We start from the raw sequence: 72,089 nt of genomic DNA, 5'->3' as shown, positions 1-72,089 counted from the left end.
TCCTTACTCCGCGACTCTAGAGCAGACGCTCTAACCACTGCGCCACGCGGGCGACCAGTAAATTGGTCATGTTAAAGCAAAACTTGAAATGCAGAAGGTTTTTATAATTATGCATAAACATGATAAATTGAATAAATTACGTATCAATATAAATATTTCATGAATTAATACCACTGAAATTTGTAAAGTTTTTCTTGCAATTAATTTTACAAAGTGTTTGTAAGAAATGAAAAATAAATATTGATCATGCAAGTCCCAATTGTAGAGAAGTGGATCACAATAAGGAACTGAGTCTAAATGCTGGCCCGTGAGAATTTAACGTGCATGGTATACAGAGGAGGGGGGGGGGGGGCAGCTTCACTCATCAAGAGTCAGGTTTGTTGGTTCGGTAGGGGACATTATGTGTAACTAATCAGGCAGTATATTATGCTTACATATGCAGTGCTCTATTACAATCCTAAAATGACTAATATAGAGCTAGAGGTACACGTAAGATTTATTAGGGATGAGAATAAAATACAGTTGTCTTTTGGTGTATTTTCAATTCTAACTCATTCCAAAAGCAGTGAAATTCTGGCTTGTCCATTAAAATTTAATTCCGCACTTTACTAACTTGATATGGTTAGTTATAATCTATAGAACAGTAGGGTAAATGAAATCCATATATCCAAGCATGTGCATATTCTCTATAGATTTACGTTTACATGGGTCTACAATAGGAATTCAAATCTGTTGATTGACCTTCTTTATTTTCAGTTATAGCTGATCCATACAGTTGAAATTTCACAACAAGACAAATGTGTGATTACAGCAATATAAGGTTAAGTCTCCAGTATAAGGGCAAGATACAGAAAAAAGATTAGTTACACACAGTCCCACCTTTTGAAAGACAAATTAATCATTAAACGATGCATGTATCATAGATTTACCAATGAATTGATAAGTTTTTATTGCCCTAAGAGACTTTAAAGATTGTTCAATCTTAATTATTTAGTATTCAATATTTCATATTAAATTGAATAATTAAATTTGGTCAGGGGAAATATCTGATAGAAGATGTGTCGCACATTAAGGTCAAGATTTAGTAAATGAAAGGAGCCTACAGATTTCTCAAATTTGAGAATAAATTCCTTTAATGATATTTTATAACTATAGCTTGGTCAAATAAGGTGTATCGGTGCATAGTTTGTAGATAAACGAGACGAAAAATCATATTTTAAACTGTCATTTTCAATGAAAAATTAAGAAAACCAGTCACGAATATGGGAGTTTTTTCCATATCAGACTAATGGAAGGTATCCAGATTGCCTACAGTCCCTCAGAAAATGGTAATTTGTGTGTTCTTAGCCTTTAGTTTAAAATAAAATCAAATTAAATATAGGTATCGGGATTAATTTTCACATGTTTTCAAATTGAATTCCATGAAAGTAATTTTTTTTCTACATAATTCTATTAGCGCCGTAAAGTACGGGAAAAATAAAGTTAAAATTGATTATGACGTCATAATGGATCTAGCACCAAAAAGACAGTCTAAAGTCATTAACTAGATCTTGACCTTAAAACCAGAAGTCTCTAATGAGACGGTAGCTCTGCTAGTTTGTTCTTATAACAAAGAAAGAGAAAAGTAGAATTATTTATCTTAGTGTAGTCTAATTGTGTGTCAAGTTATATTGAAATCAGACTAAAACTGTAGGAGGAGTAGGGTTTTGAAAAATTGTTTACAGACAGACGGACGGACACCTTACTGCATGTATCATAGAAGCTCTTCTGGTCTCTGACCAGTAGAGCTAACCAGGTCACTTTGACCTTACTTGAAGATAAAATGGCCAAATATGTCGAACCCTGTCTGGCTCATAACCGCAGATTGGGCTTTTTTTAACTGTAACACAAGCAGTTGAGAAATTTGTAATATACTATTTGTTCTAATTAATAACTACAACATAGGAAATGCACAGCTAACATATAGGATTGAAAAAAAGTCATTGAAATCTTTGTATCAAGGTTGACATATTTTTCTTCAATGCACTCTCATCTGTTTATGAGAATTATTTTTTGCATTACAACAATGTCAAAATTTCATTGTAAAATTTTACTGAATCCAAGTTTATTGCAATGGCTTATTTTTCTCAAATACAAGTACTTAAAGTTATAATGAAACACTAAGTGATATGATTAATAATCTTTCTTTTACCTTTAAAGAGGAACAGTTCACCAATCATCAGAGGAAAGACTCATGAAGAGGATTCAGTCCATACAAACTGTTCCAACATCGAAGGAACTTACCTGACTTCAGAGAGGGTTTGCAATTGGTACATATGCGGTGATGACTCCACTTTTCAAACAACTCACATTCCACCCACTCAATCTTTCGTGACCGTCCAGGAGCATTATAGTCACCACATATGCAACAAGTGACTTCATCATCAGATTCCTCGACAGAGTTCATGGTTCATTTTCGTCATCAACAGAATCTGTGTCTAAGTCACTCTCACTGTCTTCCGAGTCCGTCAAGTCAATGATCACCGGAGCAACCTCGTCATCCTGAACTCCATCAAGTTTCCACAGTTTTGTCTCTACCTCATTTATCACGTGGCTCTTTACCCTCCTCTACATCTCCACATCGTAAGCTGATCTTGCTTGATTGATTACCTCCATCACTTTATCTTTCTTAAATGTGGCGGTGCTCCTGGCCACGAAGCTTTTCAATTCAGCCCAAACCAGCTCGATGGGATTCAGCTCACAGTGATAAGGAGGTAGACGCAAAACTGTGACTGTGTGACCTGCCTGTGAAGCCAAATCGTCAATCACACACTTCGGACGAGGCTTATGTTGCTTCACCAATGTGAGTAACTCGGCCTTAATCATTGCCAGAGTGTAATGGATCTATCTATCAAGCCAGGACTGGATCTAGGCCTTTCGCGCCGACGATGTCGGACACTTAGACTCGGGATCCAGATGACTATGATAGGAAGCATTATTCATCACGATGACCGAATTACCCGGTAGGTTAGGGAGCAACTGCTCAGTGAACCACCTCGTGAAGTTTCATAATGGGCGGGATCAGCTAAATCTCTTTGCATTCGTTGGTGTTTGACACTGACGGAATTGACCGAGTTTAACCTCAGTGGTGGTAAAGGAAATTTACAGAAAGGACAGCACAAAATACATGCATGTCAAAAAATAAATAATAATAATAAAATAAAAGGTATGACAAACATTTATTGACTTGTGTTCACAGGCAAAATGTGTTTTGTCGACCCTCGAATCAAACTGTTTGTCTTCATCCTAACGGCAAACGGTTTGGTTTTTTGGGCCCGACAAAAGGCATGTTGCCCTCGAACCCATTCAATAAATGTATATTTCTAAATAATTTTAATACTCATATGCTTTATTTGTAGGTTATATTTTTTAATTGATTCTTACCTGAATCCAAGTTTCTCCACAAGTCTTGCCAGAGATGACTTGGTGAGCCTGATTCCCCTTTCCACCAACACACCTGATAATCGACGAAGAGAAACATACTCGCCCCTCAACTACATTTCATGGTTCTTTTTTACCAGGTCCTCATCAAAGTCATCAAGTCCCTTAATGGAGTAAAACTTCTACTGTACAGGAGGGACTTGCAGATCCTCAATTACAGTTTTTACAGGATCACACTGGATATTTGTTTTTAGGGTTCTTTCAGATATTCCTAAAATATATAAAAGATTTATACACTTCACGTACCAGAGGATACAATGCACAGACTATGTTTTCAAATTTTCTATATAAAATGACTTATTGTGTAAGCAGAGAACTATTTCTAAAATGTGAAAACTCATTTCTATATCTAATAAAAATCTTTTTTTTTTCCCCTAAACAATTATTCACAGTATATTCTTTAATGTAAAAGAAGCAAGAGACTTTTAGCTCATCTTAGCCAAAGGCTTAAGTAAGCTTTTCTGATCAAAATGTGTCTGTCGTTGTCATTGTTTTTGGCATCATAAACATTTCACTATTTTATCTTCTTCTCCTGAAGCACTACGCCAATTTCACCCAAACTTCCCACAAAGCATCCTTGGGTAATGGAATTTCAAATGTGTTCACATGAGAGGTCACTCCCTCTTTTAAGGGGAGATAATTTAAAAATGTTGAAAATTAAATGGCTTCATTTAAAATTCTTCTTCTAAAGAATCTTTGGGACAGAAGAGATGAAACTTTTGTGAAAGTTTCATTGCAAAACTTATGTGAAACTTACATTGCATAGTGTAGATTCAGGTCTCTTCAAATGGTGCCTTAAGAGTAGGGCGAGTCAAAACAGAGGATTCTTAAAGTTATACATGGAAGATGTAGAAAATGTCTTTCAAAAATATTCTCATCAAGAACACCTGAGCCATTATTAGCCATATTAATTCTAAAGCATCCTCAAGTATTGTAGATTTAAATTTTGTTATAATCATTACACCCTGGGTTATGGCAGGGCTAAATTAGACAATAGAAGTTTAACAAGAGAATATATAAGGAAAAAAATCTTTAAAAATCTTCTATCTGGAACAGCTAAGTCATGTTGAATCATATGAAAATGGAAGCAAGTTTGGTGAAAGCATCACTCCCTGTGGTAGGGTAGGGCCATATATATATATATATATATATATATATATATATATATATATATATATATATATATATATATTGGCCTTGACAATTCTGAACTAAATTCTGCTTTTCCTAAACAGTGTGCCTTAGATGAGCAATATGGGCCACCTAAATAACGTAGATTTTCTTTTTTCAGAACTGGATTTTTATTTGTCTTAGTTGCAGGATATTTTGTGAAAAGTCCATTATTACAGATATCTATCAGAAACAGAATATTTATATACAGAATATTTAACAGAATAATAATACCTGTTGCTGTAGAAAGCCTTTCAGAGGATTGGAGATGTTTTTACACTTCCCTGTTTCCTCTCTTGCTCAAACGTCTCATAGACTTTATTAAGAATGTCAAGAACCTATGTATTACAAAAAAAAATGTTAAAATAATAGTTTTAGATCACCTAATGTTGTATTTTATTAAGTCCATTCCATGGCCACTATTTTTGTTTATATGAACTCTTTTGAGCTATGGCACCTGTGTTTGCTATGCACGAAATTTGTATTGTTTCATTGGACTTTCGAGATTGAATACTGTTCGTTATCTTCATAATTCACTGTAAGATACTCAGAAGACCTTTGAAATCGATTTCAAATCTTTTCATGAAATATGTGGAGATAACGAACAGTATTCGAGCTCAAAAGTGCATTAAACATTACAAAATAAGAGCAGAGCAAACACAGACCTCTAAAACTTCAGAGGTGGGATCAGGTGCCATGGAAGAGTGAGCATCCCCTGCCGACCGGTCACACCCGCCGTGTGCTCCTCGTCATGATTGGGAAATAGCGGAAAAAGGTATTTATATATTTTGAGATATCTTGCAAAAAGCGGTGACGTTCCGGTCGTGGGACAGACTATAATAAATAACAGTCATAACATGTACAAGTATGAAACAGTATCATATAAAAATCCAAGGGAGTGTGATATTTACATTACAAACTGTTAATAACTGAATTTATCACCAAATCCCCGAAAGTGTGTCTGTTTAATAAAGATGTAGGTGACCCCCACCGGTCGGGCTCTATAGTCCCGACACGCGCATATACAATCCGGTCGGGCCACAGGCCCTTAGATCGCTTTACATAATTAAGGTGTTATACACCACAATTTTTTAAAGTCGGATTTAAGCGATCCAAAGGCCTGTGGGTCGGGCCACAACCCAGTCGGGCCAAAGGGAAGTAACTCTAAAATAAAATAAAAGAAAACCATTACACTCCTCCTCCCTTAAGACCTAATGTGGAATCTAGATTAGTCAAATAAAGTAATAAATTACAATGAATAAACAATTGCATACAACATGACAACAGGGAAAACATAGCAAATTACACTGTGAATAGGAAAAACAATAGCATAGTATCCATACTGGACATTTCAGCAATTCACCAATAATCATTATGATAATTTATATACAATTCATTAGCATATTACAAGCACAACATACAAACATATAATTATTATTGATATTCAAATAAATGAACATACAAATACATTTTCTAAATCTTATTTCAAACTTTACATACACAGTGATGCAAATAACATGCAAATTTTATATCATTACTGCATATTAAACATAAATAATATAGATTATTTCTCTAAAGTGTTCATTTCACTCAAAGTCACTGTCTGTTCATTCCGCCAGAAATACCGGTATTGTGTCCCTCTCCTTTAGCCATTGGATTTCCCTCACCATTTCCCGATTTCTTTGTTCAAGGAGTCTCCTGGCCTCTCTTTCGCGTTGCAACTCACCATTCTCCAATTCTGCCAGCTTCTTTTTCGCCATCTCCCGTGCTCTTCCGAGTTAGTCCACGTAGTTGCACAACCAGGCCAGAAAGGCCTGTAACTCCTCTCTGGTATCTGGCAGGGATGGTAGGCACAAACTAGTATAGTCCCTCCAGGAAGTCTGGGTTGATGTGGCAGCACAATTGTCCATTTTCCTGGCATCGTCTCGTTCAAGGTATTCCTCGATGGAAATCCGCTGACGCTTTTCCTTAGGCGCGTTGGTTCCTCGGGGCGTGGAGGTACGTTTTCCTTGATCTCCTATGTCGGAAGGTCAGTCATTTTTGGATTTGTGTAGATTCTGCAGATGTTGCACATTTTAAGATGAAAAGCCAAGGGTCAATGTAACCCTTATTCTCCCTCACGATCATGCATTTGACATTTTTGTAGGATGGTTTACAGGCGCTTGGGATCCTTCTCATGTTTTCCTTTCAGGTGACCCCTCATATCTGATCTCCGGCGGCACTCTGCTAGGCATCCTGCCAATGGACAGAGGAACTTCTTTGAATGTATCCAATGTTTATCATTCCAGTGCCTCTGGAATTTAGTTTTGCTGGGAAACGTTATCCCATTGCATCCCAGGTCATGGCTCTGGGATCAAACTTGACCTCTATATACTCCGTCTCGTTCTGCTTCAAAACTTCATTGACTTCATCTAGATCAGCAAAGAGATCCAGGGTATCGTCTTCCATCTAAAATGATTTTTTTAATCCTTAGGTATATACATGTAACACTTAACAAGTAAGTAAATAAAAATGAATAATAACTACCCAGAGTTATATGTCAAATTGACAACAGACACCCCAGTGACCTAGCGAGTACACAAACTAACAATACTATTTTATACTACGTGCGCTGTTGTATATAACCAACAAACGGACAGGGTAGACAAGTCACCGAAAGTTTAACCCATGGTGAAAAAAAAAAAAACGAGCCACCCATTCCGACGTTAGGAATCAAGGTTCAGTACTGCTCATGTCTTCTAAAGACCTATACTTATGCCTTACACAGACATATAACTCCATTGGTTTTACTTCAGTTTTATTAAACAAAACATAATACCCCTCCCCCTTAAAAACATTTTATTTTAGATCTAAGGAGAATATCTTGAAACAGGTTTGATCACCCTTCCTTTCCAAGACTGTTTGAAAGGCAAGGGAGAATGAGAGGGAGAGCTTGACTGGGAGTACGGAGCTGCTTGTTGAGCGTCGTCACTGTCGCTTTCTTCATCAACAGGGGTCGAAATTAACGGGAAATACTCGCTAAAAGCGAAATAAAAATTGAAATTGCGGGTTAAAATCGACTTGTGGTCGCCAACTTTAGCGAGTAAAAAAAAGAACGGTCCTTTTCGGATTTTTCCGGTTTATTCGTTCAGATTTTGAAGCTTACGCTAATTTCGTCTTGGGCATTGAAATGATCTAAATACTCACGAGGTGTGATGCTGAAGGGAAACGCAGATATTTCCCGTTATTTGTACATGATGAATGGCCTTATTACAAACTACTTTAAAAAATCTGACGGTTGTCGCCAGTCATCGTCTGATAAAAATAACAATGAAAGTCCAATCTCTCAGGGTGTGGCCACTTCATCTGAAGGAATCAGCCTCACCTCTTCTATTAAAACTGTGAAGAAGTCGGAGAGGGAATTTCACATGCACATGCCCTTTTTGTACGAAACGAAGAATGATTCGCAGATTGTACACACAAGTACTCTGAAGTTGACGTTAAAAAGATGCTTGAGTTTCTGATTGACAATATCTATGTGGTTTTTGGAGACCAGGTCTTCCAACAATCTATTGGAATTTCTATGGGTACCAATTGCGCCCCGTTGTTAGCAGACCTTTTTTTGTATTCATATGAAGCAGAATTTGTCCAAAATTTTGTACGTGAAAAGAAGAAAACACTTGCTGTGTCGTTCAACTCGACATTTAGATATATCGACGACGTATTGTCAATTAACAATGGCTATTTTCATTCTTATGTCGATACGATATATCCTGGTGAACTTGAGATAAAAGATACCACAGAGTCTGACACATCTGTTTCATATTTGGATATTTTACTTGAAAAAGACGTTAATGGTAATCTAACAACCAAGCTTTATGATAAACGTGATGACTTTAACTTTTCAATCGTCAACTTCCCTTACTTATGCAGCAATATACCTTCATCACCTGCATACGAGGTATATATCTCTCAGTTGATTCGATACGCAAGAGCATGCTCTAAGTATGTACAATTTCTAAAACGAGGTAAATTATTGACAAATAAGTTGATGATACAAGAATATCAGCTGTCTCGTTTAAAGTCATCATTTCGCAAGTTCTATGGTCGATACAATGACCTTGTCAGCAAATACAATTTATCACTGAGTCAAATGCTGACTGACGTTTTTCATACTAATTGTTAGGCCATTATTTACACACTGAATTGTCGACGGATTTTTCCGTTATTTCCCGATCATGACAAGGAGCACACGGCGGGTGTGACCGGTCGGCAGGGGATGCTCACTCCTCCATGGCACCAGATCCCATCTCTGATGTTTGGAGGTCCGTGTTTGCTCTGCTCCTATTTTGTATTGTATAATGGACTTTTGATCTTGAATACTGTTCGTTATCTCCATATATTTCATTGTTACCAAAATTTGGTGCAAAATATGCCAAGATTATGCTATTGATCGCTCATCTCAGGTAAAGCAATCTTGTATGGTTTTTAAAATAATCAATACACTCAAGTTACTTGACATTAAAAATCTAAAAATGGCGTCGATGAACACATCAGCTGCACATTTGAAATACTTCAATCGTGTTACCGGCCTTTTTTTCATAGTCACTGGAAGCCAGAAAGTTAAAAAGAAAGCATTGCTGCACATGTTAAGTCTATGACACACCAACGTTCAGTGGATGCCCAAAAAGCAAAAGAATCGGAGGAGATACCAATTATTAAAGGCTTTCAAATTGCTGATGAATCAACTTTGAATAGAATGGATAAACTCTTTAGGACAGCATACTATTTAGTCAAGAAGGTTTGTATTATTTAATGCAGATAAATCATTGTATATTAGTCTAGATTAGAATATGGAAAATTTGAAAGCAGTGTAGAAACTATGCTATTGATTCTAATTATCTAAACAATTTTTTCATAAATCTTTACAGGAAAGACCATTTTCAGATTTCAAAAGCCTTCTGAAACTTCAACAGCTTAATGGTTTGGAACTTGGAGAAAGTTATTGCAATGATAAAGCAGCTAAACAGTTTGTTGTTGAAATTGGTAATTTTTATGAAGACAAATTCAAATAAACTTTATTAGATGCACCATATTTTAGTGTATTTTGTGATGGGACAGCAGATAGAACCGAAACTGAAAAAGAACTTGTAATGATTAAAGTTATACATGATAATTACCCAACTATGATGTTTCTGAGATTAGAAGGACCACCAAACACAAAATCTGATGGTATCGTAACAGCCCTAAACAATTATTTCACTATTTTGGCATGGACAATTGAAAAGAAAAATTGATTGGATTTTGTTCTGATGGAGCAAGTGTCATGATGGGGGAGTTGAATGGTGTTGCTACAATGTTGAAGAGAGATTGTCCATGGTTACTTGTGGTTTGGTGTTAAGCACACAGATTAGAACTTGCAGTAAAGGACACGTTTAGCAAAACATACATGGACACTGTTATTGAGAATCTCACAGCTGTGTACTACTTCTATAAGGCGTCTTCAAAGAGAATTAGAGAGGCAAAGGAACTTGCTGATATTCTTGATGAACAGTTTTTAAAACCCGTTAAAGCAAACGGTACACGTTGGGTAGAGCACAAACTCTTGGCAATCACAAAAATGATTACCAATTACTCTGTGATTACTTCACACATGATGTCATACGCTGAAGATCGATCCAACAGAGCTGAAGATAGAGCAAAAACCAAAGGCAATCTCCGAAAACTCCTGCAGTTCAAGTTCATAAATTATCTTTACTTTACGAAAGATATTTTGTCAGAGGTCAGCAGAGTAAGTCTTGTATTCCAAAGAGAAGATATTAATGTATCTAGTGCCATCACTTGTCTCCAGAGTGAGAAGATATTAATGTATCTAATGCCATCACTTGTCTCCAGAGTGAGAAGATATTAATGTATCTAGTGCCATCACTTGTCTCCAGAGTGCCTCTGCTACTTTAAATGACATGAGTAGTATAAACAGCCTAGCTGGCCGGGTCAACTGAGTGCACTTTTGGGCCCCTGGGGGGATGGCCGGGTCAACTGAGTGCAACCCCGGGGTCAAGGTCAGAGATCTGGAAAAACCTGCACGCGCTCAGCACTCACCTGGAAAAACCTAGCCATTATGACGTCATACACTGTATAAGTATTGCCTGTGTCTGACTTGAAGCTCATTCTCTTGTCAGTTCCATCAGCTGTTGACATGGATTCTGCTATGAAAAAACTGTTACATGCCCAGCAACTGATGAGATGGAGAAGACGGGCGAAAGAGTTAGAAAGAATTATTTACAACAATAAACACAGAGAATTAGCGCTCAGAAAAAGAAATGCCAGAATATTAGAGAGAATGCAGAGAGCCCAAGTCCAACAAGAACAACAAAGGACTGTGTCGGATGAAGAACCACATTCATCAGCCCATTCACCACCCCAGAAGCCAAAGGCCATTTCCCAATATTATCAAGTGAGATCGAAACAAGCCAAGCATTCCAGAAAATTTAAAGCGCATGAAGATGTCTACAGTGTGAATTTTAAGGAATTTCCAGAGGAGGAAAACAGAGGCTTTGTTCGGCGATTATTTAGAGACATGCTGCAAAATGTCAAATATCAAATGCAGTGTAATCCTAACGATTACCTACGCCTGAACATACGCCATCCTTCTCTGGATTCCGACATTTGGTACGAGTTTACGCAATGTAAACATTTAAACGAGGACGTCATTTTAGACAAAATAGAAGCCGTGCAACAATCCAAGAAGGATTTTAAACTGGGAGACGGGGCCATGGAATTCGACATGTTTCGGGTCAAGTATCCGGAAGGGAGTGGTGGAGACAAAACCAAACATCTGATGGTGAATAAGGGGAGTTTTAAGAAGAGGAAACAATCCATCGTTCAGATCGACAATCCCTGGGATAAGTTTTGTTTAGCTCGAGCCATCGTAGTCACCCGTTTACACAGTCAAAAACCTGAACATCCAGACCCCGAATGGGAAAAACGATGGAAACGCATGAGGTTAGGAGATGTAAGAGCTAATGACCAGAAAAACGAAGCCATAGCTCTCATGGAACAAACCGGCTGTGATATCCATCGGCCTTGTGGACCCGAAGAATGGGGAAAATTACAACAAGTGTTAGCCCCATGCTATCGACTGAAAATATTCCAGTTCAAGTCCACCTCCTCTAAACTCAGTTTAGAGCCCGTTTACAAAGGCTACGGAGAGGGAACTTGTTTAAATGTCCTGTTAGACGACCATCATTACGATGCCATCATATCTATGCCTGGTGTGACGGGCAATCAATACTACTGTGATCATTGCGATGTGGGCTACAGAAACATCACAGAGCATCGTACCCAGTGCCCTCACCGATGTAATTTTTGTTTAACTGACACTCCCTGCCCTGAAGACGGGAGCCGCATTCAATGTAGCCAGTGTCTGGGATTTTTTAAGAGTAGGACTTGCTACGAAAACCATGTACAGCCTCACAGTAAGAATACCGTCACCAACGTATGCAGTTTAATGGGACGATGCGACCACTGTCAGAAATGGATGTCTAAAAAAATTACTCGCTCATCACCAGTGCAAAGGACAGAAACAATGTAAGATCTGTAAGAAAACCGTAGACACGGATCATCAGTGCTACGTTCAACTCAAGCCCGAGAAAAAGAAAAAGAAAGGCAAAGAGACCTTACAGTTGTTCTACATCTATTTCGATTTCGAATGTACGCAGGAAACCGGCATCCACGTCCCTAACCTGTGTGTGGCACACCGCGTATGTCAACATTGCGGTCACTTACCCATAGAAGATCCCTGTCCTCACTGTCGACACATGGGACCCCGTCAACACGTGTTCCGAGGGCCAGAGACCTTAAGGCAGTTCATGGACTGGTTATTACAACCCACTACAGGAAATAAGAATTCCGCTTTATTACACGACGAGGCCATCATCATCGCCCACAATTTCAAAGGATACGACGGACAGTTCATTTTAAATTACCTGGTTCATTCCGCCTGCCTGAAACCTACCGTCATCATGAACGGCAGTAAAATCTTATCCATGCAAATCTGCGGACTGAAATTCATCGATTCCTATAATTTTTTACCTTTTGCCCTGTCCAAGATGCCCTCTGCTTTCGGATTCACCGAACTGAAGAAAGGATATTTTCCACACTTTTTTAATACGGAACACAACCAGAATTACGTGGGGCCCTATCCACCGGCAGCTTACTACAATCCGGACGACATGTCTATAAGTGGACGACAGGCTTTTTACCAATGGTACGAACAACAAGCCGGAAAAGTGTTTGATTTCCAGAAGGAATTTTTAGAGTACTGTGTCTCGGACGTCGATATTTTACGACGATGTTGTGCTCAGTTTAGAGCCACCCTCAAGAGCTTGGTCCATGTAGACCCCTTCCAGGAATCCATCACTTTTGCCAGTGCCGCCAATTTAGCCTACCGTCGAGGATTCATGCCCAAAGAGACCATTGCCATCATTCCCAACCTGGGGTATCAGCCTGCGCGTCGATATTCCGCCAAAGCCTGTAGGTGGTTAAGCTGGATGAGTCAACAGAGCGGATCTCACATCCAACATGCTAGAAACGGGGGAGAAGTCAAGATCGGAAGTTATACCGTCGACGGATACCAAGAAGCCACTCGCACCGTGTACGAATTTTACGGATGCTATTGGCACGGATGCCCCACTTGCTATCCGAATTTACAGACCGAAAGTCATCCTCACCGGACCCAATTTACCTATGAACAATTACACGAGGAAACTTTAAGACGGAGTTCTGTTTTAGAGGAAATGGGGTACTCCCTCCGTAGCATCTGGGAGCACGAATTCGATCAACAGGTACAAAGAGAGGTAACTCTACAGAATTATGTACGAGACCTGGACATTCCAGATCCTTTGAACCCCCGAGACGCCCTGTACGGAGGTCGGACCAATGCCACTAAATTATATTGTGAGGAGGGGGACATGAGATACGTGGACGTCTGTTCCTTATACCCTTACGTATTAAAACACAGACCTTTCCCCCTAGGCCATCCTCAGATCATAACAGACGACTTCCAGGACGTGAGAACTTATTTCGGCCTCATTCACTGTCGGGTCTTACCGCCCCGAGGCCTCTATCACCCCGTTTTACCTTATCGCACGGGAGGCAAGTTATTATTTCCCTTATGTCGAACGTGTGCGGAACGACAGGACTCTACCTCTAAACATCGATGTCAACACGCAGACCAGGAACGCAGTCTTACGGGTACCTGGGTGACTACAGAATTACATAAAGCCCTGGACATGGGATATACCCTAGAGCGGATTTAAGAAGTTTGGCATTTTTCAGAAAGCAGTCGAGATTTATTCAGATCTTACATCGATACCTTCTTAAAGATCAAACAGGAAGCTTCTGGATTCCCACCTGATTGTCAGACGGAGGAACAGAAACTAGATTACATTCGTAAAGTCTTAGACAGAGAAGGGATCAGGATGGACCTGTTAAGTATAGAAAAAAATCCGGTGCTAAGAACGATAGCCAAACTCTTTTTAAATTGCTTGTGGGGAAAATTCGCTCAACGCCTGTTATTACCTAAAACTCGATACTTGACCGAAGAAGAGGAATTACAACAACTCTTACAAGATTCGACCATTGACATCAAAGAGATAGAACTCTTAGAAAATAAAGAGCAGGCCGAATCGGACATGATGCTGGTCAATTATCAAGAGAAACAGGAATTTGTGGAAGAGTGTCCCTTCGGAAACGTGGCACTGGCCTGTTTCACTACCGCCCATGCCCGATTACACCTCTACGAGACTTTACAACCTTTGGGAGATCGGGTCCTTTATTTCGACACGGACAGTATCATATACCAACATGAGGAGGGACAATTTAATCCTACCCTTGGCAACAGTTTAGGAGAATGGACAGACGAATTAGACGGGGACCACATTATCAAATTCATGTCAGGAGGCCCCAAAAATTATGCTTACCTCACCGCCAAGGGAAAATCCATGTGTAAAGTCAAAGGATTGACTCTCAATTATCGGGCCTCTCAGATCGTGTCACCAGAGACTTTAGAAAAAATGCTCCAGAAAGAAATTGATGAAATCCAAGTCTCGTATCCCTACAAAATACAGAGGACTCGTCAACATGAAGTCAAGACAATACCTTTAGAAAAATAATATAGAATTGTCTATGATAAGAGACAATTGATGGAAGATTATAACACTTTACCTTATGGTTATTAAAAAAAAAAAACTATTTTAAATGTGTTGTTATTTTATGGGGAAAACCCCCAAAAATGAGGGGTTATAAAAAGGGGGGAAATAATATAACACTTCAGTCATGGCTGGTGTTGATAAGGAGCCAGACTACCTTCCTGTTTACCCTAAATATGCTCTGCTCTTAAAGAGAGAAGCTACCTTTGATGATCGATGGCCCGATTCTTTAAAAGGATTAATACCCGACCTAGCCAAAGCCGGATTTTATTACAGAGGAGTGAGTGATAAGACCATCTGTTTTCATTGTGGTATGACTTTAAACCTCTGGGAACCTACAGACGATCCTTATGTAGAACATGCTTATTGGAACCCTAATTGTCCCTACATCAATACCTATGAAGGACGTGAGTGGGTGATGAATGTATTCATTAACCATTTACTCCGGGCGGGATACAAACCTTCACCTGAAATCAAACCTCTACTAGACCAAACCTCTACAGAGATCCAGGCCACAGGAAAATGTCACATTTGTTTAGAGAGAGAATTACAAATGGCTTTACTCCCTTGCGGACACGTATGTTGCTGTTCATTATGTGCTCCCACCTTCCGGTATTGCCCCATCTGTCGAGCCGATGTGAAGAGAACCCAGCGTATATTTCTGTGTTGACTATGAATAAAAAGGATTGAAACCCTATTTTTCTCTTCATTTGTCATCATGCAACCTGAGGAGACACTCCCGTCTTTTCAATTGAAACACAAATTTACCATGGTGGTAGCAGGACCTTCTAAATCGGGAAAAACGGAATTTGTCAAGAAATTGGTGGAAAATTTACATTGGATTACCCCCATGCCACAAAAAATTGTCTGGTGTTATCGGGAATGGCAACCTGCTTACACTTCTTTAACAGATCGGGTCTCCTTCATTCGAAATATTCCAGAAGACGATGAGAAATTAGTGACCAATTTAACTATTCCTCACTTACTCATTTTTGACGACATGATGGGAGGAAAAGCCATCGAATCGATCGTGGATTGGTTTACCCGTAAAGCGCATCATCGGAATACCAGTGTGATTTACATCACTCAGAACTTATTTGATCGGGCACCACAGCATCGCACCATTAGTTTGAATGCTCATTATTTAGTGTTGTTTAAAAATCCCAGAGACAAATCTCAAATCAGTGTCTTGAGTCGACAGTTAGCCTTACCACATTTGATGTCGGCCTATCAAGAAGCCACCAGTGTTCCTCACGGGTATCTCCTGGTGGACTTGAATCCACAGACCCCAGACGAATACAGATTGAGAAGTCGATTGTTTGAATGGTTGACTGTACACATGCCACAAGAGTATAAATAAAAATGTACCAACATTACACTTGTCATTTATCATTATACAGTCGTCATGGGTCGACCTCTCTCGGCCAAGAGTAAATTAGTGAAAACGTTACGACGTTTACAGCGGGAACGAGATCCTGCCAAGCGAGCCCATTTAATCGAATTAGGGCGTAAAGCCTTATTGAATTGGTTTGCTATGGGAGCTCGAAATTTGATACGTGGGGTCTTACCCATCAATAAACAGACTCAAAAGTTTATTAATAATCATCGTCATGATTTAAGCATCATAGCCGATAAGTCGGCGAGTGATCAAGACAGAAAAAATGCCATTTTAAAACGCGGAGGAGCCGGATTTCTAGGCGGAGTCATCATTCGTCATTTATTTAAATGGAATGCACCTAAGAAACGACGTGTCCGTCGTTTGAAAAGTGTGGTAGTCAGAGTCGATAATAAGAAACAAAGAGTGTTTCCCGATTGGATGGTGCGAGTAGGAGGAGCAGCTCAAAAGACCAGAAAGAAGAGAAAACCTCCTAAGAGAAAACCTCAAAAGAGAAAACCTACTCAAAGAAAAGCCCCTGGTGGTAGAAAGAAAAAAAAAAAAAAAAAAAGACTCCCAAGACTCCAGCTCAACGAAAAGCCATGCCCGAAAGTCTGAAAAACGAAATCAATCAGTATTATAAGGAACAAAGACAAAAAACTATTGGGGAGTTATTAAAGAAACAAGCTGAAATGAGAATGGATCGTCCTATGGGGCCCATAGGCAGTCAAAGAGCTACCGATTTAGAAGTGTTTCCTCGAGTCAATGTGGGAATTCCCTCTCCTAGAATTAAAGTACCCATTCACACTCCTAAAATAGCACGCTTTCAACCTCTGACCGCCTCTACACCTACACTTCCTAAAGGAATGAGATATAAATGTCGATATTGTTCCAAAATCGACGTCACCCAGAAAAATAGAGACAAACACGAGAAGGACAAACACGACATGTATGCTCCTCCTCCTTGAGAGTATAAAAAGGAGAGAAACCTGGGACATGTCCTCATTTTAACCCCAGGATGGCTAAGAAGAAGAAAAGAAGGACTTGCTGTTCTACACGATTAAAACCTCACTGGCCTCTTTTAAGAGTGTTATCTGACCCTCACTATTCCTCTCCATTAAAGACGGGTATTTTAAAACATTGTTCTGGAGATTGTATTCTCAAAATCTGCGAGATCGTGTACAACCTATTAAAAGGAGTGTTACCTCTCAGTTCGGCTCATAAACGAAAACTAGCTCCTAAGAAACACATCTTCAGGAGACTGGTCAAACCTCAATCTGTCCATAAACGACGAGCTTTATTACTTCAACAAAAAGGAGGAAACATTTTACCCCTTTTAATCTCAGCAGCACCTTTACTGTTGGGTGCCGGTCAGTCCGTCTATAAAGTCATCAAGAAGAAGAAGAAAAAAAAAAATGAGTCGTAAAATGGTGTTAGTTCCCGAAGTCTTATTGAATGATCTCAAGGCAAAATTACCCAAACCTCCGGAATTTCAATCCACCATCAGTTTAGGTCAGGAATTGGACGAGATTACAAGACGTGAAGATTTAACCCCAGAAGAAAAAGTCGCTTTATATGGCCAGGAACTTCATTGATATAGGAATTATTTACAACAAGCTAGACAGGAACCTATTTCTAAACCTAAAATTTCAGCAGCTCCAGCAGCAGGAGCAGCTCCAGCCCCAGCAGCAGCAGCATCACCAGCAGCCCCAGCTGAGATTGAAGATGAAATCCTTGAAACAGTGAATAAAAACATGAAAAGAAAAGCTGGATTATTATTAAATCATTTAAAGAAAACCAAGGTGTTGAGTTGGAATAAGGAAGGTGAAATTAGTTATCGAGGTCAAAAAGTTCCCGATTCTAACATAGTGGATTTAAAGGCTGATAGTATGAGATCTCGTTCTCGTAAAAACCATCCCCTTCCTAAAGGATTAGATGAATTTGCTCAAGCTTTAAAAGAGACGCGTACTCCTCTGGAATACGTGAGCAATGGAAACCTTATAAAAGCCATGCAGAGACCTGGAAAAATCAGTACTCCTAAAAGTATCTTCAGTGATAGTGAGGACGAGGGCGATAGTGGATTTAAAGATGCTTCTTCTTCATTTTTGACCCTTATTAGTAGACCTGTAGGAGATGGAGGAATAAAAAAATCCACTCCTAGACCTCTGTTAAATTTAGCGAAGGCCATCAAAAAATCTAAATTCAGTCCAAGTTTACCGAAAAAGAGATTAGAACAGATCGACGAAAATTGGCTTTCATTACCTAAGATATGAAAAAGAAACCAGTGGAAGACATTTTAAAAGAGATTTATTATGATCCTAAAAGAGGGTACGGAGGACTACAAGCTTTGTATCGTCAGGTCAGAAGTCTGGGACATAAGATTTCCTTGAAAAAGATTCGAGAATGGTTAAAAGAGCAAGATACGTATACCTTACATAAACCCATTCAAAGAAAATTCCGGAGACAACAGACTAGAGTGACGGATATAGACGAACAATGGCAATTAGATTTAGCAGATGTGTCCAGTTTAAAGAAACACAATGACGGATATACGTTTTTATTGTGTGCCATTGACGTCTTATCTAAATATGCCTGGGTGGTGCCTTTAAAACAGAAAACGGGAAAGGAAATGATTCGAGGATTACGAGAGATTTTTCAACAAGACGGTCGACGTCCCGTCCGCATTCAATCGGATCAAGGAAAAGAATTTACCAATCGAGAATTCTTACAAGCTTTTAAATCCATTCATTTTTTTACCACTCGTAATACGGACACCAAAGCCAGTATCGTGGAACGATTTCAGCGTACTCTCAAAGCACGCATGTGGCGTTATTTCACCCGTCATAAAACCAGACGGTATTTAGAGATCTTACCGGATTTAGTGTATGCTTACAATCACACTTATCATCGCAGTATCCAAAGAACACCAGCTCAAGTGAATGCTTCTAATGTGTTAAAAGTCTGGAAAACTTTATATGGGAAATCCAATCGGAAACAGTTTCCTAAACCTCAGTTTAAAGAAGGAGATCGGGTACGCATCAGTAAAGCCAAGCGCACATTTGAAAAAGGATATTTACCTAACTGGACCACAGAACTGTTTACCATTTCAAAAAGAGTTCCTGGAAGGTATCCTTACGTGTATAGAGTGCAAGATTATAACGGAGAGGAATTAGAAGGGACTTTTTACGAGAAAGAATTACAAAAGATCATTAAAAAAGACGACCTGTACGAAGTGGAGGAAATCTTGGGGTATAAAAAGCGACGCCTAGGAAAAAAAATCATTCAAGAAGTCAAAGTTCGGTGGAAAGGATATCCCCCTAGTTTCGATTCATGGATTCCCCAAACGGATCTCATCCAATAACTCCTCACTGGAAATTTTGTGGAGAGAATGTTCCCCGAGAAGAAATCGTTTATTTCGCACAATTATTAATCTGTGTATCTCTCATCGTCACCAGTGTGGTCATGTTAGCTTTACACGATCCTAATCGAGAATATTGGATGGTATATGTGAGTTCTTCAGTGGGTTATATCATGCCTAGTCCTACGATGATGCATCATACACCTACCCCTAAGAAGACCACGAATGCACAGAGTTAATGTCTTTTAAAAAATAGATACACCACAGAGTATATATAAAATGGGGAAACAACAAAGATTTTTTTCATTTCTGATCTGACTGAGGACAGAGCACAACATGGAATTTTTAAGCTCCGAGTATCGTTGGAAAATGCAAGAGCATACAGGTTCCACTAAAAAAGGAGAATGGATGAAAAACAAAGAGGAATGCATCCAAGATTTCATGGATAAGAATCCGGGAGAAACAGGAGTCAATGATGTGTACCTGTATAAGAGATTCAAATTACCGGACCATGAATGTGCACCACTCATAGTATTATTATTAGGGTCATGGCGACCCCAGTATCAGGAATTCAAATGGAAAGTCAAATACGTCTTGGCTCACAAAACAGAGGCACCAGCAAGGACCTGGATTCAAGGGAAATGGATGGAAAAAGTCCGAGATTGTATCAAAGATTATGTAAACAAAGTGCTCAGAGTAGGATACGACATCATGGACTGTGCTTGTGAAACATTTTGTACATGAGGAGAACTTTTCCTATTCAAAAAGAACTATGCAAAAGTATTCCATGTTTGTTATTTTAATGTTGTTGTTGTTGTGAATTAAACCTAAGAAAAAAAAAATAAATTCTGGTGTTGTTGGTTTTTCCGCTTCGACTAAAAATAGATATCCCAAGGTATATATAAATCTTAGCTTTGAGTTCACTGTGCTCAATTTTTTCAATCATGCCTTCTGTGTGGAGAATGTCGTATTTTCTTCACCAAGAAAATAGTGCCTGTCCTCATTGCCATAGGCAGTTGAGAGAGATCAGTAAATTACCTGAGTATGACAGTGACGACGACGTTATTGGTTGGTATTGGGGATGTAATGAATGTGGAGAACGTATACCTCACTGGGAAGTAGACGATCCCCCTAGTTTGTGGTATTGTCGCTGTGATTGGTGCCTGAAATATTACCTGTGGAAATATGGGGTTGATTTTATGATGCCACGTTGGGCTAAGCGCATGAGAAGAAATACCAAGATCGAAACGCCCCTCCTGTTGGGAAGAAAACACCCAAGGAAAATGGAAATGTCAACAGTGTATGAAATATCCCTGCTGTGAAAAGTGTTACAAGTCCATTATACGGCTTTCTTACAGAAATTGTCCCTTGTGTCGATTTGAACAATAATAATAAAAAAAAAAATAAATAAATAAACAAACCAGGTCTTATTTTCTCAGCTGAATACATGTGATGACGTCACAATAGGCAGCTTGATGACTTGAATCGGTGCCAAGTTTATGCCCTAGGTAAAAACCTGTTTTTTTTTTTTTTTTGTTTTTTTTTTAAATTTATTTTTAGACTTTGGAAAAACCAATAGACTTAAAAAATTTATTTTTTGACTTTGGAAAAACCAATAGACTTAAATAGAGTAAGAACGTGTGAAGCACGTGTGGGTTTTTTCAAAGCGACTATAAATAGTCAGATCCAAAGGTATTTAAAGCTGAGCTTTTTTGGAAAAAAAAAATTCACCACTACCACCACATTTCATCATGATTTTTATGTGGAGACTGAAGTATTTCTTTGAGGTAGAAAAGTATCACTGTCATTACTGTGATAGGGAGATGATCCATGAGCGTACATTTACGGTGTATGACCATCCCGGATGGCATCACAGAACTTATCAATTTTGCGAGCATTGTGAAATGGCTTTTCCTCACTGGTTTGTGGATGATCCCCCTTCCATGGAGACCTGTGGATGTAGCTGGTGCGTGAAATATTTCACATGGAAGTACGGGGCAGAGAATATGGTGCCCCTATGGGTCAAAGTCACCAGGAAGAGAGCCTTAAAGAAATGCCTGACCTGCTGGGAGGAAAATACGGAGGGGAGATGGAAGTGCCAACAATGCCGACAGTATCCATGCTGTGTGAAATGTGTCGAGAACTTCGTCAAGATTTGCTACAGACTTTGTCCATTATGTAGATATGAAGGAAATAAATCATAAAATCAAAAAAAAAATGTTGTTTGGTTTTTCCTGAGATGCTAAAAATAGATTGGATAAGGTTATATAAAGAGGTATGACCCCAAAAAAAATCATTCATTCTGAAAAAGTTCAGTGTCCAAGTCAGACGTGTTTTAAAAAGATGCAGTATCGTTGGTATTGTGAGAGCCCCGTCACTCAGTTTATTTACATGGAAGGAGGGTGGATGAAAACTAAACTAGGAGCGATCCTGGATTTCTTTGAAAATCATCCAGGACATTCCCTGGAAAACGTGTGGCTGGAAAAAAGAGTCAAAATCCCGCATCCTAAAGGAACTAGAGTGAGGGTGAAATTCAACCAGCATTACGAGCAATATAAATGGGTCAGCTGTACTCATCCTATGAATCGTTCGACACCGATGACCCTGGTTCTGAACGAAAGTCTCTGGTACTCCGACATAGGAGAGTGTGTGAGACATTTTTTCAAGATGAAGAAAAAAGAACTGACCTTTTCAGATTATCACGATGTTAAACAGTACGTGTATTGTCGCATCCCCCTTTCCCAGATCAAAGACAATATGGAAAAGGAAGGACCTGGTGTTTTGGACAGAGTGATTGATTACAGATCAGAAAAAGAAGAAGAAGTGTAAAAAAAAAAAAAAAAAAAAAAAAAAAAAAAATAGACTCAATAAAATTAAAAAAAAAAACAAAAAAAAAGTGTTGTTATAAATAGAAGGGTCCTAAGTTATTTTGTCTCAGTATCTCACTGAACATGGCCGAGAGCAGTGACTTTTACATGACTTTACCCAGTGATGGGTCCATGCAATCTTTTCCGAGTAATACGACTGCTCAATTTAAAACCTTATTACCACAAACAGTAGATTTAACAGATGGACAATGGGAAGTGGCTTTAACAGAATTGATGTATCCCATTTCATTGAAAAACATCACAGAAGAGGAAGCTTATTTTGACATCCTGCTTCCTCAGCTTTATGTTCCAAAACTCCAAGAACCTAGTGCCTTTAAATGGGGCAGATTTAAAATGAAAAGCATAGAGGCGATGCCATTAAGCCAATGTCCTGTACTGTTAGATTGGGACCATACTGAATTTGCTAATCTCATAACGGAAGACCAGAAGATGGAAATTAAACGAATTCACTTTAGACCGGGGCCCTACATTCATCCCATGGCTTTAACAAATGAAATCAGTCTTGGACTGGAAAGAACTTTGAATAAATTATGGAAGTTTTTGGGTGATCCTAGAAAAGAGAATGTCATGAAATTAGTCTATCATGACAAATATGATAAAGTGATGTATCAGTTTACGGGGAGAGAACTTAGAAAATATCCCTTATGCATTCGTTTTCCCACAGCCTTAGCTTATAAGTTAGGAATAGAAAGTAAGAAGGTGATGCTTCAGAACCATACAGAAACCAAATAGATCAACGTGAGTTACATGGGCAACCATAACGTCGATTTATATGGAAATCTGAATTCCATGTACGTGTATTGTGACTTGATTGAACCCCAGACGGTAGGATCCAATGCCTTGAAATTATTAAGAGTGGTTCCTTGTACACTCAATCTGGAAGATAAAAAACAAGCTAAATGGGAACCTGTTAGAGCGGAATATTTGAAACTGAGTAAAAAACATTTCGATAGCATTGAGATTCATATCATGACTCCTTTAGGGACTCCCATGCCTTTTTTAAATGGAAAATCGGTCGTGAAACTTCATTTCAGAAAAGTGTACTGAGATGAGTGTACATCTTTTTTGTTACATCCTATTGGGAGTGATGACTTGTCTGATATGCTGTCTGTATTGTATTCAACCTTAAGACAGGAGGGGTATAAAAAGGAGTCCCTGGAGTGCATTTAGGTCAGTCTGACACGAGTCATGAAAACATGCAGTATCATCCAGGATTATTGAGACAAAGAGGACACGGACAGTTTGTCTATCATAGAGGTTTATTACGTCAAAAAGGACACGGTGTTGGAGGTGGAATTATCTCTGGATTGGCTGGAGCCCTTACCCCTAATCCTACTGGATTACCAATACCATCCATATTTCTTCCACCCCATTTAAAGGGAATTCGCCAGTATTTGAAATCTCAAAGAGGAGGAAATTTTATAGACTTTCTTTCGGGAATGGTACCGAACCTACCTATAGGGATGACTTTAAAAGAAGCTGTCCAATTAGGCTCAGGCCGGCGGCGACAAAGAGGTCGAGGATTTCTTAAAGATCTAGTCAAAATGGGTCGTAATCAAGCCTTGTTTGCCGGAGCTAAAATAGGAGCGGATGTGATTAAAAAAAGGAAAAATATCAAAAATGCTCTTTTAACTCATGGACTTAATGCCGTTAAAAATACGGGCTTATTTGCTCTCAATAGAGGAGGAAGTTTAGCTTTTAAAAAGATGAATAAGAAAGGTCAAAAAGGTAAAGGGAGAAGAAAAACAAGAAGAAGAGGGCAGAGAGGGAGAGGAGTTGTGAGAAATTTACTGAAAACGGGAGCCAAACATGCCTTGACTGCTGCCGCTAGAACGGGGTTAGATGTGTTAGAAAATAAGAGATCTTTAAAAGACGCTGTCAAAACTCACGGAGTACAAGCCCTGAAACAAAGATTGAATCTCGGTAAGAAAAGAAGAAGAAAAAAAGCACCTGTGTTAGCCCGAGGAGGTCCTAAGAAGAGAAAAAGGGGTTTAGATATCTTTGATTGAGAGACACTATAAATAGGGGAGTCGAGTGAGATTGACCTTCATTTGTGAAAAATCCATCTTAGTAGACAGACATCATGTTGCAACCAGATTCCTGTGCGTGTGGGATGAACAATTTACAATTGTTCCAAGTCCCCCCGACTAATATTGCTTTAGAAGACTCCAAATGGGAAGAATATTACCCCATTTCTAGTACTTTAAATTCGGATACGGCTCCCATTGAATTTGAAATTAAAGGACAAGGAGATCAATATCTGCATTTATCTCAAACGTATGTTCAAATGGTGTGTGAATTCACCAAAGAGGATGGTGGTGATCTGACTGGAGCTAACACCACTTGCGCCCCGGTGAATAATATCCTTCATTCCTTGTTTACGGAAATCGATCTCAGTGTCAATGGAAAAATAGTGTCTCCAGGAACCGATACTTATCCTTACAAAGCTTATCTGGAGAAATTACTTTCTTACAAACCCAGAACTTTAATGACCCAGATGAGAGCCTGTAGTCTGTGGGAAAAAGATACGGCAGAACACATGGACGAAGTGGGGGTAGCAGACCTTGGAGTGGCTCAAAATAAGACATTTGATGTAACCCCAGGTTCACAGGGTGGTGCCGATACTGTGACCATTGACGAACCCATCGTCCCAGAGTTACCGGCCAATTCTAGAAACGAAGGATTTAGAAAACGTCACCAGGCCATCAAAGATAGTAAGAAAATAGCCTTGTTTGATCGTTTACATTTGGATCTATTTCAACAAGACCGATTTCTACCCAATGGAGTAGACGTCCGTTTGAGATTTAATCGAGCTAGACCTCAGTTCTATATGATGATCAAAGCACTAAGTACGGGAAAAGTGAAAATATTGAACATGGTCTTGTGGGTGAGAAAAGCCAAACCCACGGCCGTCATGATGAATGGCATTAATCAAAGTTTGAACACTCATAGAGCCAAGTATCCTTTGAGAAGAGTCGAAGTGAAAACCTTTACCATACTGACAGGAACTCAATCTAAGATTACGGATCATCTGTTTCAAGGCCAGATGCCTAAACGTCTCATTTTAGGCTTTGTGGAAATTGCGGCTTTTAACGGAGATAAAACTAAAAATCCGTTTCATTTTCAAAACTTTGGAATTAAGAAATTAGATGTCAGTATCAACGGAGAGACCATGAGTACTCGTTGTTTTGAGCCCAATTTCAATGAAGATTTATATCTGAGATCTTATCTGAGTCTATATCAAGCCTTGGGAAAATTAGGAGAAGATTGGGCTCCGGACATCACCCTAGAAGAGTATAAAAACGGATACACTCTGTGGGGCTGGGATTTCACCAAAGATCAAGAAGCGCAATCGGACAAATTCCACATCATAGAAACCGGAAATCTGAGAATAGAAGTCCAATTTACGAACAATACGGTGAACACCTTAAATTGTGTGGTGTATGCAGAATTCGATAACCTGTTAGAAATTAACAAACAGAGAGAAGTGAGTATTGATTACTAATGGATACGGGACAGTTGAGAGAAGTCTTATCCAGAGAATTAAAGAGTTCTTTTGGTGGAGTGTACCCTTTGGATATATTACCGGATCAATTAAGACTTGGAGAAAAAGCCATCGTGGTGAATACGGATCCTCAAGATCAACCTGGAGAACACTGGGTGTGTCTGTACGTGAGCAGTCCAGTGGTGGAATATTTTGACTCTTATGGATTTCCTCCCTTACAGAAAGAAATTCAAGACTTTATCCAGCGTCATGCTCACCAATGGATTTATAATCCGTATCGATATCAAGATTGGAAGACCGATGTGTGTGGACAATATTGTGTGTATTATTTACATCAAAGACACAAGTTGAGAAAGAAAGCAGACGAGTGGTTATTCCCCTTTGACCATATTACAGCTTTACAAAGAGATCATTATGTAGCTCAATGGTTTAAAGACACTTATCATAAAAGACCTACGGGTCATGGACAAACTTGTCAATGTTTCTATCAAAATGTCATGTAATTAATTGTTGTTATCAATAAAAAGAATTGAAAAAAAAAATGTGTTCTTGTTGTTGTTTTTTTTTTTTTATAAAAAAAAGGGGGGGTTTCCCCATGATACTAAATATAGATAGAAAAAAAAGGTATATAAAAAAAAAGAAAAAGAAAAAAATAGCCTCATTTGATCATGAGTCTCCAGGAGATACAGGGTGATTTATTAAACATTCCTGTAGAAGCTATTGTACATCAATGTAACTGTTTAACAGTCAGAGCTCATGGATTGAGTCAAAGTATAGCAGATAAATATCCTCAAGCGAATTTGTATGCCACCCGCAGACCTTTAGGGTCTAGAAATTTAGCCTTAGAAGAGGACAGGGATAAGCCAGGAACCATTAGGGTGTTTTCCTCACAAACACCTGTGGTCATTTGTTTATTAGCTCAATGGGATTATGGCAGAGCAAGTCACAGACCTAAAAGAATCTCCACTTATCAGGACACCCCACAAAATAGAGAGCAATGGTTTCAAGCCTGTTTACAAGAATTGGGAAATTTACCTTATAAAACTTTTGCTTTTCCTTACAAGATTGGATGTGGCTTAGCTGGAGGAAATTGGACTCATTATAGACATTATATTGAACAATTTGTACACACTTATGACAAACATGTGTACATTCTTCATAAACATTAACTGTGTGTGTGTGTGTGTGTGTGTGTTTTATGTGATATAAAATAAATCTTTTTTTGAAATATATGGGTAGGCGTGATGATATTGAAAGTACCTTTTTAGGAATGAAGTGTCATGCTCCAGCCTCCACAAAAGTAGATATATTTTAAAAACAGGTGAGAAGGTCCACAGCAGTCTGATGCACTCATAAGCAGATCCTTGTGGGGGGGGGGGGGGCAGTAGAAACACTAGGAATTTTTTATAATTCCATGCAATCATCCAGTTTGGCTCACAGTACAGTTTTTTTTCTTTTCCCCCTGTAATATAATGTCAATATTAAAAATGGAAAAATTCAAAAAATCATCAGCACTTGGAGATATAAAAAACCTTGCTATCTTTACCAACTATGGTATTATAATTTACATTATCAATTATCTTTGACTTATCCATTTTTTTTATCCATTTTTTAAAATATATATATATATAAACATGTATAGTAAAAACAGAATTAAAATTTGTATCTCATTGAAAACTTCAAAGTTTTGTTTGTTTCTATATGTTGGATGATTAACTGTGTGTTTTTCCAAAGGAAGAGTACAGCCCAGGCTTCACTTCATAGAGACTTGATTATAGATGGTTAGGAACCTAAAAAAAAAACATATCTTCCATGTTGAGGACTGTAGAAATAAATCCATTTTCGTTATGATGACAAAATACTACATGAAACAATGCATGTTTAAATGTAATGGAATAAAAAAGAGTAATATATATATCACGACCTAACTTATACTGGAATCAATGAAATTTCATTCATAAAAATATATTTTTTTAAGATAAATACAGAGTTTATTTACTATGGACCATAAATGATGACATGAATAGCAGGCCATACTTTAAGCACATGACAAACCATTATCTCAAAATCATGCAGAACTGGGTTCATTAGCATAGCTGACATTAAAACATATAGGTGAGGGATAACATAATCACAACAATAAACAATGTGTAAAAAACTTTAAACTACTTACAGCGTGGATTACAAGCCTTGAACAGGGAAGGGGTAAAAAAAAAAAACCTTGCCGCGAGAGTATCATGGCGGCATAAACACAGAAAATTAAGTCGTACTTAAACACATTCCCTAATGATTTGAGAAAATCACTGTATTTCATGTGTATTTTTATTTTTATTGGACATGGGGGAGAGAAAGTCTATAGATTTTGTTGTTGTTGTTGTTGTTGTTACGATCGAATAATAAATAAATAAATAATATGAGTTGACAAGAAAAAATAAGTGTTTATGAGTTTAGCAAAAAAAAAAAAAAAAAAAAAAAAAAAAGTGACCTCTGGTGTTATTATACGTTTCTTTTATAACCGTGTATCAAAAAGGTATCTTTTCGTAAAATTTGGGTTGGCCCTTAAAAGGGCCGTTGTTTTTTTTTTTTCTTCAGGGTTTACTCCCTGGGACTTGGTCCTTAAAAGGACCGTTGTTGTTTTTTTTTCTTCAGGGTTTACTCCCTGGGACGTCGCCCTCGCCCTCGACCAGTCGCTATCCCATTGTCTCTTCTTCTCTCAATGGTGACCCCACGGCCTCGGCCCACAAACTCTCTCCTGGGTGTTGAAGGAGGAGGAGGAGGGGTAGGAAGAACCGGCTCTGGGCATCCGTATCGACAGAGGGGGCAGCCCTCTCCTCGGTCGATGAGGCGGGCCGCACAGAGGAAACATGCTGGCCTCTGGCGGCATCGACCACAGACGAAGTTGGATAGCTCCTCGTCACATAGACAGAGAACACAGTGTCCCTCCGCCACAGCAGCCTCGATCCCCCACAAGGGGATACATCCCTGGAAGACCGCTCGGTCCTGGGGCGGTGATGGTGTTGAAACCTCGTTGAGCAGGCGGTGGAGTGCTCTGGCCGGCGATGAAGGGGGGGGGGGGACTCCGGAGTGTCTGGCAGGTCGAAATTCCTGCCCTCCTCCTCTGGCCTCGGATGATAGATGGGCCGTGGCTCCCCTCTGCGCCCTGCTGCTGGCGAAGACCTGGCATAAGGAGTGGGTCTGGCTCTCCGGGTGTTGTTGGTGGAGATGAAGGTGTTCAGATCTCCCACGCGAATGCGCCCCATATTAAAGATGGCATACTCCTCCCCGGTGTACTGGCTCCTGACAACCATCTGCAAAATCACCTCCACTCCAGGTTGTATCGCAATGTTCTCTGTAAAGAGAGACATGATGCTTTCGTTGTTTGGCCGAAATCAGCTAGGTAACGAATGACAGTTAACAGCTGATCAGCGTCGGTATTTATACACACAGCGCGAGCCGAAAAGAGAGCACCCTAAAAGCCCGGATGAAGAAGAGCTCAGAAAATCATGGAAAAATCAAAATTGTGTTATTTGTGTTTTGTGAATACATACATTGGATTAAATAACATATTATGGAATTATATATACATTCAAACCTTCTAGTAAAAGAATGAAGGTAAGTTTTGAGAATGATTTCACAGTATTTTTCATACATGACATTGTTCCCTTGTTTAGAACAGGCTCATTCATGCTGAAGCGAAGGGTTAACCTTGACTGACCTGAATACATAAAATAAGTCGTTTTAGACTTTTTAGAGTGTAACACAAAGAAAACTTATCGCACACAATAAGATTGAACTTAGGGAAGAGTGTCGGTATAGTTTTCAGATCAAAAGAATCGTTACAAGTGTAAAAATAAACTTAGCGTCGGGTTTGGGATAAACACAAGGGAGGTCAAAGGTCAGCCATTTTCAGAAAATCAATGTATAAGACTTGTATAGGGAATATAAGAATCTTTTCGATCCTGACCTTTTCAGATAAAAATTTTGAGATGAATAGAATCAGATTGGTTTAAAAACAAATTGTATACACTTTATTTGCAGTGGGAAAGTTTAGATTTTTAAATAAACCAGGATTTTATAGACTCAGAGTCTAACGGATACATGATGACGTCACATTTGTATAGAAATAATAACAAACAAACAAAAAGCTTAGTGTCTTTTCATTCTTTTATTTCTTTTTGTTTAACAATTGTTCCAAATGTTGAATTCTGCGTTGAAATCTTATTCGATCGGCTACTAGAGTCATCCATTCACTTTTCCGATCTTCGGGTGGTAAATAATGAATTTCATTCAAGTCTGTATTAAAAGTCACACATTTCTTAGTCTCTCTGAAATTTCCAGATATTTCATCCCGTATTGAATGCATATTTTCTCCATCGATTTTATTTCCTGGCAGAGTAAAATCACTTTCCTTGCTTGGGGATGGCATAAAAAAGTGTAAGGCTTTCCGAGATAGTGGGTCAGGCTTAACCCATACCATTTCTGGGGCAGAGTTTCTTTCATGCGTTGACATAGAAAATGCAGTGTAGCTAGTCTCCCCAAGTTGGGACGATGTAACAGGGCCAGGCATTGTAACCATAAGTCTTGAATGGTTTCTATGATGGTAGTGGCTCTCTGAAACACTTGTTCTGCCTCGGGAGGAAGAGGTTGTTCGTGTTGTTCTATCCATTGCATTAACAAATCATAGCCTTCTAAAATCAAAGAGTGGTATTGCTTCGACATGACAATTGATTATGAACAGAAGACATGATATTTTATCTTATTTATACCCCTGTTTTTTAATTTATTTTAGACTTTGGAAAAACCAATAGACTTAATTTTTTTTTAAATTTATTTTTACACTTTGGAAAAACCAATAGACTTAATTTTTTTTTTAAATTTATTTTTAGACTTTGGAAAAACCAATAGACTTAAATAGAGTAAGAACGTGTGAAGCACGTGTGGGTTTTTCCCAGATCTCAAATCTCACATCTCAGGAATTTCCAGATCTCAGAACGTGCTGAGCGCGTGTGGGTTTTTCCAGGACCCCTTCCTTTAAAAAAAGTATAAAAACCAGCGCAGAGAGTGTATGGGTCATCATTTTCAGTCAGAACTTTTTTCAGAAGTCAGAGGTGTATACCATGGCACAAGCAATGATGAATACCAAAGACAACCCTAATTATGCGACACCTGAAGGCTATGTCATAGCCCCCATGCCAGAGACTCAGGATCCTGTAGGACTGGACTTGGGATTGTATAATTTCCCAGAGGCCATGACCAAAGAGGACTTTGGTATTTTAACCAACACGTTAGAGGGGATCGTCAACATGCTAAACCAGATGCAAGTGAATGCAAATAAGTTTGAAGAGAAAGTCATGAGTGAATTCGTTGACCTGAGAGACAAAATGGCCCAACTGGAGGATAAAGTGTGGAATATAGAAGAAAAAGGCAAAGGTAGAGAACCCACAGACACAGAAGCTCAAAAGAAAACCAGAGAGACCAACCCCTGTTTCATCTGCAAAGAGTTAGGACACTGGGCCCCTGAATGTCCCAAGAAAGACCTATGCTACAAATGTGGAAAATTTGGACATTGGGCCGATAAGTGTGACCAAAACAAACTGTCTGAGAAGAAGAGACCACCCAAGCCCAAGGAAAAAAAAAGACGCAGGAAAACATGAGTCTCGGGGACAAACAGGGTAATTTATTAAACATTCCTGTAGAAGCTATTGTACATCAGGAGAACAAAGAAAATCTGATTCCACTGGACCAGCCTAAGAAAAGAAAACACAAGGAAGAGGTCAAGAAGTCCCTGAAACTTCAAAAGAAGAATTGACTTTGTATCATACTTAAATAAAAAGAGTTTTTAAACTTTAACATTGACTTGTTTTTCTTTTTTTAGAATAACAGCTGGAGATCAGCTGTGTTTTTAAAGTGTCAAAATTAAGCAGCCAGAGAGGCGATGAAGGACTAGAATGACGTCATAATCAAGATTTGAATCGCTGCCAAGTTTAGGGCTAGGTAGGATCTCACATGGATTTTTTTTTTGTTTTTCAGGCACTTTAAGGGCCCAAAAGTGCACTCCGTTGACCCGGCCATCCCCCCCAGGGCCCAAAAAGTGCACTGAGTTGACCCGGATATCCCCCCAGGGCCCAAAAGTGCACTCCGTTGACCCGGCCATCGCCCCAGAGGCCAAAAAGTGCACTCAGTTGACCCGGCCATCCCCCCAGGGGCCCAAAAGTGCACTCAGTTGACCCGGCCAGCTAGGCTGTTTATACTACTGACATGATTGAAAATCCTGTTGTGAAACTTTCAGAGTTCCCTAATGATGTACATGTAGTTTTTGGAGTTCTCCATAATCAGAATCTCCTTAATGTAGTCAACATTGATGCATTTGATAGAGAAAGGCGTCAGACATTAAGGAGCAACGATTCAGAAATCTTTCGGAAGATCCATTGTTCCAATGTTCATTGGTATTTGACCATAAAAACTGGCCAGATTTAAACACAGGCAATGGTATGTAAATGATATAACAGAAGTTTGAAATTTGTAAAAATACTCTCGTCACTAAAATTTGCAAGTGATTAATTTATTTTATTATTGACATCATTAACATTAATGATTTTTTTTATTTTTATTTTCCAGCCCTAGTTCAGTATGGTGTGGCAGAAATTCGACAGATTGTAGCCCATTTCCAGACTCTGCTTCCTGGATTAAATCTTGATAACGCTCTACAAGAATGGACGGATCTGAAAGCGTATACAAACAGGAATGACCATTTTAAAGCATGTCACCCGCTATCTGTTTTTCAGAGAATCTGGAAGGAGGATGTACAGTGTCAGCATTACACAAATATTATAAGTTATAAACTTAGTATGATTATTCCCTCTGTCTAATGCAACATGTGAGCGAGGATTTTCAACCCTGAAACGCATAAAAAATGATTGCAGATGTTGTTTATCAAATGAAACAATTAACATTTTGATGAGAATTGAAATTACTGGTGACAGTCCTGATGGTTTGTCCACCTTCAAACCACGAGATGTAGTAAATAGGTGGTGGGTCTCTGGACAGAGACTTCGAAGAACAAATTTGGTTCCATATGGTCCTCACCAGTGATACCTGAATCAGACATCAATGGGAGAACCATATTATGGAAACAAATTTGCCATAGGTCATTAGGACTTAATGTCAGACTAAAATCAAGCAGGGTTGGCCGGGAAATACCAGTGGTAAATACCGGTATTTCCCGTCCCGGGAAATACTACAAATTTTCTCTAAACGGGAAATATTGGGAAATACAAATTTAAAAGTTTTTTTTATTTTTATAATTCATTCAATCTTATACAAAATTCAAAAATAAAATAAACACAAAAACAGAAGATGAATAATATTAAATATGTCTCTAATTGCAATGTAAAATATTCAGAATGTATCACTACTCCAGGTCCCATACTCATAAGCATTCTGAAACATTTCCCTGGCTGTATAAAACTGAAGTTTTCCAAGTAAAGTTTCTTTTCAGTTTTGTAAAATTAAATTATTAAGTTTATTAATTATAAATCCAAGAACAAAACAAACTTGTTATAATCCTTCTATAAACACTGTAGTTATTACAAACAATCATGTTGTTTTAACAAATTGCTCTGGACACTTTTGTGCTCCTGTTTTGAGACATAATTACCTTGAGAAGAAATGAAAGGCTTCTTCTTATATAGGTTTTTGATATTTATACCATACTCTACATTTAAGAATTTTCTTTGATCCTTCTTTAGTCACATAAAAATCAATTGGGATCTTTGGGTTCATTTCATGGACCTTTATAAACTATACATCTGACTCGAGCATCAAACTAATGACACTCATGACTGGTATTGAATATACTGTTTTATGATTATATAAAGTGAATAACTTGGAAACCAGAATTTTTTAAATCAGGGACAGTGATACCTTGGCCAATAAAGTGTATTACATGTCAATATGAATGAAATATGTAGCTATTTCTTATTTCCCAGTATTTCCCGGGAAATACCAGTAATTCCCGGTAATTACCAGTATTTCCCACCGTCCTGGGAAATATGAGTATTTCCCAGTTTTTTGCCAACCCTGAAGTCAAGTCCTATAGATTACTGTAAATCTTGATTGCTTAATGCTACTTCAATTTGAAATAAATTAATACTGGGGATTTTTTTATTCTTATTAATGGACTCTTACAGTACATTTTATTGCCATAATAATAATAAATATGTTATTTTACTGCAGAAAATTAGTTTTCTATGAAATTATTCAAATAATTACTATGAGAAGAAAAATTGCTAGTGAAAGTTTAATATTGCTAGTAAAAAAAAATTCCACTAGCTAAAATTTGCTAGTGGTCAAAAAAGTTAATTTCGATCCCTGATCAAAGCAGCTATCTGCTTTGTATTGAGACTACAGATTCATCAGAGTCAGAAATATGCTAATTTTCAGATACTCCATCGCCTTTAAGCTCTTTTAAGTGGTCAACATGAACCACATATATTTTCCCAGTAGCTGAGTTCTGAAACTCATAAGTAATGTCGGACAACTTTCGAACAATGGCATATGGTCCTGTCCATCCTGAACCCAATTTTTGCTGTGCCTTCGGAGGATACCATCTTCATACTAAATCGTCCAAGGAAAAACTTCAAGGTTTTAATCTGATATAATATCACTTTTGTCTTTTAAAACTATACATTAAATTTTCAAGAGCAGTGAAAAAGGACATTTCCATTGAGTTCCGTACCCATTCTACATACGAACTGTAACATCCATTGTTTGGATATTGTATAGGAGGTGATCCAGCTATAATGTCAATCGGAAGCATTATTTCCTTTCCAAATATTACTAGATTTGGTGTACATTTATACTTTCATGGACAGTTGCACGCTACGCCATCATTAGATATGGTAAGTGATCATCCAAGTTTGTTCTATTTTCATTTACAAAAATGGCCAGCATCTGTTGTTCAGTGCGATTAAACAGTTAAATTATCCCATCGGATTGGGGATGGTATAAGAGAGAGCAGATCTCAGAAAATAATTCTGACTCAAAATCCCTTCTTTGGTCCCTGTGAATGTGGTAAGGTGCCCCGAATCTGTACATAAACTCTGGTACCAATTTGTCTGCCACGGTCTGGGCCGTATAATCAAGTAAAGCAAGATCCTCCTTCCATTATGAGAAATAATCTCCAATTACCATTATTTACTGATTATCATTACTTGTCATTGGTAAAGGACCAGCTATGTCTATTGCAATGCACTAAAGTGGTCCATTTACTGTTACGTGCTGCATGGTGATTTTCCTATTCCAGATCCTGATTTCCTTTTAGCACACGGTTGATATGATTGACACCAACGACCTATGTCATCTGACATACCAGGCCAGTAGAACTGCTTTTTTATGGACTGCGTGGTTTTCTCTCGTCCCAGATGAAGCGAGGTACGACTATTGTGTAATTGGCACATTATCTCCCTTCTGAGAGATTTAGGTGCAACCAACTGTAGAATTACTTCTTTGTTGTCCTTATCCCATTTCCTGTATATTATTTTATCAACTATACTTAATCTATTCCACTGTCGAAGTAGACAGTTTACTGCTGGATTGGGATTATTTACTTTGGAACGTTCTGTACACTCTAGCAGAAGACGTTTTACTTGACTAATAGATGGATTAGTGTCCTGTTGATTCTGTAGAGATTCAAGACTCCATTGTTCTAGCCACTTTGATCCTAGTTGTGCAATAGAATTTACATCTGCATGTGCACTCGCTGTCACAGTATTGACAGAATATTCCAGTTCTCTCTTTTGCAATGCTTCCAGGGTCTTGTAGACAACACGTCTGCACTCCCAAGGAAATTTCCTTTACGGTATTCAATAGTAAAGTCATACGTTCCTAATAGCGAGATCCAGCCCGCCAAAAAGCCTTCTGGCTTTTTGAATTTTTTTTAGCCAAATAAAGGACGCATGATCTGTTCTTGACAGGAATGGTCGGCCATATAAATAGTGTCTAAACTGCTTTACAAATGTAACGACCGCCAACAACTTTCGATACGTTGCGCAATATCCCATTGTGTTTTACTGCCATAAACAATTACAACCTCTTTTCCATCCTGGAGCTGTGATAGAACAGCACCGACTCAATAGGCACTGGCATCCGTATCTAATATAAACGTGTCATTTGTTGATGGGTAAGACAGTATTGGCGCAGTTGTTAACAGATGTTTTAAGCTATTAAAAGCTTTTTCACAGTCCTCGGACCATTCAAGCTTCTTGTCTTTTTAGCTCACCTGAGCCGAAGGCTCAAGTGAGCTTTTCTGATCAAAATTTGTCCGTTGTCTGTCGTCGTCGGTGTTGTAAACTTTTCACATTTTCATCTTCTTCTCCAGAACTACTGGGCCAATTTCAATCAAACTTGGCACAAAGTATCCTTGGGTGAAGGAATTTCAGTTTGTTCAAATGAAGGGCCACGCCCTCCTCCAAGGGGAGATAATTACGAAATAGCAAAAAATTAATGGCATTATTGAAAAATCTTCTTCTCAAGAACCAATGGGCCAGGAAAGATGAAACTCATGTGGAATTATTGTCAGGTAGTGTAGATTCAAATTTGTTCAAATCATGATCCCCGGGGGTAGGGTGGGGCCACAATGGACGATCAAAGTTTTACATAGGTGTATATAGGAAAAATCTTCAACAATCTTCTTCTCAAGAACAGCAAAGCAGTGATTGGTCATATTTATGTGGAAGCATCCTCAGGTGGTGTGGGTTCAACTTTGTTCAGATCATGACCCCCGGGGTAGGGTGGGGCCACAATGGACGATCAAAGTTTTACATAGGAATATATAGGAAAAATCTTCAAAAATCTTCTTCTCAAGAACAGCAAAGCTATGATTGGTCATATTTATATGGAAGCATCCTCAGGTGGTGTAGATTCAAGTTTGTTCAAATCATGACCCCCGGGGTAGAGTGGGGCCAAAATGGACGATCAAAGTGTAACATATGTGTACATAGGAAAAATCTTCAGAAATCTTCTTCTCAAGAACAGCAAAACTATGATTGGTCATATTTATGTGGAAGCATCCTCTGGTGGTGTAGATTCAAGTTTGTTCAAATCATGACCCCTGGGGGTAGTGTGGGGCCACAATGAACGATCAAAGTTACACAAAGGTGTACATAGGAAATATCTTCAAAAATCTTCTTCTCAAGAACAGCAAAGCTATGTTTGGTTCTTCTCAAGAACAGCAAAGCTATGATTGGTTATATTTATGTGGAAGCATCCTCAGGTTGTGTAGATTCAAGTTTGTTCAAATCATGACCCCCGGGGGTAGGGTGGGGCCACATTGAACGATCAAAGTTTTACATAGGAATATATAGGAAAAATCTTTAAAATTTTTCTCAAGAATAGCAAAGCCACGGTTTGTCATATTTATATGGAAGCATCCTCAGATAGTGTAGATTCAAGTTTGTTCAAATCATGACCTCCAGGGGTAGGGTGGGGCCACAATGAAAGTTCAAACTTGTAGAGAAAAAAGTCACAGTTAGTCAAAAAATTATGTAAGCATCCTTAGTTAGTGTAGATTCAAGTTTGTTTAAATCATGACCCCCCCCCCCCCCCACCACTCACTTTTAGGGGTAGGTAAGGACCACTTATGCATTTAAGCTTTTCAATACTAAACTGATTTTTCCTTTTTTCCTAGCCACAGTGCTCAGGTGAGCGATGTGGCCCCTGGGCCTCTTGTTAAGTTATTCGGGCCAATGGATAGGCTACCTAGAAAAGCGTCTGTAATAGGAAGCTATTCCTATAAAACTCCTTATTTCTGTTACTGATGTTGGTGTTGGCCAGTCCCGAACTGCGGTGATTTTCTGAGGATTACAACGTATGCCATTGTGGGAAATAATGTGTCCGCAAAATGTTACTTCTTGAAATAAAAACGCATTTCTTTGGCTTTAGTATCAAATCTGCGGATTTTAATCTGTTGAAAATTGACGTTAGATGTTCCAAGGTTTCTTCAAACCAAAAATGATGATATCATCTAGATACACTAGACATTTCCCCCACTGTATCCCAGAAAGTATGGCTTCCATCAGACGTTCAAAGGTAGCTGGGCTATTTGAAAGGCTGAATAGTAAGACTTTTAATTGAAATAACCCTCTGTAGGTTGCAAATGATGTCTTTTGCTTGTCAGATTCATCCATGACAACCTGCCAATAGCCGCTTGCAAGGTCTAAAGTGCACGCACTTTGCTCCTGATATTGTGTCCACAGAATTTATCGATCATAAGTAACAGATATGTGCTAATCCACACAGAATCTAGTCGTCCCGTCTTGCTTTTTAACGAGTACTATGGGTGCTGCCCAAGGGGAATTAATGGGTTCAATAACATCCCCTCTCAGCATCTTGTCTATTTCCTGTTCTTGCACTTGCCCAACATAATACTCAATGCATTTTGACATAAGAAACCAGAATATATATGGTTTAGGTTGGGGGGTCACAACTGTTTTAGAAATATTTTAATAATTATGGATTACCCCAGGGGCACTTGCCCAACATAATATGAAATGTTTCTGTGCATTGGGGGCTCTTCCTAAACTTTTGGATGCATAGTATAAGTATCTCCCAGGTACCAAGAGATTTGGTACTGAGCAACGGGAGGGAGCAAATCAAGGCGAGGGAAAAGTGAAACAACATATTAAATATAACATGTTTTACACACTGCTTTACACGAGAAATAAACTCTTTGTGTTTCTATCTGTTTCATCACACCTCTAGTGTGATTCTTGTTATTTTAATTAAGATAATGATGATTTAATCCAGACTGATGCAATTCTGTACAGGCCCATGTACATGTATGATAATTATACCCTGAGGGGTATGTTGACCTGTCTGCAACAAGTCAAGTGAGGGTCCACAGTGAGTAGTTTTCAAACTTAATTTAGTTCATTTCTGCACACTCAAAATGAAGACAATCATGTATTTTTTTTTTCCAATGGATTTAAGTCAGAAACTCACATGTATTTTTTTTTTTACTTTAGTGGCGGTTTTATTTTTGGATGTTGATAAAGATTTGAAAAGCAGGTTTTCCTAATACTATTTCTCAAACTGCCTCTCTCCCTTAAAAACATTACAAATGAAAACACACTACTTGAGTAATAGGACTTGCATTTCAAAGTTGTAACAAATCATTAGAAAAGACTTCTGGCCGTGCCCTTTTGTTATTAGATGTAGACGAAAGACACGATGGTGAGTAAACTTTTTAAAAACATTTTGGGAGGGATATATTTCTAGTTGCAGCATGGACTAAACATCGTTGAGATGGTGACGATCTCAAAGGGTCCCACTTTTAGCAAAGGACATTAGGACGAGAGACCCTTAATCAAGGGCGCTTTTTGGTAAAGTCCAGATGGGACTAATGGGAGAAAACATTCTCAATATTTTTTTTTTTAAATAGAAATTTTAGACTTGACCACAAACCTAGAAACTTGAAGTTTGATCCATGTAGGAATAATGGGAGAGAAAATATGCCCTGAACAAGGATTTTAGACAAAGAGGTTTTCTGACCATGACCTTTCATCTATAAATATAAGTTCAAGGTCACTGTACACTCTCTACCCCATGAACACTGTATGAGTGAAGTATGAGTCCAACTGAGAGAGATAATATACTTTGGACTAGGATTTTACACAGAAAGGTTTTTCAACCTTGACATTTCATGTAGAAAATTAGTTCAAGATCACTGCAAACCTTCTACCCACAGGCACTCTTTAGATGAAGTTTGAGCCTGACTAAGTCAAAGGGAAAGAAAATATGCTCTGGACAAGGAATTGATATGCAGAGATTTTCTGACCTTGACCTTTCATCTAGAAAATTGGTTCACAGTCACTGCACACCCTCTACTCTATGGATGAAGTATGAGCTCATCTGAATAAAGGGGAGAGAAAATAATTATGCTTTGAACAAGGATTTTACACAAGGAGGTTTTTGACCCTGAACAAGGGTCTATGCAAAGAAATTTTCTGACCTTTCATCTAGAAAATCTGTTCAAGGTCACTGCACACCCTCTATCCAAGGACACACTATGGATGAAGTATGAGCCCAACTGAGCAAAGGGGAGAAAAAACATGCTCCGAGGATTTTACACAAAAAGGTTTGGGATGAGTGTGTAAATGGGCGAAGTCAACTGGGGTAATCCAGGTGGGTTTGGAAAGCCCCTCCCCCCCCCCCCCCCCCCAACCAAAAAAATATACTGATACGTTTTTTCGAAAAATGTTTTGGCATCTCAAGTTTTGAATTTCATCAAAATTTCCATGCACTAAAAATATTATTCGCATTTGACAACATGAACAGATTCATCAACTTCCAATACTTCCAAATATAAGCTGATTTCTTTTTCTTTTTTTTTTTTTTACAAACAATATTCCAAAAAATCTTTAAGAAAATTTACCTCATTAAACTCTTAAATTTCAGACTGGTAATGAATTTATTATTTAAATACTAACACAAGAGGCCTGTAAGCCACATGCTCACCTGTGCAGTTTTTGCTCAATTTAATACATGTATATATATTTTATGTAGATTACGGAATAACTATTGTGGGTTCTTCATTACCCAGGTACAAGGAAGAGTGTATATCCCAACATACGGGGTGTATGCTATGTTGTGCGCGGGATGTATACTTTTGAACCATAAAAAGAGGATCAATGTATGTTTTTGTCCATTTTCTCAATTTATAGATATGTTTCGCCGGAAAGCATATGCCTACGGAAGAAAGCATTATCTAAGGAGTATTTGGATACCTAAGAATCCATTGTTCACCTTCTAGTTTTATCAAACACCTCAACACAATTCCGAGGATCAGAGCAAGATTGACGTTACGTTGTATTTATGATCAAATATCAGTACAAAACTTCGCTTTATCATCACTTTCACATTACTGTTAAATACATGTTATCTATATAAACGTATGTATAAATTGTCTGTAAATAAAACAGTTCGTAATTAAAGATATTGGCGAAAAATCACTGTTGTCGCTGGGGTGTATGCAACCTGTTGGGCCAGGGATGTATACCTCCTCTAAAATTTTTCTTACAAAAATCAGTGCGAAGTATGATTGAAGATATTATCCATACAGGTTTATAAGCGACAGAAAGTGTTAAAAAGACCTTTATGCCGAACCAAGAATAGTTTCCATAAACATACTGACGTAAAAAAAGAAACTAGCTAAAAAAAATCGAAAGAATTAAAAATTGAAAAAGGAACGATCACCGACATTCATGAACAGAATTGGCGCTAGACGATGTGCAAAGAACGAACGTTATTGAATTAACGCTACATGGCGCACTGGTCTAAATCTACGTAATCATGGAATTTCCTCAAAGGACAACCCCTCCCCCAAGTATTAGGGACACTTTGGACTCTCTTCGGGTCAACTCGTTTAAAACTAAAAATTTCGCCCTGTTAAACATAAAACAAACACTATATGAATTGTGTATTTTGAATATATTTTTGTTTGTTTCAGTAACATGTATAATAATCAATATATTTTTGCCATTCATATTAATTTTCCTTTCAATTACAGCAATATGTAAACTCATTTTTTCCTTATCTGTAAAGATCTCATATTTTACCAAATGACAATGAACATGTAAAGCCCACTTAAAAATATATATATTTCTAAGGGACGAACATTTTTTGAGGGTGTTAGAATGTAATTTTAGAAAAGGCTCGCTACTCTCACTGCTTTGGGTACAATCAATGTTATTAAAATCGATAAATTTTTACCCTCCAATAACTTTAAGAGTTATTAATCTACATTGTAAAGTAACCAAAAAATGGCGTTGGACTACCCCCCCTTTACTAAGAAAATATGGACCCCTGAAAACAATATAAAACAAATGATTTATTGCCAAAATGTGGGCTTCTGGAGGCAAAGTACACAGCATACAAATAATACGTAAAGGAAAACAGTTTGTAATAATAACCCCCCCCCACCCCCCCAATTTAGCCAAACACCACAAAATAGACTAAATGTTTCGGAGATTTAAACATGTTGTTTGCCTTTTTTATTTTCATTATTATTACTTTTTAGATTTCATTTTTCTTGGTAAAAGATTTCTGAGTCTGGATCTACGCATGTCTAATATTAAAATTATATCGTAATACATTAAATTTATTATCTATCAGTGTCCAGATTTGCACGTGAATTATCTACAGCTTACAGTTTCATTATGTGTTGACATTTAATAATAATGTTAAATTACGTTTGAACTAATAATTGAATTAAGTAACTAATCATTGTTAACAGAAGTGGGGTCTGTTTACATATTGCGCGATGTTCATGACATTACAAAAAGACAAAAAAAAACAAAAACAAAAAAAACGCTATTTTTCAAAGTCATTTATAAATATAAAATTATTTTTAAGCTTTAAGTTTTTTGAGAAAACTTTTTTAAAAATATTTAAAATAAAGCATTCATTATGAGAACGTCTGGGTGAGTTGCTTTCAATCGAAAAGAAGTCATCACATTAAACAGTTAAACAAAGTACCTCGTACATTCAGATAGAATGCTTGAAAAGGGCGACGAACATGGATTTCATGAACCTAGAGTTGCGCTAGTACAAAACCGGTGAATTATATAAAACAGTAAATAGAACTTTAATTTCACAATTGTCACTAGTTTAGTAACATTTTCAATGATATTTCGTACAAGGATATAATTAAGAAAAAGAAGGGGTATACAACCCGGGTCCAACAGGTTGCATACACTCCGGACACAACACTGATTTTTTGTCAATATCTAGGTATCACACCGGTAATTGACCAATCAAAATGAACTAGGTATCACACCGGTAATTGACCAATCAAAATGAACTTAGTCAATTGTAGTTCCATACATAATAAAGAAATACTTTTTTATTATGAGAAATTTTTTAATTTCCCGTATTCTATTTTTACATTTTTGGTATCTGTGCTTAGGATATTTTGTGTACTTGGTTTTTGACAGGAACTATTTCTTTCGGGGCATAGGAGGCCACTTCCTGGGGTGCACACAGGATGTTTATAAACACATTGAATACACGTGGTTTTGAGGGTATTCCTGTTTGCGGATGGAAAAAATCAGAAAATGCCGTGTAGGTACCCTATTTTTTGGTGTCAGCTGATGTGACTGGTAACGTTTAACACTTCCTGTTAAATATTTTTTCATGAATTCGAATACCTGATTTTTAATGATTTTTTATTCTATATAGAATTACATAGTGAAAACAATTACCGGTGTGATACCTTGAAGGTGATTGTGTAAAATCATCTACACCCATATTAAAGGCAGTTTTAATTTTATAAAGGCATATTTCAACAAAATATGTCATTTTATGAACTTTCTGTGTGAAAACACATATTTTTAAATTTAGAAGCAGGGTTGACATTAATTTATACAGATTTCTATGTAAAATACTAATAATATGTCATGTTTTACCCTCAAAACTCCAAATTATGACTTTCAAAGTAGGATTATGCATCTGACATGTAGAAAGAAGTTAGAAAATGTTGGTTTTTTATTTTAGATGACTTTAAACTCTGTGCACCACCTGATCGCAGTCAATTATAGTGTCTACAGACTTTGCCGTAAAAGCACTTTAGGCTGATTTTTTCAAGAAAAGACTAATTCTGGGTTTGCGAATGAGTTTTCAACAAAAGCGACAACTGCGATAAAATGTGAAGAAGTAAAACATGTTTTAAAAAGTGTTAAATTTTACAGACTGGGTTTACTTTCATTTTATTCACCTTAAGTGATTCATTTATTACTGGAGTGAAGGAATAGAAATAATGAAATGAGTTAAATTTGTCTAATAAAAGTAATGTACAAATAAAATTTATTAAGAATTTTTCAAAAATAAGAAGCTTATGACCAAAAATGCATAAATACTGTCAGGGCATGAGAGTGAATACTTATTCTGAGTCCCAACCATACATCACACATTTAGTACAGAATGTCAATTAGCACCATGGTATGCCTGTTATGGTTCTCTAGACTTTTTCCATGCTGACATTCAAGATTTTTCAGTTTGCCGGAGAATGTTTTTTGTCATTTTACCACTTTTATGTAGGTGTTGACCCTCTCTTTTAAATCAAGTCTCAGTCAGGATGTTTATTTTAGCATGATTTGTTAAGCACATTAATGTACTGAAATATTAATAAATTACAAATTAAAGTGATGAAGAAATTTGACATATTTACACAATCAAAATATCAGAATAACCATAATTCAGCTAATAAAGTGCACTGTTCTTCTTCTGTCACTTCCTATAAATTTTATCAGCAGTTTTTGTACACCCACCCACCTCCAAGAATCATGGAGGATGGCCTGATATTAGTTTCTTTGTTGCATTTATTCACATTTAAAAGTGTTAAGACCCATAAAAATGTTTAAGATTTATATTTTTAAATTTAAATGTTGAATTTTTATGTAAATTTGGTGAAACAAAATTAAAGCTGTAAACTTGAATTAATCATGCAAATTCATCAAACACCTTTGAAATTCCTGAGTAATTCAATGAAAAGAGGATAATTATGTATGTTCAATTGGAATTTCATGGCTAATTTGTGTCTGCAGAGAAAGCCAGTTACATAAATCACAACAATAAATTACATCTAAATTGTTTTCTCCATTTTCTTATCATCAAAACAAGTTTAATGGAGTGTCAGAGCTGTCCAGAACCTCCCCAGATGCTGATATCATTTGGACTGCCCTGTGTTACAACACAGCTTTAAGATAAACTTCTGCATAGCAGGTTGTAGACAAGTACCTAGGCTTTATTTGGAACATAAATTGACCAGATGCAGATTTTATTATCAGCTTAATATTTAACAATTTCTGTAAATTCTGTCATTCTCAGGAGGGTAAAATGCAATTTTGTTATGTAATAATTGCATAATGGTCTCAGACTTGTGAATTATTTTTTGTTTGTTGTGAAGAACAGTGCATACACTCTCCACGGATACAAAATTGGTTGCCAGGCTTAGTCTATTAAGGATGAAATTCTGCTTCAAAATATGCACAAAAAACTTCTGTCAGAGTGCTCAGTGTGTATTCTTGACTGCTCTGGAGTAAGGGAGATAAATGCATCATATCTCCAGCAATAATGGGAATTAGATCCCCAGACTTTAGGATGTTAGTGACAGTTATTTAAAAAATCTCAGGTGCAAAAATGAAAAAAATCTGACAACTTCAAAGGTCCTTCAAGGTATCACACCGGTAATTGACCAATCAAAATGAACTTAATCAATTGTAGTTCCATACATAATAAAGAAATATTTTTTTATTGTGAGAAATTTTTTATTTTTTATTTTTTACATTTTTGGTATCTGTGCTTAGGATATTTTGTGTACTTTGTAAAATATTAAAGGTTTTTGACAGGAACTATATCTTTCGGGGCATAGGAGGCCACTTCCTGGGGTGCACACAGGATGTTTATAAACACATTGAATACACGTGGTTTTGAGGGTATTCCTGTTTGCGGATGGAAAAAATCAGAAAATGCCGTGTAGGTACCCTATTTTTTGGTGTCAGCTGATGTGACTGGTAACGTTTAACACTTCCTGTTAAATATTTTTTCATGAATTCGAATACCTGATTTTTAATGATTTTTTTATTCTATATAGAATTACATAGTGAAAACAATTACCAGTGTGATACCTCTACGTTCTATTTCCATTAGTGAACTCTTCAAAATTAGAGGCGCGTTTGGTCGTCTGACAGGGACAGCATGGCGTTGCGGATAATACAAAACATGCCAATCTCAATCCAATTAAATGTATTTGTCATTCCAATTAAAGAATAAAAGAACTTAAAGACATATGTAAGAGAGCGAGAACCCGAAATTTATCATCCATTAATAAAAAAATACGACATTTCCGAGGCATGTGTATTGTATTTAAATGTACCATACGATAAATAGATACATACGACCAACAATAGATATAAATTGATATTGTTGTCATTCCTACTCTTGATGTATATAAAGTCCACAATAATAAAATATTTCATTTGCATTTTCTCAGGATTTGTTCATCGACATTCAACATATTGTTTACATGTTTACGTTATTTTTGTCCCTGAAATCCCGCAAGATTTGTACATTTTCCGACTTTTTCACAAAAGAGCGCACTAAGAAGTACTAAGAAGTACAACTCTTCCATAGGGGAAATAGAACGTATTACGAACTGTTTTATTTACAGACAATTTATACATACGTTTATATAGATAACGTGTATTTAACAGTAATATGAAAGTGATGATAAAGCTAATCTTTGTTCAGATGTTTGATCATAAACACAATGTAGCGTCAATCTTGCCCTGATCCACAAATTTTGATAAAACTAGAAAGTGTACAATGTGAATGGATTCATAAGTATCCATATACTATTTAGATAATCCTTTCTTCCGAAAGCATATGCTTCCCGGCGAAATATATATACATAAATTGAGACATTGGACAAAAAACTTACCTTTACCCCATTTCTATCGCTTCGAAAGCATACACCCTGCGCACAATTTAGTATACACTCCATATGTTGGGATATACACGGTGATTTAGAGGAAAACACATATGTGCAGGCATTACTATTTTATGACAGCATCTAGTTTATAACTCTTATCATTTTTACATTATTTTGCATAACTATAAATTTTATGTTTGTTTTAATGGTGAACTTAATTGTTTGAAATGTTTACTTTTTTTGTAAACTTATTTCTTTATTAATTTATTATCTTTATTATCTCACTTGCTTAGATTATATATATATATATATATATATATATATATATATATATATATATATATATATATATATATATATATATATATATATACGGGAGGGGGGGGGGCATTTATATGCAACAAGGATGCTGTGTTTTTTTTTTCCACACACTAATAACAAAAAACTAAATATGGTATAATTTGTGATTATAATGCACATTGTAAATTTTAGAGAGCTTGAAACTTAAAAATCATGTGAGCTGAGAGATTCTCCATCCCCCTTTCTCCTCCCCCTCTCCCCTTAGCTCTAACCATTAAAAAAGACAAAGCAACAAAATTGATTTTTTCTCCAAATATTTATTAAATAGTAAACAAGTATCTCTTTAAAGTTTATTTGCACAGACAATAAATTACAAAAGTTTAATTGGACGGAATATGAATTTATATACAAATGTGAAATACTGGCGTTTTTATAATAAATAACTGTCATATCATACAAATTAATTATCTCCATTTCCAAGCCATGATAGGTAATATTATCACTTTCTTGTTTACGTACAAATTTATATATAACACAGCCACGTGCAACGTATGTCTGGGACGGAATGAAGGTAAAAATGGTCACACAAGTTAATTGCAGAAAAAAATCTACATGTACTTATGTGAACATATGTTTGCATTAATTTCAAATTATTCACACAATTGGCAAATTCGTAAAAATAATAAGATATAAGATCAAAAGTGATAAAAAAGCATCTACAAATAAATGTAGAAATGTAAATAAAAATAAATCTAGAAATATGAAACGCATATAAGCTTAACACATAGACAATTCTCTGACCGAACTACATGTATTAACGTTTACACTGGGGATTGTCGTCTCCATCATTTAGATCTACATGTATCAAATAAATTAATGGTTAATTTATTCTATAGCAAAAATAAATGTTAGCATAGTATGGTGCACATGAATCTTGAACCAAACAATCTTTGAAAGCAAATACAGGTTCCTTATGCAGCATAGAAATGAATTATAGAAGTGTTTAAAAACTTTATGCTATTGACGTTCTTTCCTTCCTTCTTTTGCTTGTTCTTGGACGAACAGTGTGGACGATTTCGGCGTTTCTTTTTTCAATTTCTTCTGTTAATCCTCGGACCTGATAAAAGCGTAAATATCAAATGTATATACGAAGTATCTAAAATGGTATTCAAAAAATAAATAATTAAATAAATTGAAAACATACCCAAATATAAAAAGTAGCTCCACCAGCGCTGACCATGCGCACTTGATCCAAAGTAAAATCTCGAATCAAATCACGTGCCCCGAGAGCTACATCTAATGGTATGTCATCAACCTTAAGTTCTTGAATTTTCCTTTTGATCGACTCTTTTCCCATCTTTCCCAGAGCAATTTGAACATTTTTCCAATCCTGTAAAAAAAAAACCAGAATTCCCAGTCAGGATATTTGCAGATTCAATTGTAAATTTCAAACAACTGGGAAGAAATGATTCTTTCATGTGACATAATTATCAAAGGAAATAACTAATAGATTTAATATTGACATTACCTATTTTCAAAGCTTGAAAAAAGTTTATGAAAAAAATCATATGATACGTTTTAACTTTTCTGCATATAACCCTGCATTCTTTTTAAAAATATGAATAAAAAATCAAAGGTTTCATCTTATAACTTAAAGCAATAGTCAAAGCAGAACATATCTTAGAATCGACGCATTATTAAACTGATCATCTGATCTGTAAAGTTACAGCTTTGAATTACATTTTGGGTATATGGGATAAAAGCAGATTTCTGTTAAAATTTATGATGATAATTTATATTCCATACGTACATGAACATGGGGGATAGCCATTCCGTACATTTATCAATGGGATCATGTAATATTATATTATAATGTTGTTGATCCTATATCTTTATATAAAATTAAGATGTACGTTAATCTTTGTGAAGTTGATGATATTCATTAATGAATCAAAAGCAAAGTACCTTATTCATGTTCTAGTATAAAAGTTTTATTTAATAATGAAAGATGCGGTGGGATTGAGAATAAGGATTTCTTTGATGCAATAAAAATAGAAAGCATATTCATAAGGGAACAAAGCAATACAATGTACGCATGCGTGAACCCTCACACTTGGACTTTGGAAGTCTGGATCCTTGTAACGCTTCACGATTTTCTTTAAAAATTAGTAATCAAAAGATGTGGTTTTAAAAAGCAAATCAAATACTACAGGTGCAGCATTGTCTGCTCTACATACTATTAACAACACAATCATTCATTTTGTAAAATTAGTGTCCATTAAATTAAATCTTTATATTTTTTTCTTACATTCAATGATTAAATAAGATTTTCTTAACCAATTAAAAGTACACATAAATCTACTGATAAATATGATTAGATAATTATTAATATTAAAAGTTTATATGCATGAAAAATCACCATACACCATGTCTATTCTACGAGAAAGCAAAACAAAAACTGAAAGAAAGTACACAATTGCAATGTACCTCTGTTTCCTCTTCCCAGTGTCCAAGTAACAGCAATGACGCCATCATCACGTGATGTACGGCAGGGGGCGGGTGTTGATATCCTAAACAAAGAAAGGTGACCATATATTTTGTTGAAGTGTATGATTTATGTTATCAGCATGCATTCTAAATAAAATTGAAAGGATTTTATATTGTTTAACAACAAACCACATTTCGTCCAGAATATCATCTACAATACGCAGTAGTGAAGTTATTGAATTTGTGTGTGTTTAATGCATTTAAATGACAGAGAAATAATTATTTACCTTTTAAAAGTTCGATTTATTAAATCTACCTTTAATTTCTGCAATAGTTTTCTGATCCAAGCCCAGGACAGCATGCATCAGTTTGGCGATATTTCGCAGACGTTCCAGCATGGATTTGGCGCGAACAACCTCTTCCACTAATCGGTTCTCGACATTTTTAGTCTTTGTTAGCTGCAGGGCTGACTTAATAGCATCCAAGTCCTTCATATCTGTTCCTTCATTCAATTCTAAAATAAGGCAACATATAAATCCATTTAAGGTTCCGAAAAAGTATAAAGATGCATCTATTTAATAACATTTCAGCAACCCCATTTGAAGAGAACAGTTCAAGATTTGAACGACCAAATTAGTATTTGAAATCTACAATCACTGAGTTTAATAATTAAATACTTAATTTTCAACAATGTTTAAAAATTCGAATAACCTGTGATGTACGAGGGTTGTCGGGTAAAATCGTTCACAACACTTTTTGTAGAAAAATAACACGTGCACTAATCTGAAATTTACAGCAAATGTTTATTTGTCATACTTGAAAACATCTTTTATTTAATTAAATATAAAATATAGACAGAAGTAAGGATTTTATTATACTGATATGGTCCTACGACGTACGACCAAAATCCAGGGTTTCATTCAATAAAAAACGAGTATTGTATTATATAGATCAGGTTGGGGTAATAATTGTAATATTTTTTATCACTATCTATTACGCCGTCATCTGGAAATTTTCAAAGCATATGCTTAATTTTCGACAGTTTTGCAAGCATTTGAAATTGGGAAGCGGTAAATACAACACATAAAAAATGGAGACGTTTATTAACGTTACGGCGCACTGGAGAACAGTTCACTTATATGTAGATTATTAATGACGCCTTTACAAAAACGTCATAATAACAAAAGAAAAAAAATAAAAAAAAATCACTAGATTTTAGCGTACAAGTAGCACGGGCGTTTTTAAGCGGAAGCCATTCATCTAGACCCCGGGTAGAACAAAATATATATAGGGAACAGCTACATGTACTGGGCAACATGGTGAAAGACACAATCACTGCAGACCGTCGAAAAAAAAAAAACATTGCCTAATTAGTTGAATGTAGTGAAAGTACTGTCCATAACTTACTTATACAAATCTTAGTCCAAGTTGTTTGTGCGAGATTGGCCCCTCACCTGTTTAAGGAGGAATAAAGGGAATTTCGAATGTGTGCATCAATGAAATTCCCGAATTTTAATGGGGCTTATGCAACTTTTTTGTTGCATAAATAAAGTGGCATTGCTTTAGACACATGGAAGTTATCATCCGTGCGCCGTAAGGCCATATCACACATAACTAAAATCCTATTTTTTGTTTGAGCATATATCTATATGAAATTTGCCAAGTATATTGAATAAAAAATGGTCGAGAACGCAGCTGATTATTTTTCACTTCAGATATCTTGTCCACGATTTTACCGAAAAACCCTCGTATACACAGGCAATATCCTTTCCGCCAAGTAAACAACGGTTCTTATCTATTGAAACCACTAGTAAGAAATAAAATAGAATATGTTTACCTCGCCGACATCTCATCACATTGAGTTCGTTTTCGCCATACTGGATATCGTCCTTGACAGATGCCAGTCCCAGATTCTTAAGGTCATCTAGGGCCAGTTCCAGGTCTGTCTCGTTCTGGTCCTGTATGGCTCTCTTCATTGCTTCTAGATACTCCGTTATTCTTGCTGTAAACATTTATAATAAAGTGTCAGTAAGTCTATACAAACAAAAACGTCAACTTGTATCATTACATATGTAGTCCCATGGTACATGTATTTATTTCATATACTTTAACGATTTTGTGAATGTAAAAATTTTTGTTATAATGATATATTGAATAAAAATTAAGTTAACGAACAACCAATGTTACTTATAGCTTTATAACGCTTAGTATCGGCAAGAATAGCACACATTTCACTGTAAAATCCTTTTGTAATAAACTTACGATCTCTCTGGACTTGTGGCTCTGGAGGCGGTTTAGGAATTTCTGGGGCTGCTTCCCGCGTTGGCTTTGATTTTTTCTTGTGAGATTTTTTGTACTGCACTACATAATCGAAAACGCTCTCATTTCCTTTCCCACGATTGCCCATAACTTTGATTCCGTAATTTCCTGTTTGCGGCAGCCTTATTTTGTAAGTTACAACATCTCCCTCCACTGTCTCTTCTATCAACCGTTTGGCCATTTCTGGTCGGATTGTATTGCCAGTTAGACTCAGCGAAAGTTCAACGTTTTCCTGGGTCTTCTCAAAAGCAATTTCGAGCACTTCGTCGTCTGTTTCAATCATTCCAGACTCATGCGTCAATGCTCGAAGACCCATAGAATTAAATGCATCTTTTTTTCCAAGACCACCCTGAAATCCACGTGGAAATGCATAGTTTTCTCCTTTTTGCTCTGAGTCAATCATGTAATTGCAAATATTTTTAGTTTCTCTGTCCCGGTCACCCTTCGCATACAGTTTCAAAGCGTACTCCCCAGACTTCGGTGTGTTCACGTTAAATATGACGTCACCATTTTCCACACGATGAATCACATGATCAGGTATAACCTCACTTTCACCTCCTCCTTTCACTAACTCTCCGTGAATTTTCATCTTACTCCAGTCCTTCTCACTGGTGGTTCCAAACCTCACTTCGATCTTTCCATCGTCTCTATTTTTGATCTCTCCTCCAAAGTGACTCATGGGTGCTAAACCACATTCCATGGTGGCTCGGCCAGGCCCCCAACCAATAATAGGACATTCGGGGAAAGGCTCTATTGAGTCATCATCTTTTCCAAATACTAACTTGTATATGGCAACCCAGTCATAATCATAAGTTTTGTCCCTCAATGTAACATCCTTACCAACGAGCTCAAATCGAAACGTGTCGGCAACAGGTGACCGTACTCGTATTGACAGCGTTTCGTCGCTTGATCTCTGCAGGAACACATACCGATCATACCTAAATGATAAAATTTTAAAGATGTTGAATGAATTCACAAAAAGTTTAGTTTAAATTATATAAAAATCAGAAGAAATCAAATACCTAGGGAGGTTTCCTTGGGTTGATTTCATTCGGAATAGAAGATGCTGGAAGTCAAGATTAAGAGACCTTTCTTTTGGCAGCTCAAATATTAGTTCTGTTTCACTTTCACACATTACAACACATTTCTTTGGTTTCTTCAATTTCAAGTTCATATTGAAATATCTGTCTTTCAAAAATGCGTTTTCTGTGAAATCGTCCTCTGTGACCGGATTTGCTAAAAGCTGCCATTGCGATTTACTTGGCAAGTGCGTACTGACCATCTGCTCGGGGTCCGTAAGAAAATAGTTCTCATCACAAGAATAAAACAGCTGCCTGTTCTGTTTATCACTACTCATTTCCCCTTCACCTCTATCCACGACTTCCCACATTTCGTCCTCCGTTCCACCTTCTGCGCATGTGCCCCAGTAAGCGTTGATGAAGCGCCAGTATCCATTTACCAACACAGCGTTCCACTCACCATAGTGTTGTTCCTCATCTAACTTTTCCCCAACTTCATACGTGGATCCTTTCAATTTACCGTGAATGATTATACATGGCAACTGGGCAAATCTTAAAAAAAGAAGAAAAATATCAGTCATGTATTTTTAAATGTGTCTTTCCATTTTTATAGTTAACACTCATTTCGGAAAGCAGCATTTGTAGAAAGACAATAAATTGGTTTCACTTGAGCCTCTCTCACGCTCTGATGACTTACCAAACGCATGACGTTATATTAAACTCATTAAGAAAGTAGGAATATCATAACTGAAGGTACACTCACCGACAGAGAAGGCTAATGAGTTGTGCATAGTTGCCCTTTCTGTGTTTGATTCGCCATAGCTGGAACAAAGTATGTGACTGTGAGGGTTCTTTGTTGGGAATTTTCATGCTGTCCACGGGTTGGCATGTCACCCATCGGTAAATGACACGGACTTTCTGTAGGTCATCCTCTAGACCCTCTGTCAGGTATTCCACTAAGTTACTTAATGGTTGCTTAAGTAACTTGGATGGTGCCTGTGACAAAGAATATTTGAGGTTAATCTTAAAGTTTAAAAGCATGAGAGGGGTTCCAATTTCAACTCGACATTTTTTCTTCAAAATCATTTTAACCATGCATAATTCCGTTTGTGTACTAATTAAAAGGGCATACTTTCCTAGTAATTGGTTACTAAGGAAAATCTTGAAATTTAAATACAATTAAACCATCTATGGGAATGAGTAACCTGTGTTGGGATGACTGACTACATGTGGATCTATATTTCTATGGTCACTGTTTACTTCCAAATCTCAAATGCTTTTTTTTAGTTGAATTCAGTTGAGTTGGTACCGGGAAATAAAAAAGCTAGCAGAACAAGTCTTAATTGTAGTCAAGGTTACTTTTTGATGAAATGTGGTTTCAATGTTTAAGGATTTTCACTTTAAAAATTTCATGATGTCAGTGCCCAAGCGCTGTGGTGTTTGTAAATGTTTTAATTGTATATATATATATATATATATATATATAAATTTATTCACTGTAATCATTGATTTGATCAAATCTGTCAAGTAATGAAAATCATGAAAGTGGAATTGCAAGATATTTGTACTAGTATTTCATCAGACAAGGGCCTATTGAACATCTGTACTGTGTAATTTATACCCTATTTTTTTAAGATCATAATATATTTCTATTTAACAAAAGTCACGGTTTATGCTTATCTCTCACTCAGACTTTTATTTTTTGCTTTAAAAAGTTTTTTTTTCAAACTCGACAGACAGTAGAAAGAAATTGGGGACAGATAAAAACCTTTAGAGCTCGCTCGTCCACTTTTTTGAATTGATTTATGTCGAAGATTTCGCTCTTCGTTGTGGGAGGTGGTACGGGTGGGGGCAGAAGTTTGGCCTTCTCCACATCGTCTGCATAGCAGTGTAGCTCCTCGCATTCCTTAAATGATGGGATCAACTGGTAAGTGGAAAGCAGACGACCCAGCTCGGGTGCAACCTAGAAAAGATAGATAGAAAAGACAAGTTTTAAAACAAACTTGACAGTTATAACCTAGATGTTGTCAATTTCAGACAATCTTGACTATACAAAAATTCATAATTGAGGATATCAAAAAGAAATCAAGAAGAATGAGATAACATCATCTTTTGCTGAGGGGAACAACAGAGGTATTCCAGTCGACCTTGTCAATTGTCAGCAGACATTTTTTGTATTTCTTTGTTTGACATATATAAGCCTACGGAGGTTTGTATAAAACTTCTCTTTCTTTGCAGTAAGATTAAGTAGAATATTATTATCCAACTGTACTTTCTCTTTGCTGATATTGATTTAATGCCATGAATAAAAAGAGAAGTTTGCAAGACATATCTCACGCAAACTTTTTTTCTTCCACTTCACTCTCGGGTACTCAGGACTTTTATTTCAATCAGTTTCTTTTTACGTGTCCTTTACAGGTTTTACATATGTCATCTAAATTTAGAATCTTTTTCAATTTAAAATGTGTACATGACAATTTTGAATTGAAAGATTCAAAATTTGATAGAGGACATTTACCACAGGTTGGTCATTTATATTTTATAAAATAACAAATAAAATATAAAACTTAACAAGTTTTCAAAATTACTACAATTTTAAAGGGAAGAAATCATGTATTTCAAAACAACCATTCCGTGAAAAGCATTCGAATGTCAGGAAAATTACTAGATTGAACATGAAGAATTACTAAATTAAACTTTGGAAATTAAACCATTACAAGCTATATATACTCTCCTTTCTCTTCTTTATATTCAACCATGAAAATGATAATTTGTTTACTTATTTATTTTTTGTTTTCTTCCTAATAAATTTTTTGGGGTATATTCTAAACCACATACACTAACCTTTTTAGATGCCAGCTGTGTTTCGCGTAAAACTCGAACTGAAATCATAACTTTTCCATCTATAATGTTGTATTAACTATGTCACTACAGACCACAAGCGTGCTTATCCGAATCAATTACTTACTTTTTACACGGGTAATAATGCATATTAAGTAAGTACAAATGACCAATCGCTAAGATTAGTCGAGAGGCAGATTATATCAACTCAGTCGAAAAGTACAAAAGAAAGGACTATTCTCTCCTTCTGTTGCACAGATCCTAACATTATATACCCTGAACATCTTTATACCTCTCGAAAAATGACAGAAAGTGATAAATTCAGAATTAAAACGTATTTATTTCGATATATTTCGATTTAATATAATATGCACATCGATTGTTGATTAGCAGTGGTCATATAAGATTAACGTGGACTAGTAAAGCTCCTTTGGATGTATGGTTAACCTTTTCAACTTTCTATCCACGGTTCCAATTTCAAAAATCGATCGAGTATTACAAAAATATTTCGGCGTTTTATTAAAGAACGATCACGCAATCTATTCTTGTAATGTGTTTGAATGTACATTATATAGGTATAAATGTTTAATCGGCTTTACATGGCTTCTGTTCATATAATCTGAACCAGATGGAGTTATGAACAACACCTTTAAAAAGTACATTTGTTTATGGAAGCAATAAGGTTTAACAAAAAGAACCATGGCATTTAGAGAATGTCTTTAAAAAAATACAGACAAGAAGTGCAACACAATATCTTAAAGGATATGCATTGACAGTACATTTGATTTGAGGACCTTTAAGAAACATGCTAAAACTGCATACAAAACATCGAGATAATAGGGGGAAAAACGTGAAGCTCTCGGTCTCAAAAGCAGGACTTCAACATAGATTTGAAGACTGATAAAAATCTCAAATTATCGGAAGTCGATATATCAAACAGGATCCATGTTGTATTTTCATATACAATATATTCCCTAAATGTTACTTTTGCCTTATTAAACTCAGACAACAAAAGATCTATACTCAACCATATTTTAACAAAGTTTAAAATCATTGTTGAGATTCACTGCAATATCTCCGATTATTCTATAAAATGACTTGAAAGTCCTTAAAATGAAAGAAGAATTAGTCTTTACATGTACCTTAGGTTTTCCAAACGATGGCTCTGTGGTAGGGGCCTCGGGATCCCGAGCCTTTTTTGAGGAACTTATCCCCATTATCAACTAATATTTTCTAATATCTCTGTACTTCCAGATAACATCAAGGCATTCCCGGGTTTAATGCAACATACTTCCAACTGTGTTTGAAATTATTCATGTAGTTGTTAAAAAAATTTAAAACGTGCCTCTCAAGTAAACATTGAACACAGGACCTTTAAATCGATATTCGTGACTGGACTAGTTATTGTCAGGGTTCATGTCGATATGTGATAGTAAGGTCTAAAATCAGCTACATAGATTGAGGTTTTTCTTCAACGGGAATTTCCCAAGTGAACCCAAGATGTTGTTTTTCTTCAATTAAATTTGCCAAAGAAGGTTTAAAGTCGTAGGATTACAAAGCCGTGGAATTTTTTTTCAACAAGACCAACGCTAAAGATTGTATTACGGAGAAACAATCTGCAGATGTTGGCACTGCAGATTTCTTATTTTTTTTTCTTTTTTAATTTTTTATAATTTTTTTAAGGGGGGGGGGGTACCCAAAACGTTTTAAATAAAAGTCTTCAAATTGCACACAGGTCCATATGGTCGATCGACAAAAAATAGGATAACATTCTTTTAATACCAGTACATATCTACCAAATTTTCTTATATAACAGAAAAATACACTACTGAAAGAAAAACTGATTAAAATGATTTATTTTCACCAAGTTCTTCAAATAATTCTCAATGAAGTCACACAAGTAATTGACCTGTAACAGAGGATTATTTACTTAAGTAGTTAAACATTGATAATCTCATTTTTATACAGTTCAATAGATATTTCTACACCTCATCTTATATTCTAAACATCCTCCAAATATGGCTGAACTACTGCCGATTCGGCATTAAACAATAAACTATTAATCACATTCTACATATTAATAAAAAACGTAACTTGTCCATCATCAAAGATGGATCGAGTACCCCACACCTACCCCACCGCGTACTACCCTTTCTCTTTACAAACTGAACAGAAAAAAACTTTCACATCCTGTTAAGCATTTGGAGTCTAAGGTATTCAAATGATTAATCTGACACCTGCCTGAAACCTAGCAAGAAAGTTTTATACGTCTGTTCAATAACTTTGCACAATTAAAAAGAAAGCGCTTAAGTGTTATTTAAAAAAACTTTTTAAAATAAATGACATCAAAGATATACAAAGATGGTTCTTTCATAAAACCCAAAATATTCTCTGGTATTAATGTTCCTGTATCATGATTGTATATTGCATTTTTTAGTCTAAAGATTAACCATTACAAAAAAAAAAATGATTCTTTTACATCTTATGAACGGTTGTACTTTCTATCAATGGAAACAAATTTCACTTTACCTTAGTTTTTTTGCCCATAGTTCTGTCTAAGGTCTTAACCGCCTGTATGCATGTTTGGGATAAGTTTTCAGACTTTTTGATAAAGATGTGGCTTATCTGAACTTTTTAAACAACTTCCCATATGTAAACTAACAGGCCATTGGACTATTTATATTTACAATAGCGATACGGAAGTCATATCTCGATACTGTTTGGCTGTGACATGCGAAACAATTTATTACAAAGAAAAATTCTTAAGTTGGTAATAGATAAATTATTTACTCATATAAGTATACATGTTTGAAAAAAATCAATTGAAATGCATGAAAATTACACAGTCACACCAAGAAGTCTCTGACGAGAGAGTAGCTCTACTGGTTTTTGCTTAACAAAGGTTGAGAAACATAGCACCTGGACTTGAAACTATGGTCACAGCAATAAATAAAATTACGATCCTTGGATCAGTATCTTTCTGAGTCAAATTTAATTGGAATTGGACAAAAACTGTCGTAGGAATAGCATTTTGAAAGAATTTCACAGAAAGAGACATAGCGCATTTGATAGGCATTTTCACCTACTCTAGAACTGATTTCTTATATACATTTTTTTAACATTGTTTTAACCAAAATTTTGTCAAACAATCTTAGTTTATACATGTATAAATTCAAACTACACAATAATGATATTTAAATGTAAATAGTTCCCTTATATGATAAATATGAAAACCATCGAGTTTGTATGGAGTATGTAGTAAATATATAGAGATATCCTCCTAAACAATGACAAACTGTTGCTAAAGACAACGGTTTTCCCTTAACCAGAAAAAAAACAACTTTTGAATAACTTTATCTGGATACGTTAAATACTTCATACCATTTAGATAATCTTGGTTAAAGGTGATCTTCATATTAAAAATGATGAAAATATATATATATATATATTCAATTTCTCTTCTCATATTATCTTGAGACTTAGCAATCAGTCTTAAATTAATCCACTCGACATCAAAGACTTTGTGGCGCAGTGCTGTGATTACTGGAATGTAAATGTGGTGATTCCAAGTTCGAGCCCAACATTTTCCATTTGTGCCTTTCTATTTTTTTTCTTTGTGTATCTTTTCTACGTTTTCTTTATTATGTTTTATAATATACATAATTTTATAAAGTTATAATACACACATTACACATAAAAAGTATCTCAGGAAAAGACAGTCCTAAACTATTTCATTGAATTGCAAATTCATAGCTACTTGTTTTATATCTATTGATTATCTAAATCTTTTGTCTCAGAATTAGAGTACTGAACATGTACAATAATTGTTATGTGACCTACTTGCAACTATGAAAATATAACACTCGTCCACAAATGATATTACATAGGTTGATCTTGAATTGAATAGGTATATCTATAAATAGGAACAGGTGATTTACTTTCAAATTCTTGAGTCGGTAAGGCAGCTATGGCTCTTTCTATTTTTAACAAGCATTCTGAGAGTATTGCATTACAATGTAGCAATACTACTCTCCTACCGGCAAGTGTAATCTGGTTCCCATTAAAAAATAAAAATGCTGTAATTCGTCAAAATTCATTGAAGCGGAACATAATGCAAACTTGATCTGTAACTCATCAAGATAAAGTCACAAACCAAAAATCAGCTCGATATCTGAAAGCGTTTAGAAAAAAAAAGTGCGGAAAACCATTAAAAATTAAAAAGGCCATAATTCCCTCAAAAATCAATGAAGCGGAACGAAGTTAAAACTTGATTTGTAATTCATTAATATACACTTACATACTAAAACTCAGCTCAATATCTGCAAGAATTTAGGAAAAAAGTGCGGAAAACCAAGTGGGACAGACTGACAGACAGACAGAGGGACAACTAGACAGACAGACAGACAGACGGACGGACAGACTCAGAGGAAACCTATAGTCCCCTCCGGTTTCACCGGTAGGGGACTAATAACCATGGCAACACCAATCATCAAATCCCGATAGAAACAATTTTGTATCTTGGTTAGTCTTTTTGTGTACGAAGATATTTTGAAATTTGACCAAAACTGTAGGAGGAGTAGCGTTTTGAAAGAATTTCACAAAAAATTCTATTTTTGGTAACCATGGTAACACCGTTTACGAAATCAAAAACTTGTAAAAAGGATTATGGATTTTAGTGTAGTCTACTTATGTACAAAGATGTATTGAAATTGGACCAAACCTTCAGGAGGAGTAGCGTTTTGAATGAAATTCACAGAAATTTCTAATTTTATTAACCACCGTTTACGAAATCAAAAACCATTAAAAGGATTATGTATAGTGTAGTCCACTTGTTGAAATCGGACTTAAATTATAGGAAGAGTTACTGTAGCGTTTTAAAAGAATTTTCAATGTTTAATAACCATGGCAACATCGTTCATCAGAATTAAAAAAAAACTGATTAAAAGAATCTTTAGTAAGTTATATTGAAATTGGACCAAATCTGTCAGAGAAGTAGCGTTTTGAAAGAAGTTCAATGAAATTTCTTTTTTTTTAGTAACAATGGCAACGCCGCTCATCAAAATTAAAAACTGATTTAAAAGAATTGTGTATCTTAGTGTAGTCTACCCGACTACCAAGTGATATTGAAATTGGAGCAAAAACTGTAGGAGGGGTAGCATTTTGAAAAATTGTTTACAGACAGACGGACACCTTAATATTGCATAAGCTGTAGTTGTAGTATACGTTTACATGTGAGGCAGAAAGCAAGATCAATTGTTTCAATTATTTCTTGAAAACATATTAATGACAGTATGTTTATTATATACACATAAATTAAATATCAGCAACCTATTAACCCAGAAAAAATATGAAATTCTTACATGCATATATTCGAAGTAAAATTTTGCCATCACTTTCAGACCTTAGTAGAGTGAACAAAACTGAAGATAAATTAGATTTTTAGCTCACATGAGCCGAAGGCTCAAGTGAGCTTTTCTGATCAAAGAGTGTCCGGCTTCCGTCTGTTGTCTGTCGCCTGTAAACTTTTCACATTTCCAACATCGCAAGAGCCTCTGGGCCAATTTCAACCAAACTTGCCATAAAGCATCCTTGGGTGAAGGCAATTTAATTTTTTTTTTACAGAAAGTGCCCTGCCCTCCTCCAAAGGGAGATAATAAAGAATTCGTGAAAATTTGGTGGAATTTTAAAAATCTTTTTCTCAAGAACCACTGGGCAAGAAAAGATGAAACGTATGTGAAAGCTTCATTATTATATACTCTAGATTTAATATCATAATCCCCGGGATAGGGTGGGGCCACAAGAGGAGTACATAGGAATATATAGGAAATGTCTTTAAAAATCTTCTTCTCGAGAACAACAAAGCCATGGTTAGTCATATTATTATAGAAGTATCCTCAAGTAGTTTAGGTTCAAGTTTGTTTCAATCATGACCCCTGGGGGTAGGGCAGGGCCACAACAGGGGGTCAAAGTTTACCATAGGAATATAAAGGAAATATCTTTAAAAATCTTCTTCTCAAGAGCAGCTGAGTCATTATTAGTCATATTAATATAGAAGTATCTTCAGGTAGTGTAGATTCAAATCATGACCCTCGGGGGTCAAGGAATATAAAGGAAATATCATTAAAAAAAATTCTTCTCAAAAACAGCTTAGCCAATAATAGTCAGTATCCTCGGGTACATGTGTAGATTCAAGTTTGTTCAAATCATGACCCCCTGGGAGAGGACGGGGCCACAGCAGTAGGTCAAAGTTTTACATAGGAATATATAGGTGTAATGCTTAAGGGGCATTTGCATAAGGCGCATTGAAGACTTCAAATAGTGGAATGACCTGACAACCCTTTGAATGGTCTAGCCAAAGGGAATATAAGACAAAGCTTTGGGAAAAGTCGGGCATTCAGAAGCTAGCTGAAGAAGTTGGCCGTTGAATCAGCAATAAAGAACTTAAGGGTAAGAGCAAAATAAAAGTATAAAAGTTATAAGCACCAGTGGCAAGTATCCTAGAGAAATGATGTTAAGTTCTGGGTATCTGAAGAAATTGAGACACCCAGTCTTATCAATCAATAGGAACCTTGGGGAGAAACACAGTGCAAGCAGTACCTCACCCAGTCCCCGCCTCTAGATAGGAGGAAAATTTTAGTACTGTGTGATTTACCCTCAGACAGAGCGGTCTTTAATCAAAGACATTCCAATCATTAACTCAGACTGAGTAAAAGGAAAACCTATATATCCCTTGTAGGTATTATTCTATGTACTTTTTACACAGTGCATGTTTTGGTAACCGATAATTTAACTTAATTATTTTGAAATGAAATTAATAAATGAAATACATGTACTGCTGTCTTTACAAACTGCATGTTTATTAATTATACAATTTAAGCTGATAAAATGATAAAAAAACAAATCAATTTTTTTAACTGTCAAACACAATCAGCTTTGACCCTCTGTTGTGACCCCCCCCCCCCCCCCGATTCTACAATACTTGAGGTTGCTTCTATCAATATGACTAATAATGGCTTACTTGTTCTTGAAAAGATTATGAAAATTATTTCCTATGTAACTTTCTTTTTCAGCTCTCTCTAAATCACAGACATACACATTGTAAAAGTTTATTTTAATTTCTAGAGTCAAAGTTTTACATAAGAATATATAGGAATCAGCTTGAAAAAATCTTCTCCTCAAGAACAGCAAACCCATCATGATATGTCATATTATTATAGAAGCATCCTCAGGTAGTGAAGATTCAAATTTGTTCAAATTTAGGGTGGGTAGGGTGGGCCACAACGAGCGATCAGAGTTTTACATAGGGAAAAAATTCTTTGAAATTCTTCTGCTCAAGAACAACAAATCCATGATTAGTAATATTGATATGAAATCATTCTGAGATAGTGTAAATTTAATTTGCCCCCCCCCCCCCCCGTAAACTTTTCAATACTAAACTGATTTCTGCTTTTTCCCAGCCAATGTGCTCAGGTGAGCGATGTGGCCCATGGGCCTCTTGTTTGGTAGGATGGTTTTTCCAGGTGATGTAGGTCAAAGATATAATGCAATATCAATCTATGTCTTTTAACCTACAATACCAAAATTATATTTTAAAACTCCTTAAACTGTTTTCTGTCAGTTTATTTTTTCACAAACAAACCACCCTGTTTAAGTATGAACACATCATAACTCTCTAAACTTCAGATAAGAGAATATTTACACCCTTCATTTAAATGTCAAAAGAATTGCATAATGGGATACCACTGTATATTTATTGCGCTACTAGAGACCTGTGAAATTCCTCCAATCAAGATCAAGTTAAACGTATAGATTTTATACAGTGCAAGGAAGAAGTCCAAAATTAATTTTTTCAGTATGGTCCGTTAGCCGAACCAATCAAAAAACATTACACTAGGATATGATTCTAATAGTGTGTCGCTTATGTTGTAAGATTCTATTACAAAATATATCATAATGGAGTAGGGTAACATATACATGTATTACCTTATTTTCTCGTGGTTTCTCGCCATTTTGTTTCTGGGCTTCTATATCATGCTCCTGTAAGAGAAGAAATTAGATTTACAGTGAAGAGAAATCTTTAATGAGCAGAATATTGAAGTCACCAGCAGAAATAGTTTGTCACCATCACAGGATAGTTTAACTTACTTAAATTAAATTAAGTGGCTCCATCGGAAAGTTTTCATACATTTTAAATTTCGAAAAAAAAGTAAGCAAAAGAGGAGTTTGCACATGCATGTAAGATAATTACAAAGTCGTAGGAACCGGGGGGTGGGGTGGGGGCGTGCCCCCCCCCCAATAATTTTGCCGATATAGAGATTACTATAGTAAACATAGATACTATATGCTTGTGCCCCCTCAATAAAAACGTCTGATGACCTTTTTTTTTTTGCTTGTCAAGGAATTTTTGGTAGTTGATGCCTTTTATTTTTTGCTTGTCAGGAAATTATTGGTAGTGTCCCCTCAACAGTCAACTGAAAATGTACGGCTGTGCCCCCCCCCCCCAAACTGAATTTGCTTCCTACGGGCCTGAATTACTTATATTAATAACTACAGTCAATTTCACACACACGTATCTTGTTTAAGAGATTTGGTGATTTAACGTGCGTTTTAATAAATTCACTTAACATATCAGAAAAATATACAGTTAATTCCATATGGGATTAAAAAAATAAACACCATTATCATTTGACTGACACGCTTGAAATATCAACAAAAAAATTAATCTTTTGATGCCAATTTGCTGGGTCACTATGCAGTAGGTTATAGAGTGTTTTTCCCCATACCTATCAGCGGAATTTTTCGTCATCTGAGTAAACGGCACCCCTAAATGGAAATGAAGGTAGGTTTTTTTTGGTAATTATTTTTTGAACTCATTTGCATTGATGAAATTTAACTGATTTCCCTCGAGTCTCGACTTGACAGAAAAGGCGATGTACTTCCAAAGGCAGAGTTATTCCCCCACATTTCCAGACTACATGAATGAAGAGGTTACTAACAGTCAGCGTAAAAGATAACCTCCTCTTTTTAAGATTCCTCTTGTTCTCTCTGCACATCATGACCCCATATTCTCAAGAAGTAGCCTCTCTTTTTGCAAGTTTTCATATATGGCCTATCAATTTTTCCTTCATATTTCTTAACCAGCTCGTGAATTGTAACTATTGAAAATTTTATACACGTGCATGTAAATGACGCGATAATTTTTCCTTTACTATATAGTCCGTGGTCAAAAATATTAAAATCCTATAGTCCGTGGTCTTTGATGCAAACATATTAAAATCGAAAGCTCAGCTCCTATTACGCTGCCTGTTAATATACTGCTTAGCAGAAACGAAAAAAAATGATTTATAACGTGACCTAGCTGAGATCATGGTTTTGTCTGGCCCAAAAATTGGCCTGGTCTCAAAAACGGTCTAGGATTTTGCTTAAACCAAACTCTAAGCCAAGCATCAAATACTGGTCTCAGATTAGGTTTAATAGTGAAATCAAGGTCATATGGAAGGTCAAGATTAGAAAATTTTAATACAGTTGAATAGCTCTTATCAATCTGTATCTTTGTGTGAAATTTGATAAAAATATTTTTAACAGTGTCTTTGAAACTATGATAAATGCAAAATGAGGAATGGTGGAAGAGTCAAGGTCATAAGAAAGGTCAAGGTTGGAAAATTATGACACGCCTGAATAGTTACCACAAAAATATTTCGACTAGCGAGTTTTGATTAAAAATAATCTGAAAAACTTCTTGTAAACTTGCTAATTTAATTATATCGAGGTCAAGTTTATAGGATAAGGCAAGGTCAGAAAATTTTGACGCAATTTAATATCGCTCATTAATTTATATCTTTTTATGATGTTTATTGAAAATATCTTGAATAGTTAATATTAAATTAAATGCAAAATGGGGAATAATGGATCAAGGTCATACGGAATGTTAAGGTCAGAAAATTATGACGTGATTGAATAGCTCCCACCAGTATGTATCAATGCATATGAATTTTGATAAAAGTATCGTGAAGTTTATTTGAAATTGAGCTAAATGTATAGTGTAATGGGCGGACAGATGGAAAGAGCTAGATAGGCATAAAAAAAAAATCAGGACTATAAGTGAATCTGATTGATTCGTGATATTATTCTGACAAATATTTCGAGGCAAAAATTGCTTCCAATCCTAGGGTCAGGTCGAGCTTTGTAGTATGCTTATAAAATATTTTAGCACAAGATAAACACATATCTGTAAGAATTCAATGGACATTTTAGCGGATATTTTTTCACAGGTAAATTTATCATTTTTTTTTTTAAATATTCAATATAATATCAGCAAAAATTGACCAACTTAAAAATTTCTAAGTTCAACACTTTAGGAGAGGATTCAGTAGCACGGGCAAGAACTATTTAATAAAACTCAACTCATATTCCAGCAGGTAAGTACAAGTCATATCATTTGTAATTGTAATACTAAAAAAATTATGGCAGCAATACAGATACAGAGCCAATACGGAGATATGAATAATATTATTAAGGATACACAAAAAAAAATTTCTTCAGAAATTAGCTATATATTTCATAGATTTATACTCATATAGGTAACATGAACAATATTGGCCAGGGTAAGTGGAAAACAAATTTGTAAGACTTTATTATTAATAATGTTTAAAAATGTGTGTGAAAATTTGCATAGTTTTACACAGAAAACGGCACTAGTCGCATATTTCAGCACCAATGGAGACTTTCGATTTCTTTATATTTGAAGGATTTATTATTTATGTCATTTCCATCAGTCAAAAAATATATATATCAATTTATTTATAATTTTTTTTTCTTTGTGTTATGTATCCTCAATTTAAATCTGCTCAACCCCCCCCCCCCCCATCCCCTCCTTTATGCTTTAGGAAGTTTGCAAAAGAGATAACTCTAAAATTAATTTCATAATTTTTTTCGTTTAATCTTTTTAATACCTTATGACGCCCTTCGTGCAGATAATAATGAAATAGATAACCATGCATTTAATTTAAAATGGCACCACCTATCTTATACTCTTGGGGGTAAAACTAAGAATCCTCATGCACACTAAAGATTTATGATTCTGTGGAATTTTTATATACATTAGAGTAATCTACCCTTTGATCTAAATAAAATATATTGAAATCTTCAGTGTATTCAATTTCAAGCCATTCTTAAGATTTTTCAATAAGCCAACATAAACTAACTGAACACTTTATTTTTTATTTATATTCCCCACTTAAGTAACCAACAAGGTTTCTGTTCAAAAAATATACTGCTGTCTTTGAACAAATTTTCTGGACATAAATAAATATGTTGAAAATTAAAAAAAAGATAAGTTTTATACATGTATTTATACAATATACTTTAGACAATATACCAGTAATATTTTCAGTGCGTAATAAGCATGCTCCTCTAGTGTGTAGAGGGTCCTTGGGTTCATCACTACATCTTAAGAGTCTAAACTACAATTAACGACCTTAAACCAAAGTCAAAACATATTAGTTTCAGTAAATGTTTTACATTCGTGCTTGAAGAGCTTGGGGCAGAAAATTTACTTTCATACATTTTTAGGTCACCTGGGTGACTCAGGTGACCTATTGCTATCTGTTTTCATCCGTCGTATTGTGTTTTGCGTAGTGCATTAACATTTAAACATTTTCAGCTTCTTCTCTGCATGGAACTGCTGAACCTATTAGTATTTCAACCACTTTTGACAGATATAGCATCTATGAGTGAAGGAGAACATTTTTTTTTTTAATTTCATGGACCAAGTCACCCTGGGGCCTGAGGCTTGGGGCTAAAATCACCAAAATTAATGCAATATTTAAATTTTATTCTTTATTCTTGGACATCAAACAGTCAAACTGTTGGCAATCCTCTACCAAAATTGTGAAATTCATGGCCCCAGGGTCAGGGGTTTTGGTGCTAGGGCGGGGATATGTTGATCATATAGTGAAAATGCATTGTTTCTTTGAAAAGTTTCTTCTCTGCTCCTGTGTATTAAACAAACTAAGTACATACTAGTAGTTATGATGAGCAAGGGTTCCTCTTGAAAAATTTGGGGATTTTGGCTAGGAGTGAAACGGTTCACCGCGGTATCGATTCACCGCGATATTTTTTCTCGGTTTGATACACGGTGCAAAATCTCTAATTTTCGGTTCGGTTTATTTTTCGGTCGGGATCGTTATTCAGTCGGGTTTGGCATAAGGTAAAACACGTTACTCAGTATAAATAAGTATAGGAAACGTAAATTTTTGATGACTGATAGCTTGTAAAATAATTTTTGACAGTCAAATAATTTTAATCAATTTCTTCTAGTCAATTTGCAAATAAAATTCGTAAAATATGTGACTAGATTTAGAAAAAGAAAGCATAAAACAACGTTGAATTTGTTTCCTTCTATCAAAATGTATCGTATCGAAAATAACCGAACCGAGACAAAATTATACAATACGTATCGAACCGTGAAGGAGGTGTATCGTTTCACCCCTAATTTTGGCCCCAGGGCGAGGGGTTCTGCAGGAGAGGGGCTCTATTGAATATTTAGTGAAAGTGCATTTCTTCACTGGAAATCTTCTTCTCTGCTCTTATCAATTAAACAAACAAACCAAGTTTATAGTAATTATTAGTAAGTAAGAGTGCCTCTTCCAAAATTGTGAAATTTATGGCCTCTGGGTCAGGGATTCTGGTGTAAGGATGGGGCTCTATTGATTACATAGTGAAAATACATTAATTCTTTGAAAATCGTCTTCCCTGCTCCTGGCTATTATGTAAACAAAATAAGTATATGGATATAAACAGCAAGGGTGCCTCTTTCATTGTTGTGAATTTCGTGGCCCCTGGGTCAGGGGTCCTGGTGTGTATGTGTGTGTGTGGGGGGGGGGGGTGGGGGGTGGGGGTGGGGTCTATTGATTATATAGTGAAAATGCATTAATTCTTCGAAAATCTTCTTCCCTGCTCTGGGTATTACATAAATAAACTAATTAAATATATATGGTCATGATCAACAAACTAAAAACATGGTTATGATAGCAAGGATGCCTCTTGAAAAATTGTGAAATTAATGGCCCAGGTGAGGGGCTCTGGTGAAAAGGAGGCTCTATTCATTATATAGTGAAAAATGCATTAATTCTTTGAAAATCTTCTCTGCTCCTGGGTATTATGTAAACAAACTAAGTGTGTGGTAATGGTTATGATAAGCAAGGGTGCCTCTTCCAAAATTGTAAAATTCCTGACCCCAGGGTCGGGTGTTCTGGTGAAAGGGGTGGGGGAACTGTATCGATTATATAATGAAAATGCATAATTTCCTTGAAAAAAATCATTTCTGCTGCTCCTGGTTACAAACCAAAGAAACTAAGTGTATATTTATGATGAGCAAGGGAGGTCTTCCAGAATTGTATGTTTCATTGCCCCTGGGTCAGATGTTCTGGTGAAAGGGTGGGCTCTTTTGCTAATATAGTAAAAATTTATTAATTCTATTAAATAATCTTGTCTGCTTCTGGGTATTGAGCAGATAAACAAAATGTATAGTTATGATGAGCAAGGGTGCTTCTTCCATTTTTTTAAACCTGTGGTCCCAGGGGTTCTGGTGTTTCCGGAGGGGGGGGGGCTCTATCAACTTCAACTCAACTTAATCTTCAACTACGTGCATACGATGTGACAGGTTATGATATTGGATTAAAATTAGTACCAAAGAACTATTGTTTTTTTTAATAGTCTGGATGGTGATAGTGATAAATGGGGGCAAGAGGAACTTGCTTTACGAGTTGTAACTGAGTACTAGACTAATTATTTCGTTGATCCTGATCATCCTATTTCTCTTGCTTTGGGGTAATAAAGCTTCTTATATCAGTTTATTTTATGCTTCTATGGATCCTCTAAATTGTATTATACTCAGATGACGATAAAGGTCCTTGGGCCTCTTGTTCACCTAGCTGTCGTTGTCCACCTTGCGAAAACTTTTTATATTTCGATTTTTTTTCTACAATCACAGGACCAACTGATTTTATGTATGGGGACTTCAGTTTATATATTTGAAAACCATAGTTATCAATTAGGAAACTCGATAAATTAACTAGTAACTTACAAGTTACCGAGATCAACATTCTTCACTTGACCAAAATTTATTTATTTATTTATTTATTTATTTATTTATTTATTTTTTTTTTTTTACAAATTTCTGATAATCAAAGACATAGGCCTACCCTTTCAAATTTTCTTGTTTAAAGAACTATCCATAGAACTTTGAAAAAACACCAATAAATCAATATATACAGTAGTGTGGTTTGTATAAAACTCAAAATTAGTAAACCTTTTGAAGGGGAAAGTAGAAAGAGATTCTTTTATAACCACATAAATAATATTGTTCGGTTTACAAGGCGTCCATTGAAAGAACTTCTGCACTCAAAGCTCGTCTTTTAATATTTACTTATCAATTTTAAATACCATTGACATATTTAACAGGTTAAACTTTTATTATTATACGTAACGATTGGACGAGCAGAGTCTCTTCCGCCTTATCATGTTCTCTTTACGTTCACTTAAATTGATTTGTGTATACTTGATTCCTTGGACCTTTTAAAATTTATTTTTTTTATTTTGGCAGATTGAACATTTATCCAAATGTTGTACCAAGGTTGTTTTTTTCTTACGCAGAACTTCAACAGGACAAAAAAAGACATGGTTACTAAAATTTTTCTTCAAGTATGTTTTTCTACAAATAAAAACTGCGACTTTTATCGTTTTTCAACGCAAAATAAAACAAAGTCATGTGAGGGAAAAAAAAACTATTTGCAAATACACCTAAATTTCTGCTTCAAGACAAAGTCATGCTGTATTTACGGAAAAGAAAGGAAGTGGATTCAAGAAAATTGCCATAATCAGATCAATACAAGAAATTTAAATTCCACACAGGAGGTTTTTTCTTTTCTTCCTGGGGTTATTTTAAAGGCAGAGAAATTCTACCATTACTAAAAGGTAAATCGGATTGTTCTCGCTGTATATTGGAGAACAATTTAAAAGCGAAATGTCTGGCTCTCTGACCTTAATTTAACTGTTTAAATATACAAATCATTCCACACGTTTTTATTATATAATTACAGTCATAATATTTGGAATAATGAATCGTTTTTAAAAAGTATGAAGTACTCTTTGATCTTAAAGGGTCCTTTCAAGAAAAAAAAATGTTATCATAAGTGTTTTTTAAAATTATTGAATAATTTACTTATCAAGTCCCCTATGTCGTTTTGTTTATGTCAGAGAGAGAGAGAGAGAGCGAGGGGGGAGAGAGAGAGAGAGAGAGGAATACAATACCTTGACACTTATTTTTGAAGATCCACAACCCATTTGAATCATCACTTTTTAACCCAGCTAATAACATTCAAATAATACACTCAATCCTCTCACTGAATGATCAGCAATTTATATGACCGTTACCCATCATAACAGAAAATTACTCTCTTTTTACACGAAAAAGTTTTTAAATGGACGCATACAAACGTGCTCTAATAGCATGCAGTGGTTTCTATTTTGTTAGTAGTTAATCTTCCGTTGAAAAGAGAACTTTCAAACCCTAAATCTTATTTGAATGCAATGAGATAATGACTAATTCATTGTATTAAGTCAGTAAGCAACTTAAGATATATTATGTAGCATTAGAAGAGTGTCAATGTTTGATTTTGTTTTTACTGACGTGTTAATCAATACAATCAACGAGAAATCTTCAATGGGAGTTCCCTATCTACACTAAACCTAGATCTAATCTACCAGTTACCAAAAAAAAAAAAAAATAATAAAAAAATAAATAAAAAAAAAAAAATAGAGAAATTCATAACAAATAATTTGTTGTAAAGAAACCAAAACTTCTTTGCACTGTTAACTTCCCAAAGTTAAAATTGAGTACCTTTTCAATTGCATGACTTTAATTTACCCGTTTCTTTAATTCATGATCCCCATCTCTCATCATAAATCAATTTTATTATATTTACAAATTAATTAAACTGAAGCTGATACTGTCAAGAATAAAAAGTTGAAATTATGAATAACAGGGAAGAACAACTCATGTGATGTATCGGTAAAATTGAAGGAGACTCGTGGAGCATATTGCTCATCTGTGTACCCTTGTTGAAAACACTGACATTCAAACGAAACCATTTCTTTTGCTCAAAACATTTTTCAAAAAATAAAGATAATTAATGCCAAATATGTAGCCCCCCTCTTCCCCCCGAGTATTCCTCATTACCTTATATACTCTGTTATATTTAAAAAATATATCCTATCTATATGATAAGTTCCCACTCCGATTATGGGCCATTGATTATTTGAACATACTTAAGATGCTTGCAATCATGCAATGACCTTAGAGATTTAAGCCCTCTTACTTTTAACAGCTTTAACTTGTTTCATTCATCTGACAAACATGCTAAATGCAGCATCAGAAGCATGTTTGATTGTAGCATCTTAACTGGCATTACTCAGGCCCGTAGGAAGCAATTTCAGTTTGGGGGGGGGGGGGGCACAACCATACATTTTCAGTTGGGGGGGGGGGGGCACTACCAACTACCAAAAATTCCTTGACAAACAAAAAAAAGTCATCACACTTTTTTATGGCTATGTTTTCTATAGTATTCTATATATTGGCAAAATTATTGGGGGGGGGGGGGGCGTTCCTACG

The 72,089-nt window shown here is 36.2% G+C and overlaps 2 protein-coding genes across 4 annotated transcripts; one reads left to right on the top strand and one right to left on the bottom strand.

The window, feature by feature from the left end:
• The first annotated feature begins 24,544 nt into the window (after window positions 1-24,544).
• LOC133204897 (uncharacterized protein F54H12.2-like) lies at window positions 24,545-25,966 on the top strand. Its single transcript, XM_061340639.1, has one exon. It carries the CDS (start codon window positions 24,545-24,547, stop codon window positions 25,964-25,966), a length of 1,422 nt encoding a protein of 473 aa, XP_061196623.1.
• A 21,148-nt stretch (window positions 25,967-47,114) lies between these two features.
• LOC133171533 (uncharacterized) lies at window positions 47,115-70,800 on the bottom strand. 3 transcript variants are annotated; one of them, XM_061306296.1, is made up of 11 exons: window positions 70,730-70,800; window positions 63,401-63,454; window positions 54,345-54,539; window positions 53,340-53,572; window positions 52,580-53,128; window positions 51,501-52,495; window positions 51,076-51,240; window positions 49,555-49,752; window positions 49,239-49,321; window positions 47,956-48,141; window positions 47,115-47,868 (listed from the first exon to the last, which is right to left on the bottom strand). In XM_061306296.1, exons 1-11 carry the CDS (start codon window positions 70,769-70,771, stop codon window positions 47,764-47,766), a joined length of 2,805 nt encoding a protein of 934 aa, XP_061162280.1. In that variant the 5' UTR covers window positions 70,772-70,800; the 3' UTR covers window positions 47,115-47,763. The 3 variants fall into 3 exon arrangements, with proteins under 3 accessions (XP_061162280.1, XP_061162282.1, XP_061162281.1); XM_061306298.1 differs by lacking the exons at window positions 63,401-63,454; window positions 70,730-70,800 and adding an exon at window positions 57,947-58,029 and having other exon boundaries at window positions 47,116-47,868; XM_061306297.1 differs by lacking the exons at window positions 63,401-63,454; window positions 70,730-70,800 and adding an exon at window positions 56,560-56,669 and having other exon boundaries at window positions 47,116-47,868.
• Between the last annotated feature and the right edge of the window lie 1,289 nt (window positions 70,801-72,089).

This window comes from Saccostrea echinata, unplaced genomic scaffold (assembly GCF_033153115.1).
Source record: "Saccostrea echinata isolate AGI-Se365-2 ecotype Australia unplaced genomic scaffold, CSIRO_AGI_Sech_v1 ptg000054l, whole genome shotgun sequence".
NCBI lineage: Eukaryota > Metazoa > Mollusca > Bivalvia > Ostreida > Ostreidae > Saccostrea > Saccostrea echinata.
Note: the sequence above shows the minus strand (reverse complement) of the source record. Positions and strands in the feature narration are given on the sequence as shown.

Coding starts and splice junctions, on each gene's coding strand:
- LOC133171533 (XM_061306296.1), bottom strand. CDS start 70,771: ATGATTCAAATGGGTTGTGGATCTTCAAAAATAAGTGTCAAG. Junction 52,496..52,579: donor ACCCAAGGAAACCTCCCTAG/GTATTTGATTTC, acceptor TTTATCATTTAG/GTATGATCGGTATGTGTTCC. Junction 51,241..51,500: donor GCCACAAGTCCAGAGAGATC/GTAAGTTTATTA, acceptor AAATGTTTACAG/CAAGAATAACGGAGTATCTA.
- LOC133204897 (XM_061340639.1), top strand. CDS start 24,545: ATGTTGCAACCAGATTCCTGTGCGTGTGGGATGAACAATTTACAATTG.